The following is a 72089-nucleotide window of genomic DNA, read 5'->3' as shown; positions in this document are numbered from 1 at the left end:
ACCCTTTCCTTTTTTTAATGATCACATATTGATTTTACATTCAACGTAATGTTGTTTAGGCAATATCTATAATATTGTATTTAAACAACCATTGGTTTTCCTTGCAGAGAAATCATAATGAAACAAATAAAATTATTTGGGCTGTTGGTCTTGTAAAAATAGACCTGGAGGGTCATCCATTTATGGTTATAAAAAGAAGTGGTGCACCAATGGACTGACGAAAACATCTTCCTTTAGTAGGTGGTAGAGGTACAGATACTGCGCGTTTCACAGTTACAAGCATTTGTCCTATGATATGTAATAAAGGAAGAAGTTTTCTGCTGGCCAGTGCTTCCTTCATTATCTATTCATTTTTTAATCCTTTTATTACTAATATTTCATATGAGTAAAAATAAAACGCTCCAGTAGATGGGCGTTAAAGCACCTGGTGGAGAAGCCATTGTCACACACCTGGAAGGCTCTCCACCAGGTAATGTAATAGTGAATGTCGTGAACTGCTTTATAAATAGACGCCATTAAGCTGAAATGTGTTCAGTCGTTCCTGCACATGTATATAGATTTCTTTAATATATTTTAAATTCATGCTTCTTATTTTTGGTGTTCATAGAACTGCCTTTTTAAAGAGCCCTAAGGCTTACTACCTAAGTTCTGTTTTTTGTAAATTATCATCAAAGTATCTTCCTAGATCTTGGTCTCAGCCTATAAGAAAAGAAAATCTGCTCCTCATTCAGGGAGCCCTCATTGCTGTTACTGTCATTTCAATTTCTAAAGTTGTATCTGTGTTTTTGTCTTGATGCTTAAAAGTTTATTGCTTTCCAGAACGTTAAGCAAATTAAAAAAAAACACTCAGCTACACCAACAAAAAAAAGCCTACTCTGGTATAACACACTCTCTATAAGTTGTACATTTTTTTAGATTTATTTCCAGATGGACAAGTTGTTTAAACACTGTGAGAGCCGCCATTTTGTCAGCTTTGGAGATAAAATGAACCAATCTCTTTCAGGCTTCAGGCAAAATTGTAACAGTAACAGCACATTTGGTTATGAAGACCACTTCTCCTTGTTTTAATGGTACCTGTGCTTTATAGCATCAGACTTGTTCTGTTATCATCTGTCTTTAAGATGTCATAGATTCCTAGCGAATTGATAAACCTTTTCTCAGGACAATTTGGTTTCACTCACAAAATGGCTGCCCTCACGCTATGTTTGAGACTGACACACATCAGTGATATTTTGCTGTCTGGAGGCAAGCTTTTTTTTTTTTTAATTTAATTTGCATGTGACATAACTCACACTCTGAATAAATCAAATAATCTTGTATTAAAAATAGAAAAATATAAATAAAACCCACTGCCTTACAGTACACTTAGGACAGGAGGTGCTCGGAAAAAAATCTGTGTGCGACCCGTGCACAAAAGGGCATTAGCTATGGGTTACCTGTCGTACCACTCCAACTCAAACCTGTACGTCATGCTTGCTGCTGATCAAAACAAAGCCTCTCCTTTAAGTACCTATATACAGATCTATATATATAAGAAACAAGACAATAAATTTTATGAAAAACATTGTGTTTTATAACTTGTGCAGTGTATTTATTTTTTTTCCTATGTGGCTCTTATCTGGGAATTGGAATAGGTAGAGATCTGAATAAACATAATACCCAGATATAGAGAGGAGGATCCATCCAAACCATTATCAATAATAACTTGTATTTGAATAGCACTGACGTATTACACAGCATTCTACATTCAAGTCCAGACAAGTCCATTGTCATATCACTACCTGTTCAGCTACGTACACAAGTGCAATGGTTCCCATCTGATAATTGTCTCAAGGCTGATATCGGACGAGAATCGTGCGTGTATACAGTGCTCATTGTCTGAACGACTGTCCTGGCCAATCCACGGACGATGGACAGCAAATGATTACAATGGAAGTGAAAGTGGAGAGAGTGCAGCGGGGTGCCCCTCCGTCGGTCTCCTCCTCTCCATAGAGCAGAACGGTGCTGTATGTACAGCGCTCGTTCATGCATCGTGTAGTCATTAGCTGGAAACCCCTGAAATTAGCCTTTGTCTTTCATGATCCTTTCCAACGACAAATATTGCACGTGTGTACATAACCTTCCTCACAATGTAAAGGCATTAGCACAGACAAAGGCTAAATTCGGGGAATTCCAATTAACACAACTGCATGTTTTTGAAATGTAGGAGGAAACTGGAGTACCCAGTGGAAACTCATGCAAATACAGGGAGACCATAGAGACCTGATTCAGATGACCTGGCACCCGAGTGCTGCAAAGGCAAGAGTACTAGCCACTGAGACAATGTGCCACCCAATGGGGGAAATGTTGACCCTCTATGTAGATCAGTGTTTCTCAACCAGGGTTCCTCCAAAGGTTGCTAGGGGTTCTTTGAGCAATTTGTGACTCTCAGGTCAGTTTAACACTGAAGGTGGTATTCTTCCTACAGATCACCAAACGTACTGTGAGCTGTGGAAATAGTAATTATAAAAGGAGTTTCCTGAAGACCTGAAAGTTATTTCAAGATTTTCTCGTTTTGAGAAAAAAATTTGAGAAACACTGATCTATATCCTCAGAGCTTTCTAAAAATATGTGGGTAGTTTACAGGTATAATGCATACAGGGGAAAAGGAAGTGGAATGCCTAAATATAATGATGGATTTATTGCCACATTCAAAGAAGTTAACACTGAAGGTAAATTAATAATTAGGACCAAAGGTTTGGTTCTCTTCTTGATTAGGCTAGGTAAAAAGTGAAAGGCATTTCAGTATAGTTATTGTTGTTATCATTATTATTATTATTAATAATAATATTTGGGATTTATATAGCGCCAACATATTACGCAGCCCTGTACATTAAATAGGGGTTGCAAATGACAGACAGATACAGACAGTGACATAGGAGGAGGAGGGAGGACCCTACCCCGAAGAGCTTACAATGTAGGAGGTGGGGGGAGTAACACATAATAGGAGGGGGGATATGTAGTAGTGGGAATTATTGAGGGTTTTAAGAGACAGAAGAAGATGGGTAGGCAAGTGTGAAAAGTTGGGTTTTAAGAGCTCTTTTAAAGGAGTAGAAAGTAGGAGCAAGCCGAATAGGACGAGGAAGACCATTCCAGAGAGTCTGGGCAGTTGTAGAAAGTCTTGTATCCGTGCATGTGAGGAGATTGTGCGTGAGGAAGTCATTAGTAGGTCTTTGGAGGAGCAGAGAGAGCAGCTGGGGGAGTATTTTTTTACCTGGTAAGTAAGGTAAATGGGACAAGAAATGTGGAGGGATTTGAAGGCAAAGCACAGGAGCTTGAAATTGATTCTAAGGTGAAATAGAAGCCAATGAAGAGAACTACAAAGAGATGCAGCGGAAGAGGAGCGGAGGAAAGGATGGATGAGTCTGGCTGCAGCATTCATTTTCGATTGTAGAGGAGAGAGTCGGGTTAGTGGAATACCAGAGAGGAGGAGGTTACAGTAGTCCAGACGAGAGATGATAAGAGCATGTACAAGCAGTTTGGTGGTCTATGGGGACCACCCATAGGTGAAAGTGTTGTGTAGGTGAAAGTGACAGGACCTGGAAATTTTCCGAATATGAGGGGTAAATGGGAGGGCAGAATCGAAGGTGACACCAAGACAACATGCCTGAGGGGAAGGACGAATAACAGATTAAAAATGTAAGGGGGGTATGATGAGTTCTGTTTTATCCAGGTTGAGTTTCAGGAATCGGTCAGACATCCATGATGAGATGGCTGACAGGCAGCATGAGACCTTATCCAAGACTGAGGGAGACAGGTCAGGGGTGGACAGTTAGATTGTTAAAGTCAAAGAAGATGTACATTAAAACATTATCAGTGAGAAGGATGCAGTATTTTGATCAAATGGCTATTTCAAGAGCTTCTCTTGACATTAGAAATTAGATTTATAGAGGACATTCTTGTCTAGTGTTTCTCTGATGGTCCACCTGAGATGTATGTTTTTCAGGAAGTTTTCTTACAAATCCAAATGACAGCCTGTTTTATCGTATGTGACATTTTCTCCTCCTAAAGGAGACTTCATCTAAAATTGTGTTTAGTTCTTAGAGTGACTGAATCAACCACTCGATTGTTGGTTGTTAATTTCTGGCACTTCACACGCTAAGATTGTTTCACAAACAAACAATCCTGTTGAGAAAAATACATCTTTAGGGAAACAAGTGCCAGGTACTAACATTTCAATGCAGTTTATGATTTGTTGCCAACATCTACCAAGAACTGAAATTACTTCTAACTAACGCATTTGCTAAGAGGGAAATTGACCAAAAGGTTTTTTTGAAATATCTATCCAAAAATAATAATACCATCACATTCTTGTGATGTCCCCATGTAGTGTCTTACTTCATTGGGTATCCCTCAGTAGGTCTGTAAATCTGTGCATTTGCCTGAGTAATTCTTGATGTCCATGGCTTCAGCTGACCTGATCCTACACAGACCAGGAAAAGTTAGAGCTAGTTTTATATTGGATCTGTATCACTTTTAGGAAATGTGTTGAGAAGAGCAGAAGGCTTATTACAAGTAAGTAAGTAATTATTACAAGTAAGTATTACAAGTTTATAGTAAATCGTAATTAAACCCTCTTGTGTCTCACAGAAAAGATGACACCATCTTGGCCTCTCAATAGATCTGCAGTTGACATGGTGCTCACCAATCACCACGTGATTAACTATGACACATACGTTTGCTTATAAAATGTGATTATCACCAGAGGTATGATTTAAATGTAACTGCTTTGGGAACCCAATAAATCAGGGGTTTAAATCTGATTTAAAAGTACTTACACCAGGTAAAGACCTTTTTTTATGTAGAAGATATGGCTCCCATACAGTATGAAGAAAGCCTGCAAGCAATGTTTGTAGGCTTCATTTGTAAATCAAATAAACAATATTGTTCCAATCTCATTTTTATTTGTGATTTTATGTGCAGAATGTTGTCCTTGTTGAACATACGGTACATTGTCATTTCCAACAACCTATAGGGATAGGTATTATCAGCACAGTCCTGCTCATGTTCTGTCCTATAGGATTTATTTCAGCCTGATTGGTTGAAAAAGTAGCTAGTTAGTAAAATAGAAAATATAAACTTTGTGCAAATGTTTATGAAATTTGTGCTAATGAACACACAATATGATTTTTAAAATTTCCATTAAACGATGAGACTATTGAAATATCAAACGTGTGTAACAAAACTGATATCTGTAAAAGTAACAAGTTTTTATTGCTTATCACTTTAGATTATGGCCTTCCTAGTGACACACCATCAGCAATAAAATCCAGATGCAAGTTCTATCCATTCTTTATGTAAAACAAAAGACCAAAAATAGATCAATGCACACAAAACACTGCCATGTATAATAAGGATGCCAAAAGAAAGCCTGGTTTGTTCCTATAACAATGATGTATGTAAAACAAGTAATGGCAAAGTAATTGATGAATAAATAGTGTGTTGCAGCTCATGTGATTAAGATAGGTGTAAGGCCCATAATATGGAATTAGTGTAGCTTGGAGATTCATGGTAATGCTGTATCTACACAAGCTCCATTAGAGGATAGTCAGTTAGCAAATTGAATGACTGCCAAGTGCCACTCCAAACCCCAAGACTAAGTTTCAAAAGTGTAATGGTAGATCAAACATTCTGCACAATTCCTGGTTGCATTGTGACCCCATTAGCTTCCTTGATGCACCCCAAACAATTTACAATCCATTCTGATAAAGGATTCTGAGCAGAGGTGCAAGCAAAGAAGTATCAATGACACTGGGCACCTACCCTGATCAATAGGACAAGTTTATGATTGTTAAGCCATCCATTGCATGCAAGCCCAGTGTAGTTCCATGTACCATCTGTACCTACCATATTGATTCAGTGTTTGGATACCCAACCACCTTCATCTACCCTTATCTGGAGCAATAAAGACCCCCTTACAATGGAGGAACTAAACACTTTATGCCTAATACCTATTCAAACAGCCATTGCATGCTGGACATATCCTAATATAGAATTAAAAAAATATTTAGTTGGATTGCAGTGCAATGAGTTTTGCAGATTTGGCTCATGGTAGTGCCGCTCATGGAGTATAAACCTCTGGGGTATATAGGGTCATTGCAGCTCACTGCAGACCTGCACTAAGGGGCAATTAACTTTGAATGAGTCCTAATTACCTGTTGTTTGATGCGCACATAATGATCAGTTCCAGAAATAATATAGAATGCAATTCTTTAAACGTAACTTTTTGTGCCCAGTGGGTATTGGTGTCCACATGCCCAGACCTTATTTATATCTATGAATAAATTACATAAAAAAAGTAGAAAAGGGGGACTTTCTTTAAATTGTTTTCTATAAATAAAAACATTTTAGAATGAGAGAAGACAGTGGGGTTTTTTGGCAGAAAGGGAAATTTAAATCTTTACTTCAGGTTGACTATAATAGTACATGTTTAATTTCATGTAAAGTTAGTGTACAACATGAAATAGTATCTTCACAAACAGAAAAAGGAAAAACACGGCCACTATTTGGTGCTGTATATAACACTTCTTTACAGAACTTAGGGTATAGGCCTAAAATTTGCCTATTAGTTTTCAGGATAACCTATAAGGCATTTATCCTTAAACAATGGAATTGGTACACTGATAACAAGTTGTAATCTCTCAGTGTGAGGTTTCAGCCGCCTTTAAAGATAAGACCCGACGCGTTTCGCCTAGTGAACAGGCTTTCTCAGGAGCATTTATTGGCCTGCTTAACAGTGGTAATTTTCTGTATGGAGACATAGTTGAAAGTTAGCGTGGTACAGTGGATTTGTTGTTATTCAATAGTTTGTATAAATTGAATGAGAATTATGAAATCATAGGCATGAAAACAAAGTTAGAACTAAAAAACGGTGAAAGTAAAATAAAATAAAATAAACATGGGTATTTAACTTACATTTTGAAGACAGGTGCTGCAAGATTCGTTAAACCCTGGCATATGCAGGAGAGTCTGTACGAATCATTTTTTCAGTTCCTTGAATGGAAAAATATTTTGGTTAGGAAAGGATTTTTAAGAATGGAAATAATTTGATGAAAAAAATTTAGGAAATAATAATGATAATGGAAGGTGGTATTTATATTGCGAGTTATATACAGTAGGTTAGTACGTATTGAATGTTGGTAGTAGTGGATGTATAAATGGAAACAGGTGCGCTGTATCAGACCTCAGGTCCTAAAGTCCATGAAGGCATATTAAAGTAATTACTCTATCCAAAGAACAATAATATTAGTGGTTGTTGGGCTGGAGAAGGAGAAAAAATATTATCTATGCAGTAATAATAGTAATAACAATAATAGTATGGCTCATTTATACAATAAGGAGAAGAGCAAGTAGTGAACCTAACTCGATAGGTTAAGAACTTGAGTGATATTAGGGAAATATTTAAATCAAAAAATAAAGAATTTCAAGCAAGAGAAAAGAAGGGAAAGTGTTTGTAAAGTATTAGGTGACCTTATGCTGGAGGGTTGCAAAGAGGCTACAGGCACCAATTACCTGCATTTAAACATAAGAGAATTGGCGTATTTTTTTCTTTTTTTTTTCTTTAAAGACATATATATAATCATAATTGCAAAAGTAGTTTATTAAAAAGCATATTTAAAAATTCCAAACTACATAGATGAGTCTCAATTGTTAATTGTTCAACGCATTTCGTAGACTTATGTCCACTTCCTCAATTGATATAAATAACCATGGAGAATACTCTCTAAGGATTATTATTATTAATAATAATATTAATATTAAGGAGCAGTCTCCTTAAGAAAGCATGGAATGACCCAGAAGGAGCAGAAGCATCTGCTGCAAATCATTCCCATATGTTACAATTTATTTCACCATGAGTCTTCATAGCAGTCTTGTCATATAGCAATCTATTAATTCACAGCAACATACAGTACAGGATACAAAGTCTCCCAAGTTTCTAGCACTATGGTTGAATTCTATATCCTAAATCATTTTTTTTATTCTTTTGAGGACATATACAACATTTATTTAGTATTTAACTGTTCTGATTTTATTTGCTAATGGCACTGATAAAGTAAATTCCCACTTTTGATTCCTGAAAAACCACCTTTATGTTCCTGGCTTTATTATGGTAGACGTATCTATACCATTACAGTCAGAACTGCAATATCATTTCTCCAGTTTTTTAATAAGACAATGGAGGCACAGCATCAGATTGATGAGATTATTACTTTGTCTCTGTTACTTGTCATCATGCTCATCCGACTGGCTTCTGGTCCTCTGCTACCCACAGCCGTATTGCCATCAGAAGTCACATTTAAATACTTATATGGCTTGCAGTACCAAAATAATTATTTATTACCATGAAACAACATTATTTGTGTCTTCTTGGAGTTTAGCAGATAACATGTATGGTGTTACATATATACACAGGCTTGTTTGGTCAATGCAATTCTGTACAAACTGTTAATATGCTCCATGGGAAAGGTTGGAGAATCCTAATATAGAATGCACCCTCCATGATCGATGCATCCTCTATAGTAGATGATATTGAGTCACTCGTTTTAGGGGGCTCGCCCTTTATGTCAGATAAAAGAAGAACAAGATAAATGACTGTGCATGAAGACTTCTAAAGCCATTTCATGTGACTTTGACTGCAAGTAAAGAACATTGCCCGAAGGTGGAAAAGTCCCAAGAGCTTGTGTGTGCCCCTAAGGTCTGCGCCAAGATGCTATTTGCAGAGCCATAATTTCACACTGTACTTATCTGAAATGGAAAAGATACGTCAAAGGATTTCAGAAACATTCAAACATCTAAAATTAAAGAACATGTTTTCATGACATTGATTATTTCTATGTGAGGTGTATAATGTATGTGTATGAGGATGGTTTATGTACAAGAAGTGGAATATATTAGGTATTAAGTATGCATGATATGAGAGTGATTTGATTAATTGTGTAAGCATAGGTAGTGAGAATTTACTGGTTGATTTATCATGTACATCTAAATATGCACATTTATCATGTGAGTATTGACAATTCCAAGCAGATATGTTTTATAGCTACCATTTAAAATTCTGTACCTATGTTTTATTGGTACATCATCCTTATTTCAGGTCCTCAGATTTGTCAAGGCATCTCCGTAATGTGTGGTCCTTGTCTCAAAAACATTGGGCTGCTCCCAGGCCAAAAAGTCTCCATGTGTTATGATGTGGGGTTGCTCCAGTTGGTCAGGTCATAGGTTCAGCAAAGTTATGTGCACAAAAAAAGAGGTCACCTGACTCCCGGAATATACTGAATGACCAAGTTTTTTTTCCTTTACTGATTTTTTTCCTTTCTTGATGGTACAAGCATACTCCAAGATAATGACATTTATCGGGCTCATATTGGGAAAGAATGGTTCAGGGAGCATAAGACCTTATTTTGGCCACCACATAATCCGGACCTGAGCCCCACTGAGAATTTTTTGGATGTGAAAAGACTTTACACAGAGATCCAACTCCCCCATCATCAATACAAGGTCTTGGTGAAAAATTATTTCAACTCTGTATGGAAATAAATGTTGTGGCATTGAAAGGATGTGGTTTATTGAAAGGATACCACAATGAATCCATGCCATATTCAAAGCTAATGGCACTACATTTAAATATTAGAATGTGACTTTTCTTGAACAGATAGTGTACTGTATATATCAATCATATATTGAAAGAAGGCCTATGTGGAGGCAGTCCCTTCCTCCTTAAATGAACAATGTCACCAAAACATTCATTTTAACAATTTTCATTTGCATGACTCTCTTTCTCCGCAGTGTTTCTCCACCATGGTTTTTCCAGAGGTTGTTAGAGGTGCCTTGCGAAATTTGTGCCTCTCAGGTCAGTTTAGATGACACCAACGATCTATTGGGCTATCTGTAAGGGTGACATTCAACATAATGTCCATTAATGTAAGAGACATTCTTCTCACTGACCAACAGGCTAATGGACTAAGTTATGGATATAGAACTTATATCAGGGGGCTGAAAGTTTTTTCAAGGGTTGTCCCATGTTGGGAAACATTCATTGCCATCCTTCATCTGAACGACCGGCCTGGCAGATCCACGGACAGCGAACGATCACAATGCAAGTGAAGGGGAGAGCGAAGCAGGGTCCTGACCCGTCGTTATCCCCCCTCCCCATAAAGCAGAATGGCGCTGTATGTACAGTGCTCATTCATACATCGTTCAGTCGTTTGTTGTTGGAAAGGATCTTGAAAGATCCTTTCCAATGACAAATATTGCACGTGTGTATGCAGCCTTAAAATACATTGAAACTTAAACACTTAAATCTTATATAAAGTTAAAAAGTTATTTGTAATTTAAAATATGTTTTATTCTGTTTAAATCTGTAATATGTCTATTATTCCTATCATGAAGGTCCTTGTTTGGACAATTTCTAATAATTGTCTGGCAAAGAAGGATAAAATGGAAGGGAGCTCTTTATAATTTTGCACAAAGGATAAAGTTTATCTTCGCTTTTCACAATTAAAACTTTACCAATCGAAGCTCAATGACTTTCAATTCATTTTACAAAAGAAGTAATTGCTTTTAACAAAGCGTTTATACTGGAGCAAACTGATTTAAATATGGAATAATCAAAAATCCTTGTTCTGTTAGACCTGTAGATTGAAAAATACCCAGCCAACCATGCATTACTGAGATATTTATCATAACCACTTTTGTCTGAATATCTATGTAGTGAAAAGAAATATGGTGTCATATTTATGTACATATCTGTATAACAACCTTGTCCTATTCTAGATGGAAACAAATTAATATCAGCCTCAAAACAACTGTTATGAAAGAACAACCCAGGAAGGCACGAAGACACAAACCAAAAACATTTTTGAAGGTAACTTTTTATATGAATAATTAAAGTAGACCTATAATTCAAACCCAAAGCTTGGTTGTCATTAGGAATGTTTTATGTTACAAAGCTAATGATAAATAAATATGCTTTTGACATATACAGTCTTTGCCAAAAATATTGGCAGCCTTGCATTTATGTCAGAAAATGCCTCACTTCTCTCAGAAAATTGTTGCAATTACAAATGCTTTTGTATTGTCATGATTATTTCTTTTGTTGGCACTGGGAGAACACAAAAAAGCAGAAAAAAATTAGACATTTCACACAAAACTTCTAAAATGACCTAGACAAAAATTATTGGCACCCTCAACTTAATACTTGGTAGCAAACCCTTTGGCAGAAATAGTAGACCAAAAAAGCCACTGTATGGTATAAGTGCTTGGCTATATCAATCATAATTGACTTATCTTACACTGTTTGAAGGATAAGCTTGCCTTAGTCTAAGTCTGTTTTAAAGTCCAACTTTGGGCCCACTATATCTCTTCTGGGGCACCATCACAACATGATATAAAACTGATCTTCATGCAAATCTTTTTTACAGCAATGTTGGATCTGAACTAGCGATGTCACAGGCCTTATTTATTCTCACCTTTCTTTAGCTGTGAAATGATGTCAAATGCTGAAGAAAGTGATGGGCAGAGTGGAGCGTCTTGACACCCAGGAGGGACATATTGCACTGGGCATCAGACAAGTCAGAGCTGCCTATTTATCTTTATGCTACTTTGTGTCCACGTTAAATAGGACATCTTTTTTTAACATAGTTTAATTCCTTAAAAGCCTTTCACTATCCTACAATGGGGGCCCTAACTATAATCTGCAGGAACAGGAGATCCTTGCGGCCACCACTGAGCAAAATCTAATTCCCTTTTGTAATTTGCTGTTAGTCGAGCCTTCTACTACTGACCTGGAACTCAAAAGAGTCATTTGTGTTCCTGCTTCAAAAACTGGCCAACAAAAGGTGCCCAGGGATGCCTTATGTTGTGTGTACATGGTCCAATAGGACATCCTATGGAAAGTTTGGAAGGAACAGATTGAATTTAATGGAGCTTCCCATTTACATCTTGCAAGTTATCTCTTGCCATATTGTGTGGATAAGAAGTCTTTTGCAACCCTTGTTTTATATAATGAAAACTTATGGAGAGACACAGAAATGTATCCAGTCCCATCTCTAGGAGGGAGAATATACCAGTTTTTTTTCTCTCCAAGTAGAATCCATCCGGGGACCAAATTGGCTCCATTTCCTGATGACAGATGTCTGATTCTGGGCCTCAAAATGTCTGGGAGAAAGCAGATCACCAGGTCAACCCATCAAATCCATTCATCTCTATCAGGAGACTTCAATGGGGGATACCTAGGGTATGCTACTTTTTGTTGCCACTCTTACCATCTGTCATTCATTGCATATGACTAATTGATCAATACCTGCACCTCTTTCCTTCCTATTTAATTAATAAGCCAGGTATCATTACTTCTATGCTTACAATTGTCCCATGTATACTTGCTAACTCGCAATATACACCCAAGTAGCTGGGCCAAATGCCCTGGGGCTGATCCTATATCTCTACAAATATGGAATTCCCATCAACATATGACTTTCATTAGGTTGTGTAAAGAATGTAATTGCTTCTAACAAAAGTGTTACCAGTACTGCGTGTAATACCCGGAAATCATTGTTCCATTGAAGCTGTAGAGTTAATAGTTTTAGCAAACTGAAATATTATTCATAGCGGCTTTTGTCTGTGTATGTAATTTGCTGATACGCATGTGGTATCAAATTTTCATATTTATCATAACCCAGACCTGTTTTAAATGAAAGCAAATTTTGACCTTCTACTTCCTAAGAACAACTGATGAGTGCTTGACACCAACTAAGAGACAAAAAACAAAATATTTCTGCAGTTAAATGTGAATTAATGAACAAAAGACCACTTATATTTTAAACTAAAAATGTGGCTAACAGGAATTCAATAGCAAAGTTTAAAATGACAAAACAATTGATAAAAAAATAAACTCTTGAAATGTAATTCCTGACTAGAAGCAGTAAAGGCACACATGTGACAATGCTTAGGCATTTTGTATTATTCTAGGCCCTGCTGTTTCTGGTCACTGGATCATATTGATAGTCATTAGGGGGTGAGGTCTAATAAAGGAGTTGGCTGGTAACTGGTTTAACATACACTATACAACAATTTATATCTTAGGATATAACAGTTTTTTTTCTCCTTCCATTTCCTAAAGTGAAACCTATCATGAGACCAAATTTGCTTCACTTCCCTAATGACAGATGTCTGGCTCTTGACCTCCAAACTAAATCTCCAAGAGAAAGCAGATCACCAGGTCAACCTATCAAATCTATTCCTCTCCATCGAGAGACTTCAATGGGGGCTGCTTAGGGTATGTAACATTCTGTTGCCAATCTTGACAACCATCAGTTATTTACCTCAGTGTTTTGTATATGACTATTTGATCAATACCTGGTACGTTCTATATCAGCAGTCGCCAACTGGTGGTCCACGAGAAAATTTTGGTGGTCCGCATCTCTGGCCGGTGCACCCCCGAGGAGGGTCAGGAGAAGAACCCGCTGGGGGGGCACACTAGCCAGACCTGTGGACCATGTCCCCTGTGCGAATTGCAGGCTCAGGGAAGCAGGCCGGTTGTGTCTCTGGACGGGTTCTGGCATCATAACGTCATTATGGGGGATGTTTCTCTGAATGCACAGTCCGTAGCCGGTAAATTTAGTGGTCTGTGGGTCTGAAAAGGTTGGCGACCACTGTTCTTTATGAGTATTTGATCAATATATAGTACACTCTCCAAATTCTCAAACCAATGGACCTCCCTATACAAGCATCCAAGTTTATAACACTGCTGGGAGGTCCTGGTTTTTATCTGCTGTATACTCCATAGATGAAAACATAGCTTGTACTTTTTTAAAGAACAATGTGCATTTTTCTCCTGAAGTACACTTTGCATGCTCCTGAAAGAAAAACCTGGCGTACAAAAGTTCTAACACAAAATCGCCAAACACAAAAAAGTGCACTAGGGGGCTTATTGGTCCTTCTCTGAAGAGGAATGCCCTTACGTCCCCGACCCCCCTGGGGCATAAGGCTCCAGACAAGGGGACTGGGTCAACTCAACCCACCTAGCCAAAGTTGGGAAGATCCCATACCTTATGGGCCAGCCATAACCAGCCCACTGGGTATTAGGTTTGGAGCTTTCCCAAAGGGAGACTTCCACTAAGGGATGGCTGTGTGACTTTTTATTTTGTTAATCCTCGGCTTTCCATCAAGGGTAAGATAAGATGGGATCTAACTGGACTTATTTTCAAGGAAGACTGTACTGTTTCTATATGTAAGTTCTATGAGGTGTTGGTAAATATCCCACTGCAGAATGGCTTAGATCTCCAGTTATCCTTCACCATGGGCAGCATAGGCATCAAACAACTTCATAAACAGGTTTTGAAAACCTTGGGTGATATCAACTTGAATACACGGGAATTACTTTGTAGTTATATCTGTTTGGGAGAAAATGTGATGCCTGTCAAGGACTATCAGTGTAGTCTGGGGTGTAGTGGAGAGACCATTCTATCCATTCTACTCACTCCTCCGTGAGTTTTTAAGGTAGTAAGGTTAGTGGTGGGATCTAACTAAACCAGCCATTCTTGACCTTTTAACGTGAGTGAACCTATAAAATATATTTAAGGTAAGGGAACCCCCTCTGTAATTACTATATCCCCAGCTCACAGTACATTAGTGTGACAGTCAACGGGAATGTCTCTTCTATTCCCGGCCAATGAATGAAAGAAAGAATGAAAGAATGTCACCCTTATAGATGGCCAAAAACATCATTGGTGTCACCTAAACTGACCTGAAAAGCACTCCTAAAAGCCTCTGGAGGAACCCTGGTTGAGAAACACTGGTGTGCAATACCAGGTATTTTATTCTATGGGCAGAGTAAGGTGGCAAAGGTTTCATTAGAAGGAATGGAAAGGGCTCTGGTGGTGTTGGCTTAAAAAAGTAACTATAGCTGGGAGTTGCGATATGATAGATAAGGGTGGGCTGATCTTTTTGTAAAATATTTGTTGAGTGTTGGAGATGCAGAGAACCTGGTCAGATTAACTGATATGGTCTTCCTAGGTGACTCCTTTTCTGGAAGCTGGGCCTGATCTTGTCCTGGCAGAGTTGGTTGGATTGCCTCTGAATGTATTATTACATATTCAGGTATCATTTACACCTCCTTTTTTCAACGTAGTCAAAGTTTTTGTAGACAGTCATACAAAATTATTCAGTTGTACTTTAATGTGAAATTGTACACGCTCTTCTAAACATACTTACAAAGCACACAAAACTTATGACTGAAGGACAACTTTCACCCCCACACTCATTTGGAGGAGAAGAAGATAGTTCAATGTATATATAATTGAATAAAGTTCAATGTGATTCAGGCAGTTATGTAAAGAAACTGAAGTACAGATTGAAGCAAAGTGCATTGAGTGTAACTATCAGAAATCCTTGCCTCATTGAATCGAAGAAGTAAACAATACCCAGCCAACCTTACATGATTTTTTTTTAACATTGCTCCTTTTTTCTATTGATATATTTAGTTGCCATCTGTGGTGACAAATTTGTATATCTATCATAACCTTTTTCTATTGTATGTAACCAGTTGTATAACTCATACCAGGAATGGACAGCTAGTAAATACCAGACACAAACTGGAAGGTAAAATACAAAATATTATTACAGTTTGAGTTTATTTCATGAAATTAAAACAAACTTTATTTATAGTAACATTGAGCCTAGATCAACCTTTCTTTTTACCATGGAGGAACCCTTGTATTAACTTTCATGTCTTCAAGGAACTCCTTCTATAAATACTATATCCATCAGTACACAGTATATTAGTGTGGTGGTCAGTGGGAAGAATATCAGATACCCAAAATCATTGAGGTCGCCTAAAACCTGAGGAGCACAAATTAGGTTTTTTTTTTAAAAAAAAGCCCTTTCGAACCTTTGGTGGAATCCTAGGGTTCCAATGAACCCAATTAGAAAAATAGTGGTCTAAACCAAATCCATCATGTTTCCTCCACCCCATCATTCCACCTTTGGGGCAGTGTGGGGATTCTAAATGCCAAGAGCAGTGACATGTCATGATGTGCAACTCCTTTCTGTGAATTAGGGACAAGTTGGCGAGCCTTGTTACCCTGGGTTTCTGGAAAATAGTAAGTTGGTTGACAAAATGGCCTACTGTAAGTGCCTATCTAATATTGTTTCGAGAATATGGTTTAAAGCAGTCCAGGTCTATGTAACTATGTAGGTTGTCTTTAAAGCTCATTTTTTGGCTTGCTATACTTGGTATACCCTTTTAGGGTATTATTTTTGTCAGTATTGTTTGTTATGGACCAGTGATATCATTGTTCTGGTTTCCTTTCTCTGGCAATGTACTGATCCTAAATTCTGCAGAGAGTGTCCAAATCATGAGGAGGTATCACATTTCTCCGTGAAGCAACCCATGCACTATAAATTATTTGAATGTTCTGAACAAAGTACCAAACGCCTTTATTTGCCTTAACAGTTTTAGGCATTTTGGAAAAGTTCATGTTCATAAATCACAACAAATGCACAAAAACTCAACTTTTTGGAGAGTAAACCTTGACAGCCTACCAGCCCTCTAATATAAGCACAAAGCTGGAGTTTCCAAACTGTTCGAAACTGACTAAAACTGGACTTCAAGCCTTGCTGGGATCTTTGAAATTGAATTATTTCATAGTACAGCTAGTGAGGAGGATGAGATCTGGATTTAATACTATTCTATTTAGTGTTAAGAATATGGACATGCTTTAATGTCCATAATGTGTACACAAATGGAGTTTAAAAAGCCTCACCTAGATCCAAAAAGTCAAAATTTAATTTAAAAGTCAAAAAGTTAATGCATTCTAAAACTGGTCTGACGGGCCGTTATGAAGTTTTGGTTTCTCCAGGGAAAGTCAGCAAAGGACATTCACACTGAGATGTCACAAACACTGGGGGAGAAGTGTCCTTCCTACAGCACTGTCAAAACCTGGACATCTCCATTCAAGACTGGGCATTCCACTGTTGAAGATGAGCCCCGCAGTGGGCGCCCCCCAACCTCAACTGAGCCGGCAACCTGCGACACTGTCCATGAGCTGATTATTGAGGAGCACCGAATATCCGCATAAAACATAGCCCAAATACTTGACATCTCCTGGGAGCGTGTTGGGTTTGTTATCACCACTCTCCTAGACATGCGCAAGCTTTCAGCGAAGTGGGTGCCGAAATGTTTGAACAGTGATCAGAAAAAGGAATGAGTTGAAGCATCCAAAGCCATTTTGACCCATTATGAAGCAGCACAGGACTTTTTGGCTAGGTTAGTGACTGAGGATGAAACCTGGCTCCACATCTATGATCCTGAAACCAAGTAACAGTCAAAGGAATGGTGCCACAGCGGGTCCCTGCGGCCAAAGAAGTTCCGAACCCAGAAATCAGACAAAAAAGTCCTGGCGTCAGTTTTCTGAGACAAAGACGGTATTCTGTTGGGGGACTACCTACCACAGTAGTGGGACATCCCCCACAGTGGGATAGATGGTGACCCTAACAAAATGGTAGGAAAAAGCAGTGCTAAAGGTTTTGCACCAGCAACTGGAACCCTCTGTTCATGGGCTTTTATATCTGGGATATGTTTATTTCGCTAATGGTTGAACTAGATGGACTTATGTCATTTTTCAATCTGACCTACTATGTAACTGGATAAAAAATAATAAAATCCAGACCCCTTTAGAGTAATAATTAGCTGGGCCACATCCCAGATTTAGAACTACAAGCAATTTTTGGTTAAATAACTAGATTCTAGGACCAGCAATTTCTCCAAACACTATTTAAAAATCTAGAACTCACTTTATTCTGAATCAAATTTTAAAATACATCACAACAAAACATATAAAAACGTTATTTGTACCAATATAGATCTCCTTCTGGAAACTCTTCAAAGCGAGGTATTCCAAATCACGCATTTCACAGAGTCTAAGTCTGCTTCCTCAGGAGAGGGAGATATGTTTCTATTGGGTGCGAGTTGTCAATTGTTGTCAGGTCTTTCTGTTAATTAGGATGCGGCAGGAACAGGACGAGAAGCAAGGCAGTAACTACATGATGCAGCAGGTGGAAATCAATCAATGAATTGATCTATTTTGCAAAGAGTAGTTTGAATCATTTTCTCATGATGTATATCCAGATGTCTGCCTGAGAGACAAGATACTAAGGATAAAGGGAAACCTGAAATGGAAAAGTTGTAAATAGTGATGGTGGGGTGGGTGTGAGAGATACTTTGAGGTTCAAAAAGAAGATTGTAATAGTTTAAAATCAGAGTTTCTGATTCGGATGGCTTAGAAGCCCGATAGAAAAACTGGACAGGAAGCCATGGAAGCCTAAGGCCTTTGTGGTCAGTAAATGTAACTGGTCACACTCCACAAAGCCAAGAAAGACTCCAATGATAGACAAATGTAAGAGCAGACCACAGACATCAGTGTACATACCACTATGTGGTACGGCAACGTAAGGCTCAGGATACAAGGCAAGGTCTCACATACTTAATCCAGAAAGCTACAAGATGAAGGAGAAGACAAGATCACTGTAAATGGCATTAGGAACTGACCAGAAATTGAGTTTTAGATAGCTCTTGCAAGCAACGGGGCAATGGGGAGATACCTATTTAACACTGTATGATGAGAAAGTGCACCCATATATGTCACTCCACCCTGTGGATAACTTTTCACAACCATGGGGTCTAGAAAGCAACGAATATGGAACCCTGTGCTTGTAGGTCACTTCAGGCCTTCCCCATAATATTCAGTCTAGCTGGGTCCAGTTGCAGAACCTCAAAAGCCAAGCTGACGGAGGCCACTCTGGATAGCTGCATTTAAGGCATTAATGCAGAGAAAAATCTTGATTTAAAAAAGGAATTCAAGCAAAGATTAAACTGATCCTTTCAACATAAAAAATTCTTCTTCATTAGGCACTAACAAACAACAGAGAGATGCTGGTATTGTAAGCAGCTATACTCGGTTGTCCTACAATGTTTATTTTTACTTCACCCCTCCTGTAGGCGGCACTATAAGCCAAAGGTGAAAGAAGTTCTGTGACCTGTAAAAGTTTAGAAAAATAAGTTTGTTTCCATAGTAGCTTGGCTATTATAGCATTCACAGTCCACAGATAACAGTGCATACAAAAGACATTGTGTACCCAAACACCAGCCTAACCTTCAGATCTTGAGATGTAGATTTCTGGAATTTCTTTATTTTTGCATAACCCGACTTGATTGGAAGGTATCTTTTACATGAATGGAAAGGAATGTTGTACGTAAATGTGAATGCCAGACAAGCTGTGAAATATGTTCTAAAGAGATGTGTATGAAAAATGCTTTACAAAGGTTTTGTTATTCGTTAGGACAGATAAGACATTGAAAGGTTATACATAAAATAATTTATTTGGGTTGACAATTTGTTTTAATGTCTGTAGCTCTGCTTTGATGATTGCTTACAATAGGTTAGCGCAATGGTGCAATGGGCCGGTAACTTTGACTCCAGCAACCTCAGAGAGTAAGCTAGCTAGCGCTATTTTATTGACGTGTTTACTGCCCCTGGATGCCTACTATCAAACACCGGGTAGTGGTAACTGCTGGGTATTTTTTAAGTATTTACAAAAACCTGTGCACAAGTATTTTTAAGGCTTTACAAGTGGCAGCAATTCAAGTCTATGAAAGTGGCAGCAGCAGCAATTTGCCCCTGGATGCTACATGTAAATGCCACCTCCTACCACCTGTAAAATAAGGATAAATATTTGATTTATTCAGTCAAAGGGTAACCATATTTTTGCAAGAAGTTTTGAATGTGGAAATCACTTGTAAAACCCACCAGGCTAAACCTGGTCTAATTGTTCCAGCCACATGCTGGATACCAGAGGAAACAATTCTATTAATCAGTATGGAACTGGTATTGACAATGTATATCAATGCATTATTTGTCTGTCATCTTTATATTTCTTTTTACTTTGTCTGATTCCTGTTTTTGTATTTCTCTTGTAATTTCAATAAACAATGTATTATACAAAATAATATGGAACTGGATATAAATTCAGCTTCAAAGTGTAAGAAAATTAACAATAAACTTTCTCCTATTCTGGTCTGTTATACCAATAAAAATGGCTTGTTATGTCTGTTTAATAAATGTATATAAATGTGGATTTTGCAGGAGGGGTTATGGAGAAGATAGAGAAGGAGATGAGAAAAGGTATGTGTTCCTATTAATCTATCAGTTTAATAAATGCATATATCTGTGGATTCTGAGTGAGGGGTTATGAGAAAGATGATGGGGATGAGGTCTGTATTCATTGTAATCTGTCAGTAACACAGTAGGTGGGGCTGACACCACGAGTTTAGGAATTCAGAGTTGTGTAGTCAAGTCAAAATGGAGATAGTAGCACACTATTATGGCTCATCAGTAGGTAGGTTTATGCACTTGCAGTATATTTAAATATATAAGAAATGTGCACATATTTCAATGTACTACATCTGTACTCCTGTTTAGTTATGTCTTCCTTAATACCAAGCCACTACTTAAGGACAAGGAAGCAGGAGAAACTTGTTCAGGGTTAGTGACTATGTACTGAAAGCTTTGGATCAAACAACTTTTATGTGCCCATTAAAACTTCCCTTCTCCTCTTACATAGTAAATATATAGTAGCTACTAAACAATTGCCTACTTTAGTTGTGATTGCTTCTAACTAAAGTTCCAACAGTGTTCTCCCTGGCCCTTTTTAGATGGGCGCACCACCCGGGACATTTTGGTAATCACCTTGCTGTTTTGGGGTGCTTACTTAAGGTTTAGGTCACAATACAGGGGTAGGCACCAGCCTGTCTCTTCCCACTTGGTTTAAAAAAACATTTCAGTTGAGTTGAACACTGTTCCAATGTTACAAAAAAAAAATCTTCTACAATAGTTACCTGCAATCAAAACCCAGTAAACCAAATGGAACACTTGCAGTGTATTGATCCAACACTCAATGCTTGCTGACAAGAGATACATGAACAGACAGAAAATGTAAGTAAAAAAAAAACAAAAAATAAAAACCTGCAGGTGGTGGATTCATGGGGTAGTAGAGTACAAGGTTAGGCTTTAGTCACCTTTCCTCCCCCTACCTGCCTATTGTCTTGCTGTTCCATGCATAAAAAACAAAATAAAAAATTACAGTATATTTAGTTAAAAATAAAATGTCTTTGTCAGTGCTATCCTGTGTGAAATCCCCTTGAGAATCATTAATTGGAGTCCTCGCTCGGCCAAAGGATTCCATCTGGCCAGGTAAACCATGCTTTACAATTACAAAAATTCCCTTAAAAATTCAGCTAATATTCCAGTGACAAGTGAGGTAGGGTAAGTGTGCATGGTGTTGTTTTCCTGCATTTCACATGCATCTCAATATCTAATTTACTTATATTGGGCAGTGCTCAAAGGCTGGATTTAGCCTGCTGTACATTGCAGTAGTAGCTGCAAACAAATCAGGGTAAATAGACTTTTCTGGTCAATTGATGTTTACTGTACAAATGCAGATATTATAAATCACTCCTGTGTACATTTACACGTTTTCATTTTTCAGGTGCTGAATGCACCAATAGCATGCTGCAGCAACAGAACAGCACCACCAAGTGGCCAATAGGGCAATATGTAGGTCTGTATAAACTTTCCAAGCCTCATTAAAAAACATTTTTTGACATGAAACACAAATTGGGAAAAATAAAGTTAAATATTAACCATTTAGACATAAATGGTTTAATAAAAACATAAAAATGTGCCTAGAAATATATATACAGGTTGACATTCAAAAATCCAGCCATCAATAATCCGGTTCCTTCAGATTTCCGGCATAGATTTTAGAGTGCATTTTCAAATTTTCTGGAGGCCGTACTCCAGAATCAGCTGTTGGGTGTTGCTTGCACGTGCTTTGCTTCTCATTTTTTTGCTGCTGTATAGCCCCATTATGGATTCAGTATCCATTTAAAGGACTGTGCAGGTAGTCATATTCTGGTAAGTATATACAGCATATTCAAACTGTAAAAACTCCAGACTTTTCAAAAATCTGGCACTCCTCAGGTCCGGAGGCTGCTGGATTCTTGAATGTCAACACATTATAAAGATATATATATATATATATATATATACATATATATATATATATATATATATATATATATATATAGAGCTGACAAACTCTTCATAGTCACTTGATTAATAAATATTGGTAGGTTGAGTGAATGTTACTGACGTGACCTGTAATGTGTATATCAGTGCTTCTCATCCAGGATTCCTTCAAAGGTTTCTAGAAGTTTCTTGAGCAATGAGCACGTTGCACCTCTAAGGTCATTTACCAGACTTCAATGATCCATTTGGCCATCTATAGGAGTTGCAAACTTTCCACTGGCCAACAATGTAAGCATTCATCCTACTGACCCCAGTACTATGAACTGGTTATATCAAAAATATTGGCAGAGGTTTCAGAAGCAATATGCCCTTGAATGCATGTGTATGTGTCCAGAGACGTTGATCTGCATTCACAAGAACTGAAATATATCCAGCTTTGGATACTATAAAGATTTCCAGGCAGAAATAAAGCCACACATTTCATGCAGCTCTGTGTTCTTTACTAGATCCCTAAATGCAATCAGCAGTTCCTGTGCTGGAGAGCCTGAGGATCAGCAAACTAACTGCAATAGAAAAGAAAATAATCATGTCTCCTGTTCTGTCACACAGGGCTCTGCTATATTTCAAACCTGTGTTGTGTGATGGACAGAAATACAAATCATTTGGCATCGGAACTATTTCCCATAAATTTATTTTATTTTTTAGTTTGCCTGGAGTTCAGCTTTAGTCTTTAACTCTATGAAATTTTATTCTGGTTGAAGTCAATAAACCGGCGTCTTTATCAAAATCATTTGTAACTAAAGCCAACTATGCAAAATTTTTTTTAGATATCCTTAATTCAGCCAGACCAGCCATCCATACAATTCATCAGATTCAGATAAAAACAAATACTTAGGACTAGCCAGTGTTTTTAGCCATTTAATTGGTTAAAAAAATGCATATGACAAAGGTTTATTTTACCCTGGAAACGTTTGAATAAGATGACATGACTGTGTAGATTGTGTACCAAACAATGTATGTGGGAAACTGTAGACCATCTGTAGAATACAGACAGGACAATGCCTTCTATCAGTTTGCCAGCCTGGTCCAATGATATATAGAGGACAAGAAGGTTAAAACCTAATTGTATTTTGGAGAAAAAAAAAAAAAATGACGATGCAGTTCTGAATGCTGCAACTACAGACCTCTGCGTGTGACGGCAGAATTAGACGATGGTTCTATATGTGGTTCAGCTTCATAATGAGTGCAGAAGAACAACAGTCAGATCTCACTAAGTGATACGCATGTCCAGCATCAAAGATGAAAACTAGCTATATAGAATCCTGACCTTCAAGTGAAGACAAAGTCTGGTGATCGATTATAGCTGTTACAGTGAAATACAACTTCACTATTTAGTCCATGAATACTTCCACAATTACCAAAGTCCTTGTACTAAGGAACAAAAATTATTTAAAAATAAAAAAAAAGAAAGAAAAGAAATCAGTGGAATAGGTGGGTTTATTTTGGGGGATCGGTGTTGATTCCGTATTTTTCTTTGAGAATTTTGAGCTGTTCTTCTTTCTTCTTTGTGTCCATCTTCTGGAAAGCCTGAAATAAAACACAAGGTTGTGTTTAACATATCTGATAGGACACAATCTACAGACAACACAGAGGTGTAACATAAAGGGGGGGGTGCAGAGAAACAGAAGAAGGGGGCAAGTAATAAGATTTAGACCAGTCATGTTCTAGTTTAGGAAAAAAAAAAACACTAATTATGATTGCTTAGTAAGGATAACACAACAGACTTAACTTTCTTTATACATGCAGAAAACAAAAAGGCAGGTATATGGGTGGTTCATTTATGACCGAATTTATATGTCCAAAAGCGGTACATTGTCTTTCATAAACATTTGTTTTACAGTATAATATAATATTATGAATATAATTACGTTTGAAACACAAAATCATGTCAAAATAATGAATTAAATAAAAAAAAAAAATATTATACTAATACTATTATATTATACTGTAAAATCAATTTTCATGAAAGACAATGTACTGCTTTTAGATACATAAATTCACTGTATTGCATTCAAGTTATTTTGTACTGAATGCAATACAAAAAGATTTCAAACTCCTGCTGTGCCCCCGACGTCACCGGGGACTTCCGGAGACTCACCAGATGAGGACACCGGCCCGAGTATGCGAGAGGACAGTGATCCTGAAGAAGGACGCCGGGGCGGACCAAGTTAGGCTCTATTTACTATTGTTTTTCTTTGTTTTAGCTACCCAGAGTGACTCGGGGTTATCGCTTTCACCATTTTTTTTTTTTTGTTACCGAGTCACACTCGCGGTTTCCGCTGGGGAGGTTAAATGAGAACACAGCATTGGTACTGCACCAATTTGGCACATGCATCCAACCAGGACTAAGGCTATGTACACACTTCAGATGATTATCGTACGATAATTGCCTCAGGGCTGAAATCGGACGAGAATCTGGGGTTTACAGCATTCGTCGTCCTTTGTTCCGACCATAATAAAAGTGAAGGGGAGAGAGCACAGCGATCCTTTGCTCTCCCCCTCCTTTCTCCTTAGAGCAGAACGGTGCTGTATGTACAGAACTCGTGTATGTACGTGTGTACCCAGCCTAAGATGTGCTCCTGTCTGATCTATAAAGAAGTTACATCAGGATCATGAGTAAAATGCTTATTTCTCCTTTACTACAGGGCAAATGTCTGACTTATAACAAGCAAAAATAAATGGCTACAAACTCTACAGTCTAAATGTGTATTCAAGTATAGCCACAAGTCAGTCATGTGCTCAGGTAAGTGCAGGGCGTTCAATGAACCTGGTCACATAGTAAAAGCTATTTGCAGTATGGTAGGTAAAAACCTTTCCTGAACAGAAGAGGAACATAGAAAGAATCGTCCTAAATAGGATGCAGCATTACTTACTCTGTTTGCATTATAGTACAAGACAACCAGGTATCTGTTACAGACGTTAAACCCAGACAGGTGATCACAGGCGTTTTTGGCATCAAAGATGTCTTCATAGACCACATATGCGGTGCCTCTGGTCTCTGGTGTGTTTCCACTGCAAAACAGACAAGAACAAGTCATGAATCTATTAGCTGCAAGCTACATAGTACAGTGTCCTACAACACTCCTCAAGTCAAACATATACATCAATTTTACCACCTTCTTCTGTAACTTGAAAGCAGCCCTGGTCTCCATGAAGAGAACAGCATTCTCCCTGGCCCCTTTTAGCTGGGTGCACTACCAGGCTGTTTTTGGGTGGTTACTGAAGACTTGGGTCACAATACAGGGGCTTCCACCCACCTGGGTTGAGCACTGAAGCATAAGTCCTGCCAGCATGCTGTAGAGAAGGACCTTGATGTGTGCAGCAGCATTGGACTGTCTGCAAGGGTTCTACACTTTCCCTACTGAATCAGTGCTCTGCAAATAGCAAAGTTATTGCTGAACCACATACATATATACCAAAGGAACAGCATATGCACAATGCACAATGTATGATGCTAAGAGTGGAGCTGAGCTGATAGTATAACTTCATCGGGCATTCATTTGTACCAAACTTTCATCATCATTGGCAGACTAAAATACCAGACAACGGATGGAAGTAGCAGTAGGAAGCATGGACCTGTTCTTGCTAGAAGGAAGGAAAAGGATAAGTCTGCCATGCGCATTGTATGTTGTTCCTATTATAAAGGGGAACAGGTATGTCCTGAACTCAGATTACCCAGGCGGTTGCCACACACAACCTTAGAGGGTTAAATCATCAGCAGCATCCAGAGAAAATACCTATTATTGGAAAAGCATGTGACGGTCAGAGGTAATTGGCCATCTTACGCGGTTTATGCTCCAGATGATGACCATTATCAGTAGTTTACTGGCAGTGACATAGAGACTTTGCTTGGCGGTGGTGCGGCCCCTCCTGTTAGTGTGAAGGACATTACAGTAATCTCGGCATGTCTGCAGGGAATCATCCATTACAAGCCTCTGCTTCTAGATGAGTTGGAAGCAGTCTGACAGATGTGGTGACTGATTGCATCTTTGCTGCTTCCATTGAGTAATGATTCCAAGAAACGTTATAGGCCGGAGTGCATTAAAATGTTTCTGCCATGGGGAAAATTATATTTGAACGCTGAGAAAATAAACAGTGCAGGCAAACCTGAAACGAATCATGTCCTGACAATGGGAGAAGTATTATTTACAGCTTTGTGTTGATTCATTTTCCCACAAAAATTAAAAGAGACAGACAAAGAGTCCTGCATATCTAATCTGCATAACAGGGAAGAGAAACCAGTGCAACATGAACCTGCATCATGCTTGGCATGGTCTGTAAAGACCACCCCCCAAAATGCCTTATACTTGTCTGTACTTTACTCTCCCCTGCAGTATATGACAGTGGTGAGGAGGAGGAATTGGCTGCTCAGTGATTGTATCATTGTAGTAGGTGACAAGCATCCCCTATTCAAAACCACTGGGTATTATGTATGAAGGGGTGCTGAGAAGTTCCTGGCTTTGCCCCCTTCCAGATGAAATAGAAAAATGAGTGTGTGGGCATATGACAGCCTAATATCTTAGTATGTAACTAGGCAAACATCAGGTCTTTGTGATTCTTAAAACTGTTTTTTCTTTTAGTGAGAAGCTGTGATGGCAGAGGCACAAGCAAGTTTCACGTCGTTGGAGTTACGGGCGTTATGAAGTTTTTGTTTCTCCAGGGAAAGTCAGCAAAGGACATTCACACTGAGATGTCACAAACACTGGGGGAGAAGTGTCCTTTCTACAGCACTGTCAGAACCCGGATATCTCGTTTTAAGAATGGTCATTTCAGCAATGAAGATGAGCCCCGCAGTGGGCGCCCCCAACTTCAACTGAGCCCGCAACCTGCGATGTTGTCCAGGAGCTGATTATTGAGGACCGGCGAATATCTGCAAAAAAGATAACCCAGATACTTGACATCCCACAGGTTTGTTATCACCACTATCCTAGACATGCGCAAGCTTTCAGCGAAGTGGGTGCTGAAATGTTTGAACAGTGATCAGAAGAAGGAATGGGTTGAAGCATCCAAAGCCCTTTTGGCCCATTATGAACCTGCACAGGACTTTTTGGCTACGTTAGTGACTGAGGATGAAACCTGGCTCTACATCTATGATCCTGAAACCAAGGAACAGTCAAAGGAATGGCGCCACAGCGGGTCCCCGCAGCCTAAGAAGTTCCAAACCCAGAAATCGGACAAAAAAGTCACCGCATCCATTTTCTGGGACAAAGACGGTTTTGTGTTGGTGGACTACCTACCTCAGGGCTCTAGTATTACTGGACAGTATTTTGCTAACCTCCTGGACGAGCTGAAGGAGGCAATTAAAACGAAATCCTGTGGAAAGTTGGCCAAAAGGATCCTTTTTTTGCAGGACGATGCACCTGAGCACACGTCCAAGGTTGGGGCTGCCAAATTGAACACCCTGGGTTTCCAATTGGTCCACCATCCCCCCTACTCGCCTGACCTGGCCCCTTCAGACTATTATCTGTTCCCGAATGGGAAGAAACACCTGAAGGGGCCACGTTTGAGAACATTTCTGATGTCAAAGATGCTGCTGACAGCTGGTTTGCGGCCCAACCAAAGGAACATGGTCTTATGTATTGGCCATGTGTGATGCTGAGACTCCATGACAGAAACAGCTACAAAATCTAATGAATGAAATTGGTGCGATAGGGTCAATTAGAGAGCTGGGTGATACTGGATGTCCAAAAATGGGGCATGCTATGTTTGAGATGCTGCAACATCTAATGCACAAGGTGAGAGGGGTCCAGTGAACAGTAAAACCATACTAATTTTTTAAAATGTCAGAGCTTTACTAGATAACTGACATGGCACCCATTCATATGATGCACACATGTAATGAGTAATCACATGCAAAAGCACATATGTCGAGAAGTATTGATGCCCTTGCTTCCAATATAATTTATTGTACTTTTATATGTGCTATGGTGAATGGTTGCAATAAGGTTACAATAGAGGTGGGGACAGCTTTTATTCCTGTGCAGAGCACACAGAGCCTACACCCTTTAATTCTGCTTTAGCAACAGAAAGTGTCTGTAGTTTGTTGGGCGACACCACAGACGCTAGGGATATAAATTAATGTAGACATAAGGAATCATGAGAGTCAAAGTGCAGGAGGGAGTCTGATTTCTATGATGATAAAAGTGCAGACCATCAGTTCTGAAGATCAATAATAGTTGATATTTCCAAATGTAACTCTATAGGGGAGCTGACACATACAATACAATGCCCTCAACACATGACCGATATACCATCCTAAGAGTTGTTTGGTGAGATTACACAACATCGAGAACATTGTACTTCCCCTTTACCCACTGGTGCCATGACGCTATAATTATCAATAAGCAAATTACAAGCTGTGGCCAATTGACTTCAATTTTCTATTGATCACCACTTGTAAAGCACTTCATGTACCCACAAAAGAGATGAACTTACACTCTGATCTGCCGGATGGGTCCATACTTCCCGAAGATATCATACATTTCTTCTCCAGTGATTTTATAGGGCAAATTCCTGATGTACAATATACGGTTCACTTCAGGTGGTAATCGGATCTGATGAGCAGAAATAAGAATTAAATTAGAAGGTGCAAATATTTACTAAATCTATTCATATACATTTAATCACAGAACTGCATTATACAAGTATTTTCATTCATTTAAATAGGACAACTATACTAAGGATTACAAAGAGGGGACTGGGAAAAGTTGAGTGTGTACAACTGACACCTAGAGTCAATCTTTGTATCCCCCGCCACCCACCAGTAATTGTTGGCATAGGAAAACAAAAAACCCTCAAGACCTACAATCTTTGGTAATATGGTGCTTTGTACCCGAGTCTTCCCTATTTGAGTATCCACATCACTACATGAACAATATGGGTCGTCCTACTAGTTATCCTGTAGCTGGCTCCTCTCAGGTGCTAAACAATAGCCAGCTCCATCTAACTAAACCAAAGCAATCAATAAGAGTTAACTATTAAGGCACGACTTAAACAATAAGGAGAAGCTGCAGTCACTGGGATCTCAGTAAGTAGAGATGTGTGGTGGTGGGGGATTGCTTAAGATCAAGGATTCAAGACAACCGGAATAGATTGCAGCTTACAGCCTTAAGATGTGGTGACTGCATTGGTTTTATTCTTTGGATTCCCCCTTTGATTTCACCTGGTGATCCTGCCAGTAAGATTGCCTGCTATTAAATATATAGGGTGACAACACTCCCTAACTGCACTGTATTTTAGTACCATTGTCACTCCAGAGCAGGACTACAGAAAACTTTGACCGCAGTAACTAAGAACTAGACATTTTGTAGTCCACAAAGAACGCTGGGGACAATGAATCTGATAAAAGGTTGCACAAGCAGGGCCAAATATACCAATAAACATTTTTTTTCATCCAGACCAAAGAAAAGCAAATGAGAGAAGTATTAATGTTCAACTTTATACTTCTAAGGAAAAGCCACCACCTGAAAAAACTAAAAAGTGACAGAATCTTTTGCTTCTGGCAGTTCTAGGAGTGTTGGTTTTGCCTCGTCCCCCTCAGTGTGTTGTGGTCCCGTCCATTGGCCCCCATTGTATTACCATGACTTGTAGTAATGAAGGGGCTGATGATGGATGAACCCACAGAGTGTGCGGTGGGGGGCAATTATCACTTCAACACTTCCAGAAAGCAGAGTTGCTTTAAAAACCCATCAAGAAAGATAAATTTAGGTTATCAAGGCTCGCTTTTTAAAATCCTAACTGCATGGCCACAATGGTGACATCCCTCCCTCCTGGTCTCAGTGCTCCTCACAGTTCCACTTTTACAAATGTTGGAACAGACCGGTCATTACAACAGAAAGGGTCAAGCGATGTCCATTCTGCAATGATCTGTCTCGCCTGCCTGATCGCACAGAGTTTCTGCTGACAAATTGGTTGCCAGAAAAGCCCAGCAATCCCGGCTTCCATTGCGTATGCTGGGGATGAGTGAATGCATGCGAATCACAGCAACCTGGCACTGCCAAGCAAGATGACCAAAGATTGTCTCTGGGGGAAAGAAGAGAAGGAGGAGATGGAGGTGCCCTGTGACGGAACGCAGATAGGTGAATTTAGTTCTGCATTAGACGTTACGGAGCCACACGAGGACATTCATGTTCGCTATACTTTGTTACTGATGGGAAATTCTGCAGACAGAAACAACATAACAGCCAGATAAAGAGAGAGGTTGGCAATGGAGGTCTCTCAACGCTTCTCTCACAACAGATCGTTCACAAATGGAATAAAACCAAAAGCACAAAATCCTGGGATGGAAAAACCCAACACAGTGTATTTCCAGTGCAAAATGCTTTTTGTTTTTAGTTCCTGATATAATTGTGGGAAGTGTAATAACGTCTGTCCATATCCACAATATACATACATAAATTCTATATGTGCTGGTGACCGCTATTACTAAGAAAAGAATGTCAAAATAAATAAATAAACAATGTAAAAATGTCAAGTTGCCTCCAGAAGGCGAGAAAAAATTTATCCAAACAGGATATAGAATTTAAGGACAACTAAGATTAGGAATCGTTCCCACTTTGGGAGATTTCCTAGAACTTCCTAATGCGTCTTAGGTACAGAATATGAATGGTGTGAGGCAATGGTTACATCTCTTCCAAACATAAATATATTTGGCTACATGTGTCAGCATGCCACAGCTGAGCCCTACTGCTTGGAACTCTTAGGCTGCGTACACACGTTGTCATTAGAAAAACGACAAAAGACTGAAAGATGAATGAATTAGCTCTGTACATACAGTGCCAATCGGCTCTATGGAGAGGGGAAGGGGAAAATGACAGAGCGGCACCCTGCTGCGCTCGCTCCCCTTTCACTTCCATTACAGTGCTCAACCCAGAATTTTTTTTAAGCCGGGTGTGAAGAAATTTTAGGTGGGTTGCAGCCCCTGTGTTGTGACCAAACTTTTTGGTAACCACCAAAAAACAGCCGGGTGGTGAGCCAAGCTAAAAGTGCCTGGGGAGAACCCTGCATTAGAATCATTTGTGGATCCACCAGGACAGATACATGAACAATGTCGGGTGAGCGCTGTACACACATTAGGTTCTCATCTGATATCAGCCGTGACGGGAGAATCTTCTGATGTGTGTACATAGCCTTACTCAGCATTGATAATTGTACCAGACAAATTTCTATGGCTGTTATTGTATTAAAGCAAACCCTGCTATGTATGTACTCACCTGTCCATCACCATCTTCATCCTTCTCTTTCTAGTTGTGATTGTTGGCCAGGTCAGGATGATAAGACCCGCACAGGAGTCCATTCAGTGCTGTGATTGGTGGGTGTTCCTGCCAATCAATGCAGAGCTCAGCGATTCTGACATCTCCATGGAGCAATCACAGACATAGCATGTCCCCTTCTGCAATAAAGCCCTGACTGACCCCATATGTGTAAAGCTAAACCTTACCTCTGCTTTAAGATTAGCTTAAATCATGCCTAAACACAACACAACAACACAACATTTTTACTTTACATAGAAGGGCAAACAACCTTTTTAAATAAAGTAAAAATGTTTGGGGTTTTCTTTAAAGTTCAACATCCTTTTTGAAAAAAAAAAAAAAGGTGCAGCACTGCCCCCTAATTCTCGATTGCCTAGGCAATAAAGAATTAATGGGAGCGCCAAGCCTCCCGGGATACCTACATCACACATCCTGGGAGGCTCTTGGAAGCTCCTTCCGAGCATGCCCCAGCAACTTGGAGCCTTTTTCATCAAAAGTGAAAACAAATTTTTCCCAATCTATGTCACCTGATCTCACGCCTGCATCAAGTGACATAGGAAGCAGAGGCGAAGATGTCAGCGCCCGGCGCTCCCTCTGTGCCGGGCCGAAGTCGGATACCGAGACGACACGGGACCTGATGGAAGAAACCTCCCAATGGATCAACTGATCTGCCGGATTGAAGGTAAGTGTGATTTTATTGTTTTGGGTTTACTTCCACTTTAATTGGAGCGCAGAGCCTACCGGAAGGCTCTCCTGCTCCTCCTGTGCACACTCGATCTCAGCCATGCGCAGAAGGGGCATTTTTCCAGCAACGGGAAAGAGATTCCAATCTCAGGCATGTGCATTAGGATCGGCTCTCTTGTTTGTTTTTGAAGTGCAATAATAAAAAAAGGGTGCAGGATCGACTAGGCAATCAAGAATGAATAAGAGCGCAAAGCCTCCCGGGATGCCGACGTCACACATCCTAGGAGGTTCTTGGGTGATCCTTCTGCGCATGCCCGAGCGTCTCAAGCATGCGCAGAAGAAGGAAAAAAGAAGAAAAAAAAGAAAAAGAAGGAAAAAAAATTGCCAATCTCATTGCGTTGAGTTATATCTTGAGTTTTTCTTCAACCTACATCAACCAATCTCGCATCTGGGTCAGGTGACGTAGGATGAAGAACCAGGAAGAAGAGGAAAAGATGGCGGCACCTGGTGCGCTGGGGAAACAGATGCAGGGATGAGGCGGGCCCCGATGGAAGAAACCTTCAGACCGATCGTCTGCTCTGCGGGATTGAAGGTAAGTGTATTTTCTTTTTGTTTTCAGCGTTTTTTTCTGTTTACTTCCTCTTTAGGATGGGCTGTGTAAGGGGAGTGCACACGGGCAGATTGTTTACCTTCCATCTGATAAAACAATTGGATCTGAAGCGGTTTAGCAGTGATTGTTAATTTTTTTGTAGTGGGTACATATTGAGCCCTTACAATTCGCAGACAATCTTCTACAACTGATACAAATTCTAAGAATTATTATTATAATACAGTATGGATATAGCGCCAACACATGATGTAGCGCTGTACATTACATAGGGAGGATCTGAAGGACTCATACAAACATATGTAATGTTTTTGTATTTCTAATCAATGAATTGCCAATCAGATCTGTGGGCAGTGAATCTGCTCAGGTTTACAAGGCCTTAAATCAGAGTATTCCAATGCAGAGATTACATAGAGATCATATCTGATGGTTTCCTAGGCAACCAATGAGGAAAGGGTATTAGGAGAGCCTTAGCTTTGCCCTGAATATAAAGTGATCAGATAGATCTAAAGGAGAAATAATTAAAATAAACTACGCCATGATGCTGACTGGAAACACCCCGGAGCCATGACAGGAATCCTCCGGTGTGGGTGAAAATGGCTTCTCTACTCACATTAGCACGTTTCGCCGCTTGCATCGCCATGTTGCCGACTGCAGAAAAAACAAAATCACCGGAGAAGAGAAAACGTACACCGCGATCCGCACTTCACAACAGGAAACTGTGATGTGGTCACAGCGCGTCAATTTCCGCTTCCGGCGTCTGAAAGCGTGTTTCATCATGTGATCGATCACTGGCGGCCATCTTTATTATGGTATATTCTCCTGGCAAAACAATTTGGATCTAAAAATCAGAGTCACCCAGTAAATGTTAGGTTTTCAAAGGGAAAATTCCTGTCCAAAATGCAGTAATAACAGTTTGAGTTTATTATCTTGTTTTTTGTAGAAAATTGTGACTTTTTTATTAATTATAACTATAATATAGGGTCTTATATACTGTCTATAGAAGTAGTTGTCAACCGGTGGTCCGTGATAAAATTTTAGCCGTCTACAGAAAAATGTTTACATTATTTGCAATTTTTATGTTTTATTATTAAAAAAACAAAAATATTATTCTAATAAAGTTTTATATTCTGAATGACAATTTTGGCCTTTATATTGCACTAAATTCACAAACTCTACTAGAGACGGAAAAACAAGGGAGGCGCAGCGTGACGTCAGTGTAGTGTAAAGTTGTATGAGGCAACCGCTGCCGAGCCGTACGCTTCAGTATTGTTTCCACCATTACAACAGTCACCCCGCTCCGCCAATACTGATTCTCATCCGATTGTTTTATTTTATGTTTATTTCCCAGATGATCTTTTAGGTAAGTATGACCTTAACTGTGAATTTTCTTTACCTGTTATATTTAATGACATCAAATAGTTTGACTTTGATAATTATCATTTCTTGTTTGGTCTTAGATTGGAATGAAATAAACCCATAATGAGTGAGAAAAAGCAAACAAATATTTTGCATTTCCTTAGTAATACCAAAGATAATGCAACTAATGATAATAGTAACAATAGTAATACTTCACTTAACCGTGAGCTGATCAATGAATCAGAGCCTCCACAGTCCTTGTCAGCACCATAAGGAAGATCATTATTTTACAAATGTATTTATCTTTTTTTAAAATTCATACTAATGGTCCGCAGGATTTAAAATTATTAATTTAGAGGTCCGAAAGGTTGGCGACCGCTGGTTTATAAGGTTTAGCTGAGATATGTTTATTTCTCTAGTGAATCAACTAGACTGACTTATGTCTTTTTTCAACCTATGTACCCAATACATAGACCTGGAAAATTTCTAAAAGAGAATGTCTGATTCCCAGTTTTATAAATAGTACAGATTATGTTGTCATCTCCAGTGTTTATTTTACTGCTCTATACAAAACTGATTTTGTTATTTTCATTAAACCAATAAAGATAACTGTTTTATCAGATCAATTCTCCAGATACCACACAAATTATTTTTATTGAAAACACCTGGATTAAACAAAGGTAAAAGTAATACCACACACACAGTACCAGATAAAAAATCAAAAAGAATTTTATAAAAGTATAAAATCATAAAATGACCCAACACCAACTCTCATATTCTAATAATATACAATGTATGTGACAGTAATATTCTGATTATCCAATCTATCTGAGTATCTTAGATTAAGTTTAGAATAACAACATTTTATTGTAGGTTTACCACGGGTGTAACTCCTAGACCTTGTCAGATGTCCACAAGGGATGACAAAAGCCTAGCACAGAAGTTGCTTTTTTACTTTGAAGCTTCTTGTAAAAGCATTTGCAAATGCTTGCATAACTGTTTTTAAGGGCTCTATTTATAAATTAGGGAATGTCAACCAATTACTGCCATTGAAACACATGGACCTGGAAGATTCCCACTAGGGAATGTCTAATTCCCCGTTTTATAAATAGAGCCCCTACTATTTGCAAGAGGCACCAATACAAGCCTATTAAGGGTACAAGTAATGTCTGGAGAAATGTGCAGCTCTGCTGGCCCCTCCTACTGCCTATCAGAGAATATTAAACATACTAAAGCTGCGTACACACGTCCAATTTTTATCGTTGGAAATGAACGACGAACGACCGACCGATTGGCCAAAAATCGAAATGAACGACCGGACGGGCGGATCGGATTGGACGACGATCCTTCACCATCTATTGTGTGTACGGTCGTTCAGTGATCGTGCATGTTCTGAGCATGCGCGATGAACGAACGTTCGATACAGGCTGTATTGTGTATATGAGTGTGTGTGTAAATATATACATATATATATATTCATATATGTAAATATATATATATATATATATATATATATATATGTATATATATATACACACATCTTTGAACGATCGTGTCGTTATCTGTATGTACAGGGTTGGTGCTATACGATCCTTCGCAGATATCGTGCAGGATCGTTCGTCGTTCGTTTACAAACGATAATAATTGGAAGTGTGTATGCAGCTTAAGTGTCTTTTAAAGCAGAATGAACAAACTAATTTCGTCCAATGGTAATATTTTCTGAGCGGTTTTACCATTCAATACCACTAGCAAAAGCTCAGATTCATACTGATAAAACCCATTTTTATAGTAGAAGACAGAAATGAAAAATAGCCGTACAGTACTCTTCTACTTGTGTAAAAAATGTACCCCCCCCCTTTGTGTAATAATTACATAACTGATGTAGGTGGCCTTCAGATGAGCTCAGCCTCTGCAGCTTCTAAGCTTCAAAAAAATCCAAAAACAGCTCTTTGTGCTATACACCAATGTGCCCACCAGTTACTGAAGTATAATATTTGCTTGCTTCTTCAATCCTTTTGTGACAAAAAATCATTGATTCCTAAAAGCCAAGGGAGAAATTTAGAAGCATCAGCAGGGCTGGGTAACTTACCAAAAATTCTAAGTCCCACACCTTTATATTTATTTTTATTTCTAAAGGACAAAAGCTTTTGTTTGGAACAATGTTTTTTTTTATTTTTTATTTTTTTTTTGTAGGTTGACAAATTTGCAAAGATTGAAATAACAGAAGATTTGTTTAAGTTCTAATTGTATCAGACAATTACAGTATTACCAAAATGAAAACGGCCACATTTAGCTTGCTTATTTTCCTAATGAATGTGCATGTCATCACATAATGATCACATAATCAGAACTTAGTTTGGTTAGATCCTGATTATTAGTAGGAGCTGTATATGACACTTGAAACTGAACATTATACTGATTGTGGGTGGAAAGGGGTTAAAGCTAAACTCCAGGAAGATATAAAGAATACCTTTGGGAAGGCAACCATTGTGCACTTGGAGCTAATGAGAGAGTACATCAGTTTGCTTCATCCTAACGACTTTTCACTCCGATGATGGCCATATTGAGGCCCTGGGTCCTGGTCACTAAAAGAAATGTTACCGCTTTGGTAAGAACTTAAGGACAAGCAATTGATTTAAAACAACATTCTCCCTATACATGTACAGAATAAAAACACTGTATATAATTTGATATATATTGGAGCATCTTTAAACATAGTGATCCTATCAAATGTTTTTTCTTGCTTCCTATCCTTGGGAATGAATCATAAAGACTTAAAATTATTTGGCTTATAACCCCAAATGAATACCCATGTAAGGACCTTTTTGTATTTTATACATTAAGAGCTGCTCTGTGCAAGTAACACAATGTAAATTCATGCTGATCATCTCATACAAAGAACTTCATATATATCATCTCATACAGAGAACTTCAGATCTCCAGCGCTCCAACACTTCACCTGTACTAAAAATTAGCACAGCTCAGGGATCTGTCTAAAATTGGGAATGTTTTTATCAGAATATTGTCAATTTTCCAAAAATCACATTACAGATTGAACACATACAGAGTAGTGTCATATTTGTCTTCTGGTAAGGATTGTATACAGATTGTGTTATTACACACAATGGTGTCACACAGGGATCTGAAGAACGATTTTCCCCATGTTCTTGTTGGCGTCCACAATGGTGTCACACAGGGATCTGAAGAACGATTTTTCCCATGTTCTTGTTGGCTTCCATGCGGCGATGTGCATCAGCGATCTGGTCAAAGGGGAACACGCTGTCCACTATTGGCCGCAGCTGGATAGAACCTCCAGGGGAAAAGTAAGGCAGAACCTGTTCTGTGAAAGCCTTCACCAGCTCCTCCTTGTACTGCAACATAAGCAGAACAGTGTTAAACACATATAAAGCTTGTATAGTGTCCACATGTCAGTGTACAAAATAGCTTTTCCTATCAAGATTAATTTTTTGATGACTGCAATACAAGATTTCGATGAACTATTTTTATTACTGTCTATTAGATATTATTGTCTATTCTGCATAAAAGAGGCAAATGTATTCTTAATTGAATTTCGGAGTTCTTTGGGTATTTCTTATTTATATGTGCAGTATGAAGATTTTCCTCTATGTAGGAGTTTACTATATTAAAGACCGGCCACTGCTGCTCTCGCTCTTTGTGCAGGGTGACTGGTCTTTTATCCGCCCCCTGTAGTTTTCTGCAGGCAGCCTGTAGTCGGTGGAATTACTATGTCCCTCCTACAGCTCTGCTCTATGCACAGAATATTCACAGCACAGGTATGAAATCAATGCTACCTATATATGGTAATATCTGGGTTTGCCAAGACATTTGGTGAACACAATGTATATTATTATCCCTTATGTTTATTGTAGAATATTTTTAAAGAAAGGTTTTCCATTTGAAAAATATGCAGATCTTGTTTTTAGTTTTGGATAGACTAAGGAAGGAAGAATAAAAACCTCTGTAAGTTTATTTTTTGCTGTCTGTTTCCAGATGGGAATATTTTCCTTTCACTTAGTCTCCTGACAAACAAGATGTGAGAAGAAATCCTAACTCCCCTCTTAGACAGTTGTCACCAGAAAAGGTACCCCCATTAGAAAGCTTTCTATCGCCTCTAGTGACAATCCTAAGCAGGTGTTTTCTGCAGGACACAGCAAATATAACTTGGTTTTAATCCTTCCCCAATTTATTGCTACATATGAACACCATACCTACAGAACTATATAACAAGAAAATCTGAAAGTTACAAGGGGTCCTCTCCCTGTGCAATAGATTGGACAGTACCACACAATTGGGATTCCAAGTTTAGGGTCCTTACTTGCGTCTCCTAGTTTAGGATTGTGACCTGTGTCTATGCGGCTTGGGTTTTTTTGTCCACGAAAAGTAGACTAATGCACATTGCTTCAATGCACAACCATTCACACTCTCTATGTGCAGTGCATTGCCTTTCATTATGAATGGAATCCCAAAATACAATAAAGTAGAGTGAAACCTACAATGACATGTATAGGAAAAGAAGCCTGTCAACACAAGTTAATAAAAACAACATAAAATCCAAAGAGACTATACGAGGGGGTGCTGAGAAGTTCCTGGCTTTGCCCCCTTCCAGATGAAATAGAAAAATGAGTGTGAGGGCATATGACAGCCTAATATCTTAGTATGTAACTGTGCAAATATCAGGTCTTTGTGATTCTTAAAACTGTTTTTTCTTAGTGAGAAGCTGCAATGGCAGAGGCACAAGCAAGTTTCACGTCGTTGCAATTACGGGCTGTCATTAGGTTTTTGTTTCTCCAGGGAAAATCAGCAAAGGACATTCACACTGAGATATCACAAACACTGGGGAGAAGTGTCCTTCCTACAGCACTGTCAAAATCTGGATATCTCATTTCAAGACCCAGCATTTCACCGTTGAAGATGAGCCCCGCAGTGGGCGCCCCCCAACCTCAACTGACCCGGCAACCTGCGATGCTGTCCATGAGCTGATTATTGAGGACCGGCGAATATCTGCAAAAAAGATAGCCCAGATGCTTGACATCTCACGGGAGCGTGTTGGGTTTGTTATCACCACACTCCTAGACATGCGCAAGCTTTCAGCGAAGTGGGTGCCCAAATGTTTGAACAGTGATAAGAAGACGGAACGTGTTGAAGCATCCAAAGCAGCTTTGGCCCATTTTGAAGCTGCACAGGACTTTTTGGCTAGGTTAGTGACTGAGGATGAAACCTGGCTCCACATCTATGATCCTGAAACCAAGGAACAGTCAAAGGAATGGTGCCACAGTGGGTACCCGCAGCCGAAGAAATTCCGAACCCAGAAACAAGCCAAAAAAGTCCTGACGTCCGTTTTCTGGGACAAAGATGGTATTCTGTTGGTGGACTACTTACCTCAGGGCTCTAGTATCACCGGACAGTATTATGCTAACCTGGGCCAGCTGAAGGAGGCAATTAAGAAGAAACGCAGTGGAAAGTTGACCAAAAGGATCCTTTTTTTGCAGGACAATGCACCTGTGCACACGTCCAACGTTGTGGCTGCCAAATTGAACACCATGGGTTTCCAATTGGTCCACCATCCCCCCTACTCACCTGATCTGGCCCCTTCAGACTATTATCTGTTCCCGAATTTGAAGAAACACCTGAAGGGGCAACGTTTTGAGGACATTTCTGACGTCAAAGATGCTGCTAACAGCTGATTTGCGGCCCAACCAAAGGACTTTTATTTTAACGGTCTTGAAAAGCTGTAACTACAATGTACCAAGTGCATCAGTCTCAGGGGGGAATATGTTTAAAAAATTTGTTATTTCATAACACTGGTTCTCTTCTTTCTGGGCAAAGCCAAAACTTCTCAGCACCCCTTTGTACATAACACCATACACAATGTGTGTTTTTTCTTGCCTCATGGGAGCGAGATCTCAGCGTACTGGCCAGAAGGCTTCCCCTTTTCCTCAATAATAGTGTCAGAAAATCTCCATGGATCTCACCGGAGCCCATCAACCCATAGACAACCCAGCGGCCATCAGTGTTCAGGCACTGTAGATTCTTCTGCCAGTGTGTCGCTCCCACGCAGTCTAATATGACATCAGCCCCAACATCTGTAGAAGAGAATGTGCAGGTTATAACATGAGCAGAATTTATCCCAGAAATAAATTAGAAGGCAAAAGCTTTAAATGATTTACAACCTCTGCAGAAAGCCAAGTTATACACAAATTCTGAAGGTACTATGTATGTTAAAAAAAAGTGGAAGACGGCACAGTCTGGGGCAGTGGTATGTGGTAATGAAAGGGGAATACATATAGGAAAGCAATAAACTATGAATAAATGCAATATTGCGTCTGTATCCCGGTATTAAGAATTTTACACCTACACTAGATTGTGACATCATCAACTTTCTTCAAAGAATGAATTGCTATAGATTTTTTGGTTGTTTTCAGGGAGAATGGGTAAGTAATGGTTAGGGAAATGGTTAGTTGGCCACTGGGGCTGGTTCATTAAGTCTATGTTCACACTGGACATGAAGTTGCGGTGCATTTACCTCTTCCTCATGCAAGGGAATCACTGCTTCTGAGTAGACGCAACATGTAGCTTCTCTCAGGCGGCAGCTCCATAGAGAATGGATAGTGGTGACAGTGAATGGTACCAGTATGATCACTGATGCCAGCGGTTACATGTGCAGATGCTGGTTCTTTAAGAACCAATGCTGAAGTAAGAGAGACCGATTTGCTGCCAAGGTGCTAGTCATGGGATGGATAAATCCTGAAGAAGGTCTGAACCTGCCCAAAAAAAATGAACCTAAGCTGTTCACTTACCAGGGTGAAATATCACTTTGCCAGGGATAAATTACTTAGCCAATCACCAAATCACATAAAGAGAAATCTTAGTAAGAAAAGTTTTTTTCATCATCACATTAGCAAGAGAGTTTTTTTCATCATCACATCAGCAGAGCTTTATTTCATTTACTAAGGTGAAAGAACTATCCCTTGCAAGTTGATAATTCACCTTGGAAGTGAGCAGCAACTATTCCTTTAGTACATTTAGTAATTGTTTGCTCTTTGTATAAAGAATAAAAAATGTCTGAATGGTCAGAACAAGCTTTGATTTGGCTCAGGTATGTGTGAGCCCACTGAAATATACCTCCCCATATTATGTTTCCTTTAGAAATAGAGGAATGCAACAGGTGAAGAAAATTGTCCAGGTTCAGTTGCAATGAATAAGAAACAATGTAGAAGATTTGCTAATTTCCCTTCTGTATTAGATCACAGCTACAGGTTCAAACAAGAAGCCCTGCCATCTCCATTTAGTATGTTTACCAATGTATTAATGATAACTGGCACGCCCTGTGATAGCCTAACGTAATATGGCAGATATCTGACTCACAAGGTTTATTCAGTCTGCAGGAGGCCAAAACCAACAGCGTAGAAGAATAGATAGCAACACTATAAAGACTTTAAATTGTAAAACACTTGATGGGAAATTCTGAGAAGGAACACAACTCATATCCTTGAATTACCAGAACATTAAGGAGTGGACAAAGCACAGGGCACGTAAGCTGGTTGTATTGTGTAAACTGGCATTGTAATGTCAGGAGTGCGGAACGGACAAGCTGCGTTCAGTGACTATTGCCCCACGTTAGATGTGCCGCACTTAACACACACTAAAGATTACATTTTGTGTACTAGGCTCAGGCTTGCAAAATGTTGACTAATCTGCAGATAATAACACTGCTAACCCCAGGGCTTTCAGAAATATCGGTATTGGCTGTTTAAAAAAGCGTAACAAGAATATTTGCCCTTCTAGCAGAAATACACTGGTATTCATCAACTACTAATTATCTGTTCAGTTTTATATTAATACATTTCAAGCAAAACATAGATAGGATTGGTTTTTCCTGGCAAAGGATTTGTTTTTCTATCCATCCAACACAGTTCTGCACAGGACTGGACCTGAAGTTCAATTCTTTGCTGCAGTTTTAATTTCTTTTCCTTTCCCAACCTGTCACTGAAGAGTAAAATGAGAGAAGCAGCACACTGGTGAGCTTATCTCTCTCTCTTTGTCAGCCTGTTTTATACTTCTATGGAAATGTCGTATCACTTTAGCTATATATATATTGAGCAGTATTACTATTACTAGGCTACATTTACTGCATATAATAAATACATGTATAATATATATATATATACAGTGTTCTCCCCAGCCTTTTTTAGCTGGGTGTACCACTGGCACTTTTCAGTAACCACCTGGCTGTTTTTGAGTGGTTACTAAAGAATTGGGTCAAAAAAAAGGGACTGACACCCGCCTACAATTTCTTGCCACCCGGCTTAACAAAAATTCTGGGTTGAACACGGATATATATATAAATTTATATATACACATGTGATCATATATTTGGCTTCTTGTGCAACTTCTCGACGGAGCACTGCTGTACAGACAGTATCTGTTTCTTACAGTCCTTGTAAAAAGTAAAATTTAGACAAACACACTGCTCACATTGAAAAATGAATTTAAAGTGCCTGTATAGCCAAAAACTTTTTTGGGTGGGATTTAGGGTTAACATGGTTTTCATTTGTATTTTTTGCTGAAGGTGTCTCACTGTGAAGATTTTTGCTAAAAGTGCAAAGGCTTAGTTTTACCAGTTAGGTTATATGGGGGGGGGGGGGGGGGGGGGGGGGGGGTTGATTAATATGCTAGGAGGTGCTATAGTGTAAGACATTTTTATTTAACTTTATAGGCGCTCTCTTAGCTTACCTTGTCCCATCCCGTTATTGGTTGCTGGGATTTTGGAAAAAATAATTAAAGAAAGCCCCTTTTTTTCTATTACCATGGATCTTTAGTCTAATGCCACAGGGTTGTAGCAACCTCCTAGAATCCAGATTACAGCAAGAAGGATCCCAAGGACCAGCTAGGACGGCCTAATCTGCAGGACTAGATTAATGTTCTTCTCCACCCCAAGAAGTGGCACTGGCACAGGACTGGGACAGTAGATTTAGTTAAAATTAAATTAAACCCATGCTATTCACCTGTTCCATCGCAGGACACTGCCTTCTTCCTTCTTATCTTCTTCCTTCTTATGACCTTCAGCATGGTGGGCTGACGTAACTCCCTAAAATTCATTAACTCTCAACACATGCGTTGCAGCTGGGATTTTCAAGCTTTCTTTGCAACCACCGCTGAGCTGCGCATGCACAATTTGACAGCTGGGCAGCAATCACGAACATTGCCTGTCCCTTTCTGAAAGAACCACTTGCCTGATCATGTATATTTCAAAGTTGGACTTTAGTTCCACTTGAGTATACCTTGCCTCACATGGCAGGAACATAAATATGCAGGATGGGTTAGAAAGTGAATATTTTCCCAGAAATCAGCTGTAAGCTGCAAAGGTTTTATTTCTTCTTGGTGGTGAGAGGAACCTTATGTCAAAAAAATGACCACTCAGAAAGACCCAACACCAAGTATTACAGATTGCATGCTAAACAGAACATTGATTTTATCATGTTGCTGTATTACAGTGAATTTAATCTAAAATAAAAAAAGAAGATCAAAAGCGAGCTGTAGCAATACATTTGACGGCCAATCAGATTTCAGCTGTCGTGTAAGCACAGTTGTCAAATCAAAAAGCAATGATGTGATCTGATGCTTTGGATGACCCCATGCCTTTTCCCCTAGTTTCATATATCAGCTCTCTGGTCTGTGCTCTCTTTCTGTTAGTGATTAACCTGTGTGTATCAAGCAGCTGCACTAAACTTACTTTTTGTGGCCTCCAGACATTTAGTGCCAAAGTCCTCATCTTTGTAGTTGAAACCAGAAGCTGCTCCCAGTTTTTTGGTGAACTCAAGTTTTTCAGCTGATCCAGCCGTCACCATAGGAAGAACTCCAGCCAAACGGCACAGCTGGATGGCCGCAGTGCCGACACCACTAGCTCCCGCGTGTATCAACACCGTCTCCCCTTTCCGGACCTTACCTTATATATATATAAAAAAAATAGAAAAACATCACTAAATAAACACAAAGATAAAAATAATTACAATGCTCCACTGAGAGTCAAAAAAAACATAATGTTCATAATCAAGGTATACAAGAATTTCTAAATGGAATGTAACTTTTTTAGTGTGTTTCTTGGGTGTTGTTTCAAAATATCTTTTCTTTTTATGCACAGTAATTATTTGGAACCCACTTATTTTCCATTCTTCTTTCTGCTGGTGCTAAACAAAAACTAAAAAATGGGAGATGAGTTTTTTAGAAAACTAACCACTGTTCACCAATTTATTGAAAAAAGGTTTCAATTTATTACCAAGAGCTTGGCTTTGAATCCTAGCCCTGTCATCTATGCTACATCAAAAGCCAATAAGTAGACTTTCATTGGACAGGTGGATGATACTCGTGGGGCCTTAGAGCCTAAAAATCAATATAGATTTTTTATTTTGGAAAGAAAAAATGAAAAGGCTGCAATATTCACCTACTCTCTGACACTGTACACAACACAATCCTGTTGTATTAAGTCTTCCATGTTGAATGAAGCCCAACGTCGCATAGACTATAAGCATACTGTGAAAATAGGAAGTTATAGACCCGCCCCTGAGGAGGCGATAGAAAACCATTGCAACGATGCAGAGAAAAAGCTGACATCATCATTTTCCCACCGTTCTCTGCATCACTGAGGTCCAACCACCTGGTGAAGATCAGAAGAAGAACCACACTTATCATGTAGACATCTGGAAGGGGTAAGAATAAATAAAAAGCAAAAAAATATGTGCTATTGGTTGAAGATGGGGGGGGGGGGGATTTAGGGTTAGGTGTATAGAACAAATTCTATAGAAGTAATATGCAATGAAGAACTGGGGAAGGTGATCACCCTGTTGGGGTATCTAAGCTATTTGATAAGCTTTGAGACTACCAGGCTCCATCTATCACCTAAAAATCACCCATAAAAACAGGAATGAAGTTTTATTTATTTTAAAACAAATACATTTTAAATACTATAAAAAATCCACTCACCCACAAAGTGCAAGAGTTGGTATGAGGTGAGCCAGACCTCAGGAATGGCGGCAGCATCGGTATCTGTCATGCCAGGAGGGATTGGCATAAGCTGAGTGGCAGGAACAGCGACGAACTGGGCATTTCCTCCTCCAGTAAGAAGAGCCATCACTCGATCTCCGATCTTCCAGCGTCCGTCAGCACCCGGACCCAGGGCCACCACTTTCCCCGCTGCTTCTAGACCTATAATCTGACTGGCTCCAGGGGGTGGGGGGTAATATCCCCTTGTCTGCAAAATGAATAAACTTTATATGTGCCATTTTTTAAATAGCAGTTCAAATCTTTTAAATATTTAATTAATTCAAGTAAAACAATTACAAAAATAATATTTAATATTATACAATGTAATCAAATTATATTGATAGCTCATTCTCTTTACAGAAAATACACCGGCTAATCACAGATCAACGTTCCTATGAATATTCATAAATAGGCAGGGAGGGGTTTATTTAAAGTGTAGTTCCGGACATACCTGTAGCAAATCTGCCCTGTTCAGTGCACTGGCATGGACTTGTACCAGGACCTCGCCTTCCTTTGGGACGGGTCTGTCAACTTCTTTAATGTAGAGATTATCCGGCCCTCCTGGAGCATCGAAATGTGCAGCCAACATTTTATCTGCAAAATAGAAACAAACACATGTACAGATCGCCAGATGTCATTACCCTTCTCTGCCACGTCTCAGTACTGGGGTGACACACAAACAATTTCACCAGCACTAACCCTCCCTATTAACTCTAAAACTTAATTGTAACCCCAAAATGAACCCTTATAGTAACCCTTTGGGCTCTAGTGAGAATTGAAATACAATAAAAGTCTGTAGAAATGCAAATCTTACTTGAAGCAGGTCAAATGCAGGTTAACTGCAGGTCATATTCACCTGTCAATTACCTCAGAGGGGTTTGAAACTGTTGTTCATCTGATGCCATTGGCATTGGCCCTAACACTAGCCACTCCTGTAACCCTAGAACTAACCTTCACTATATTCCTAACACTAACAATACCATTACCTCCCTGTAACCCTCACATTAATCTTCCTGAAATCCTAACTGTCCCTGTAACACTAACCTGGTCTGTGTGCCTAAAACTAATGCTCTCTATAATTCTAACACTAATCTTCCCTGTCACCAAGATACTCATTGTATATCTAACACTAAACTTCCCTGTAACCCTCCCTGTACCCCCAAACTAATCCAACCTGTCCCCATAACAATAATTATGTACCCTGCAACACCTACCCACCCTGTATGTCTAACACCAATCCTCTCTATAACACTTACACTGACCTGACCTGTAACCCTAATATTACCCTTCCTGTACCCCTACACTAATCTTTCCTGTACCCCTACACTAATCTTTCCTGTACCCCTACACTAATCTTTCCTGTACCCCAACACTAACCCTACCTGTAACCTAATACTAACCCTTCCTGTACCTCTACACTAACCCTCCCTGTACCCCCAAAATATTCCAACCTGTAACCCCATAACAATAATTATGTAACCTGCAACACCAATCCACCCTGTATGTCTAACACTAATCCTCACTATAACATTTACACTGACCTGACCTGTAACCCTAATTTTACCCTTCCTGTACCCCTACACTAATCCTTCCTGTACCCTTACACTAATCTCTCCTGTATCCCTACACTAACCCTACCTGTACCCCTACACTAATCCTTCTTGTACCCCTACACTAATCCTTCTTGTACCCCTACACTAATCTTTCCTGTACCTCTACACTAACCCTACCTGTACCCCTACACCAATCATTCCTGTACCCCTACACTAACCCTTCCTGTACTCCTAACATTAACCCTTCCTGTACCCCTAACACTAATCGTTCATATACACCTACACTAACCCTATCTGTAGCCCTACACTAATCCTTCTTGTACCCCTAACATTAACCTATCCTGTACCCTAACACTACCCCTTCCTGTACCCCTAATGTCACCCTTCCTTTATCCCTAACAATAACCCTACCAACTCTGTAGGTACAAACTACCATTCTTTGGAAGTTTACCATGCATGATGCAGTACAATAGTAGTACCACATGCACAAATTGTGTTGCAGTGACATTTATTTTATAAGCATTTGTTTTTTCTCACAGAGATCACAGTACTCCCCTTAGAAATGCTACGGGGCCATATTTGTTCTGGCATCATCCAGGGTCATCATATACTTCCTGGCCTGAGATGTCACAGCTATGTAAATTCTGGTGCCTGAGCAGTATTTTGCTGCAGTCACAAATGTTGGACACAACTCAGTCTCTGCTGCAGCCTCATCCTCTGACATGTTATATTGCAGTCTGATCACTGGGGGGAGAGGAGACTGAGGACATGCTTCAGAGGATCTGCAGCAAAATGATAACACCATTTCAGTCTTCTTTCCTTACATTGGTAGCTATTGCAATGAATACTGAAAACTAGATTTCATTGCAAAGCAATGCAAAACCTTGAAACTGTCCCAAGAAGAGGCTTGTGAAGCATTAATACTGCCAATTATGCAGATATTGCAGTGCCACACGCCCTGACATTAGCTACAGACACTTCCTGTGCAGCACAGACCCCCTGACCCCATTCACTCACCTCCCATACTGCTTCCTGCAGGTTGTCACTGCATCCAGGGGACTCTGGGCTATCCAACAACTTCAGGACTCCTCCATTCTACACCAGGGGGGTATTTTGTTTTATATTACTTCCATTCTATACCTACTAACTGAACGAACGTTTAATGAAAAAGTATTTACTTTGGATTGTTGGTAGCTAAAGCCGAAGACAGTTGGTTTTCAGCAAGCTGGAAGTTTTATTTGCTCCCCTGTAGGGAGGAATGGTTTATTCCATCCGCTGGCGCTGTCTCATGCTTATTCATGTCTTTGTAGACACGCCCCCTGGTGGAAGGTTCATCAGAGGACAGAGCTGAGTGCATGCCAGCGAATGGAAGGGGCGTTATAAGGAGGAGAGGGCACCTAGGGGTGCAAAAGGCTTAGAAAACACACCAGGTGTAGTGTGCAACTGGTTTACTGCAGCCATTAAAGCTGCATTGTTCTATAGGCAAAGAAAAAACATATCCTGGAAAGAGGTTGTCTCCAGTCCTGTAAGGGGTAAATGTTGGGGGGGGGGGGGGGTTGTATGTGTATGTAGGAGATATTTAAAAAGCCCTTTACCTTACCCAGTCTGGTGGTCTGGTAACTGTCCTGTGTTGATCTTTAATTTACAGATAGGAGCCAGAGAAGAATGACAACAACTGGTCTGATAGTAAAAGTATGATTGTATATAGGGGGGTATTTCATTATTTCTATCAAAAGATCTTGCCAGATCGCCTTCTCTTAGATTAAAAGTATTTTATTTTGCCACATTAGAACATTTGTATGCGTATTAGTAACATCTCATTGATAAGGGGTAGAAATTAAAGCATAACTCCGGAATTACTATGTGCACGATTGTAGGTGGACCTCTCCTGTGCTGGAAGTAATTATTTCCATTTCCCTGAACAGTGTGATTCCAATTCAGCAATCATCAGAAGCTGCAGCAAGTCGTTTCCTGTCTAATGGGCTACTCTGCTCTGCTCTGTGTGTTCCCTATTCCTCACCACCTCCTTCATACTCTGCTCTGTGTGTTCCCTATTCCTCACCACTTCTTTTCCCCAATTTTACCTACTCTGCACTAATTATTCTCATCTAGGTGCCCATAAATGATCCAGGTCTTTTAAGAAATAGGAACTCCAACTTTAAATGGAAACACAATAACTGCTTGTGTGTTTTAATTTTTTTTTCAGCCATTGTTACTTTTCTTGGTGAACATTTATTCTGCTTTACAATAAAATAATAGCAGAATATGATCCATGAATGGTGTTACTGTTAATCCTCTATCATTGATTTGTCTCCTTAACCTGGTTGTTAATCATTATAACTCAGAGATAAACATTAGGTTATGTATCACTTATTATTTGGTTAATATTTTATGAACAAAAGCCGTCAGACTAAGAAATCATTTATTTTTATGGAAAGGAGATTTGCTGCAACACATTAAAGCTGAACTCTAGGCTGCTTTAATTGTATTTTTCTATATTCTGTCCTGGGATTGTCTCCGATCTGTTGCACAGCACAGCCATATCTGGCTTAATATTAGACCTGGATTTTTGCTGCTGTAGTTAAATTACATTTAAAGATCTGGTCCTTCCCACAACCTGTGAAAAGGGAAACAACAGACTTATAAGATCAACTCTCTTTGTTTCTTTGCTTTGTCCTCCTATCAGAAAATAATTGGCTCCTTGTGCTATTGTTCCCTTTCCCAGTCTGAGCTCTTCTGCACAGGACTTGCAAACACCAAGTTAAAATTAGAAACTCAGATTGTTTGCAATTGAAAAAAAGTACAGGTATTATTATTTTAAGGATTACAGAGCTGCATTAACTTACGTAACATACATTTTTATATACTGTATGTCGGGTTCAGCTTTAGAATGCAATACCTGTGGTGTGTGAATGTATGTGCAATAATGCTGCTTATTAAAATGAATAGGTTGCTAAACCAACATGCCCAAATCCTACACACAGTAACGCAATGTATTATGTTGCTGCATAATACAATGCAGGTTTGGTGCCTTACTGGTTGGGGATCTATTCAAAACTAATTGCACCGCAAAGGAGTAACAGTTTGAGTCCGTCTTCAGTATATTAAAACTGCCACCATATTTTGCAATCTGCAAATTAATTCACACTGATTTTAAAAAGACAGCCACTGGCCAAAGAAGGATTAGTGTCAATTAGTTATCATTGCAACTGTTTCTATTTTCTGTGCAATCAGGTCCTTTATTATCTAAGAACTAGCAAGCTCCAATCTAATATGTATATTCTATTCTATGTCTATCTATTATCTAGCTATGTTCAAACTGGCAGTGTGGTTATCACTTCCTCATACCAGTGAACCTCTGACTCGGAGGAGATGCTACATGTACGGCCTCATTTATGAAAGCTTTCCAAAGCTGGAGAGGATACACTTTCATCAGTGAACCTGAGTGATCAAGCAAACCTGGAATGGATCAAAATCAGGATACAAAACTTTGCTAGCAAATAGCAAATGAGTTTGAAGAAATCCATCCCAAGTTTGCTGGATCACCGAGCTTCTCTGATGAAAGCGTATCCTCTCCAGCCTCAGAGAGCTTTAATACGGGCCTTAGTTATTGTCTATTCACAGCAGACTAATGGGGGTAAATTAGGGCGGCAGGGAGCGGTTTGGTGCTTCTATTATCCACCCACTAATAAAATTGCAAGGTGCCAGCTGCTGGGAGCTACATGGGATCACTTGCTCCTGCCACAAGTCCTAAATCTGCCCTAAACCTTTTGCATCACTAAAATCCAGAATATTGTTGCTTTCCTAAGAAAATAATTGAGAACAGAATTAATATTTTTTTCCAATATAAGTATTTTGATGTGCCAACAGTGCCACAGTGCTTTGATTTTTTTTGTTAAATTATTAAGTGCACTTGTTTAAAAATAACCGAGGCCTGGGGCTGTATTCATGTTAGAATTGAGTGGCCTTAGACAAACAATGTAGAGCAATACACAAGATATAAAAGAATTCCATGGCATCTGGAGCCTCTGTGATCTTCCCATTGATTGGGCTACGTTCAGCCTGGCAGTGAGGATGTGATGCCGTTACCACTTCCTTGGACTCCTGAACCACTTTCCCAGATGGGAAGATTCATGAGAAGCTAGCGTATCACCTGAAGCAGTCTAGAGACAATAAATGGAGGAGGCAGTGAGATACTCATTATGTTCCACTGTTGATTGCTATAAATTTGTGCAAATCTTGGTTCTTAACCCCCCTAGCGTTCTTCCTCTCTCCATATTTCCATGCTGAAAGCGGTACAATTTTTTGCATGGAAATTTATTTTACATTGTAGGCCTAGCTTACTGAAATATGTCCAATAGTTAATAAATGTAATAATAAACTTTAAAAAAAACATAAAAATCTGTTAAAATGAAAAATATAGTTAAACATGTACCATAACTGTACAGCAGCATATATAATATACATATATATATAATATAATTATATATATATTATATGAAGATTTCTTTGTATTGGACTCAATACAGCTATTTTGTATTGAATCCATGATTTGATTCATGATTGAATGATTTGAATTTCCCGCTGATCCTCCTGCATGCAATGACACATTTACCGACGTCACCAGGAAACCGGGGGATGCCGACGGAGCAAGGTAAGTGGGTTTTTATTATGTTTTTAAGTACCCCGAGTCACACACTGGAATACCGCTAGGGGGGCTAAAGAACCGTTGTGGACAGCTGGCTGGTAATGGCACAGCAATGCCTGTTTCCATCATCAGTTTGAACATCTTTTTAGTAGTTCACACAAACAGGTGAAATCTTTATTCCCTTTTCTTTATAAAATGGGAAATATTAGATACAATCTCTAAATCTTGCTGTCTCTGTTTGGGATTCATGCACTCCACTTGCGTTGTTTTCTTTCTGAATAACAAAAGCATTTGTCAGACCGCATCTGGAATATGCAGTCCAGTTTTGGGCACCAGTTCACCATATAAAGGGTTTTATATCTGGGATATGTTGACTTCTCTAGTGGATGAACTTGATGGACTTATTTTTTTTTTCAACCTGACTTACTATATTTGACCTTTTACAGATTTGATATGAAACTTTAGAAGGAAGATCTTATTCCACAAGCGCACATAAACAGATCCCCCACAGCTTCAAGGAAATATCTCAGGCATATGTCAGTGATGGGAGGAATCAGGGAGCATTTGTGAAGCATTAGCATGGAGATTGAATGACATTGACTACAATATAAAGTATTATAGAACTTGTTTATTCTCTTTTGGATTGTAGTTCAGTTATTGTAACATAGAACATAAGCTACTGGCCTTCAAACTATCGATCATGTATTTATTTACCCCATGGGGTTACTAATGATGAGATCAAGAGACTCATGCTTCTGATTTTCAAAGCTCTATCAAATACAAAATATCAAATTGTTTATAAAACAGAAAAAGTCATCTATGGCAGCCTCTATTATTCTATCATGACAGATCCCCTGTAAATACATAACTGATCCATGTCAAGGGGTACTTGAGATAAACAAACTCAAAGAGAGTGCTCTCCATAAATATAAGTAGAAACACAAATTTACATTTTGACCAAAAAGGCATTTATAGCCAAGATTTCCTACAAAAGTGGCCTAACTGGGATGTTTCGATGAATAATTCTTTTGGGACTCTAACAGTTTGTGTCATTCATTCAAAGCAATACCAATACAAAAGCAGTTTTTTGTCAGTAGATGTAGCTTAGAAGGAGGTCAATTGCAGGTCAAAAATACCTGTCAATGAATTAGGAATAATCTCAGAAGGTTCTTAAACTGATGTAAAATATGAGCAGAATTTACATGATTGCCTTCTGCATTTGTTCATCCACACATGCCCAAAGCCTGTAGACCAAAAGAACAGAGTCTCGGGTATATCTGGTCCTAGAGCCTCTAAAAGTGAGGTTAAAATTTTAACTGTGTGGCAAACTCCTAGTTTTGTGACCCTTAAGTAAACTTAAGCCCCTGATCACAATTTCAAATAAAGTGAAATCAGGATTGAAGAGGTATAGTGGTATAGTAAAGCAAGACCAATGGACAGGAAGAAGCCAGGTTATGAGCCAAAGCTCCATCAAACAGCAAGCTGAACCAATACCAAACAGGTGCACTTACTTGTGTTTTGCCCTTTGCCTGTACTTGTCTGGTGGACGGATTACCTGTGAATGACCTCTTGATCTGTATTCTGGAGTTGTCGCTGTTGGAATCTTGGTACTGCTTTGACCATGGGCTCCTGGTCCTCTGCCAGCCCTTGCACATCCCTTGCACATTAAGTCCTGGGGGCTTGCTATTGGTGAAGAGTGTAGCTTTAGATTGGGGGACTGTATCTGCGAGTACTGTTGGTGGACCAGGCCTTACAGTATCTTTAGATTTATGTGTACACATTCATCCAGACCTTGACCCAATATCTTTTGCTTTATCTGGGGGTACATGTACAGATTCAACCAGACATTGACCCAAATTTCTTTTACTTTACCTGGGGTTTTGTGTACAAATGTATCAGGACATTGATCAAATACATTTTACTTTTTTCCATACCACCAGTCTACTACGACATGTACTGCCTTTCTGGACCTTTGGAGGAACCTTTGGAAAAACATTTATGTCTTCAGGGAATCCCCGCTATAATTACTATATCCACAGGGATATAACATTGAGGTCAAATAGAAGAATGCCTCCAATATTGATGGTCAGGGGAAAAAATGTCACCCAAAAAAATCATTGGTATGACTTACACTGACCCGAGAGGTGCAAACTACTCATTGCTCAAGGAACCCCTAGCAACCTCTGGAGGAATCTTAGGATTTCATGGAACCCTGGATGAGAAACACTGATGTACATCATAGAAGGGGTTTTCCTTATTTTGTGGATAGTAGATTTATTTTATATGTTAAAAATATCTCCATGACCCAGGATCCCTTCTTCCGTTCCTCCAATCCTACATACAGTATTTCTTCTTTCTAACTTGCCTTCCTTTGCTTGGCAATGACATTCAAGAGAAGAATAGGTAATCAAGAATAAAACATGAGCAAAAGTATGACGGAACATGATATTTAAATCCATAAAAATACAACGATTTACAATAGTGTACCTCACAAACCAAAATGTTGTCACTGTATAAATATTATTAGGTTATTGTTTATTTATGCGGTCAACAAAGCTTTTGATTTCATAATGGAAGTGTATTTCCTTATCCCTGTCAAGTATGAGATAAATGGAATTGTTTCATTTGACAATATGTTGATGATGACAAAGAATTATTATCCAGTTTATAATAAATACCTACCTCACCGTACAATTTCATTATGCAGCCTTATGTGCTGTCACACAACCCTAGTTGTCTGCCAGCACGGATGCTGTTGTGGCATGCAGCGCTATTATATGGATGAATAATGCAGGGATTATATGTGACATGAGTTACACATCTCCTTATGATTACTTATGTTATGATTTTCTGTAGCCAGGGAGAAATTCCTTATAATAAACCACAGATATTCATCTGGGGGTATGTGTACTGGATAGTGTTTTCCGAACAAAACGAATCACGTATAGAACAACCATTCTCAAGCAGGGTTCTGTGGAACCCAAAGTTTCTTTCAGGGGTTCCTTGAGCCGTGTTTGATTGAGTTTCCATTGCTGGTGCTTGTGTAGTCCATGAGCCAACACTCCTTTGGCAGAACCAGCAACATGATACCAGAGATCATTTTATTTATTGTTAGGATGGCATTCAGCCCACCACTGTAAGGCGAACATTCTTCTAACTTACTACTAACGTAAGCGTTATTCTTTTCTACTGACACTCAATGCATTGGTTTAGCTATTGTTCATCAACACTTGGAAATAAGTGAAAGGTTTCTTCTAGGTAACAAGGTTGAGGAAATTTGGTATGGTTTCTCAAAAAATAATAAATATCCAGAGGTGCCCAAAAATATCTACACACTTAAGTAGTGGTAATCAATGCCCTTCAATGAAATCAAGTGTTTGCATGCTAATGGTGACCACTTTGAGACACCTAATGTAATTGTAGAAGTCAAACAAGACTTACAGCTACTTTTTGATGTCCATATACAGTAGGTCAAGTAACAAAGCATTTATGCAAAGCTTGAAAAACATCTATTTTATAATCTTTAACAAGAAATTCTGATTTTTAAATATTTCCAATTTTTTAAATCAGCATCTTTAATTTAAATACAACCTTACTGTCCTGCCATAAATGTGCATGTTCCCATCGCCCAGATGTGTTTCAGTGTTATCACCCTGTCACCTGGGCTTCCTATATTACCTATTTCTAAACATTATGCTGGTATAGTCCACTGTTACCACTATCAGGGAATTAAAATGATTGAAAGAATTGAAATCCAATTAAACAAATGGGATGGCCATGGAAAGTCAGGTTGGGGAAGAATAGATTAGATGATCTTTGCGGTCTTTCAGCCAGGAAATTATGAGTTCTATCTGATTTACAACCTATGCAAGACTAAAGAGAAGGCTAGGGTTCAGATTTAGGTCACTGAGGTTATATGTGTGTTTTTAATACCTGACTCCCTATATAACTATATAAAATGGTGATAAAGCATCTGTAAGCCATCTGAGACTGTCATCATGTTGGCTTTTTTATGGGATTGCTACAATTGATTTTGCTCTAGGGCGATTTTATGGCATATTTTCCTGAATCCAGTTTAAGATGCTGAATTTGGTTTAGCCTGGAAGTGCACCCTATGGCACCCTGAACATGTTTTACAAGTATTTTTCCCCATGTACAGGTAGTACCCAAGTTAGGGACATCCAACATATGAGGGCCTTCCCTGCTTCCTTGTGTGCAGGACAAAGGCTTGATGGGGGGGGGGGGGGGGCTGTAACTCTTTAATGACCAAGACAATCTCTGCAGTTGTTTCTTTTTGCATATCAAAGCACAGCTTGCTCCAGAAGTTAATAAATGTCTAGGCTCCATAAAGTTGTATTTTTTTGTTTGTTTTGTGATTAACTCACTGATTAACTGTGGTTTGTTTGTGATTAACTCACAGTGAGGTTTTTTTTACAATAACTGACACCACACTGCCTAATAATATGTTGAGACAAACATCTGTCCTAATTGCATTTATTAAAATAATGTACCAGTTCCCACATACATACAAATTCAGTTTAAGAACAAACCTACAGTCCCTAACTCGTATGTAACCCGGGGACTACCTGTAATATATCACAGTATAAATCTGTAACTCTCTGGAATCAAATCTCTCACTTCAGAGCTGACCCAGCAGTTCACTGAAACAGACCTGTGAAGAAAAAGAGAAAAAATAAAATGTAAAAAATTGTGCTTCACTGTGTACCGCAAAGCATTTTTTGTGCCTCTTAGATCCTGCCAGTAACAACACCTCCTGTTGAACAATGACAATGTGAAGCACTGTCAATTACCAGCACTGCAGATGATCTGTCATGTTACTCCTTTGTTGGCTGCTGGACTGCTAATCCGGTCTAATTAATAAGTCTATTCCATAAGCCCAGCTCTATGTTTACTGATATTGTCCGGGTAGGTCCCTCCAAAAAAACGGTCAGTCCAAGGAGCTAAAGAAAAATGGTGCATACATCATTGGCAGTCACTGGCATTCTTCCCAAATTTGTGTGCCCATGTTACAGCCCCTTCACTCTCATCACTCAGGCTCTCTCACATGTTCTTATCCCTACTCCAATTTTTTACTTCCAACTATGGATGTTCAGCGTGGCTCATCAAAAGTTGGATGTGTGGCACTGAACTTTAGCCCACAATGGTAAAGACAGAAGAGGAAACCCTCAGCTTCTTGAGATACTTGGGTCAAATATGCCAGGAGGCTTTGGACTGCTCCTTCAGTGCATGCATCATCATGGGGCTTTCCTCTAATGTATAAATTGCATGACACCCATTGTTTTTTACACTTGAAGGAAGACATGTCACCCATCTCATACTCAAAACGTGTGAGAACAGATGACATGAGCAAGAACCCAGAAGAAGGAAGATGGCGGCATTGGACAGAACAGGGAGCCTCAGAAAGGTCATCTGTAAGACTGGAGAAGATAAATCATAGTGGGGGAACCTAGGTCATCCAACAAACCTGGAATGAATTTATTAAAATGTTTTCACATGTTCTACTATTAAGTGGGAAAACTTTAACCTTTGTTATAGCAGACCACATAACCAATAGTAACCAGGCCACTAAAGTAACCACTAACCTTTCAGTTATTCTAGCTAATACCTTTTTTGACCATATTTAGAATTATATGTATGTTCTAGATAAAAGCCAAGGATAGAAAAAAGGTGTTCCATGATGGTTTATCTTCTCCTGCCGTAGAGAACTAGTAAATCCGGCCCTTTATCTCTGATCCTATTCACTTTACCTCCCTGGATGTCCCTGGTTTACTGACTGTTCTTCATCCCATCAACATCCTGAAACCTAAAAGGAGAAATATTCAGTTTTACTAATCCCATCAACTGTAGGAGCTCACACTACTGGCAATGCAAAGAAGTGATATAGCGTTGTCAGCCTGCAACAGAAATTCACAAAAAAAAATTTGCAAAAGAAAAAAGTTTTGTAAAACCAAACATAGATGTATATAAACATGAACTTTTAATGTTATATTCCAGTAGGATTTGCATGTTCACCACAAACATTTTTTACGTTTCTGAGCACATTGGCCAGCTCTAGAGTTCTATGTTTGCTAAGCACTCTATTATAAGCCTTTAAATTTTAAGTGGAAAGCACCCAACCATCTAATTTTCCATAATTCAATAGCAGTATCCACTTTCAGAAGGTAAACATTTCAGTACCCAAACATTGTGCAGGTGACAAAGCTCAGACCTCCCACATGTTAACGGGAAAAGGTGACTTCTGCAAACACAGCCTGATCAATTCATTGTATTATACAGGAGGTAGGAGCACCAACGAAACACAACAGCAAAGAACTCCTTATTGGACATCTGCATTATATGCCGCTTGGTATCCCCAAATATTAAGCTGCAGGCTGATCATTAGAGGTAAGTTACAGTTATACAGTATTCATGCATTACAGTTTTTAGATTAGTCCTATGAATGTCATTATTATTAACTCTTCATCTAACCATTGTAAATACCGTTTTCCAATTTAATATTTATTCCCACTAGATGCTCTGTAATTTCAATGCATCAACCAAAAAGTGTTTTGAATGCGATGCAACACATTGGTGGCAATAAAGCAAAAAAGCAATTGATTTTCAAACAATACAATGATCAAACATTTGATTAATCAGTACAAAAAATGTATGATTTTTCATCTGATGGGAACAAACTCCTAAAGCAGTCTGCAGGATCAAATTCCTACATGTTATAATATACAGAAACAATAATCCTCTTCTATACAGAAGTAATTGTTATCATTAGTTGCCCTTCAGCTCCACTCCAGTGATTTTGCCTAGAATAAGATGATATCATTGGTCTTCTGCTCTCTTCCAGCAATCAAACTGCAACATTGTATTTTTGTTGCAATTCACCTAAGGAGAAGAAACTGGTCTATGTCAGATATTTGTGAATACAGCTAAGAACCAAGCGGCACTAAGATTCACATAACCGTGTCATCTCCAGTATCTTAGTCCAGGGGTAGATGGTGACCTGGATCTACTACCCACTAAAGCTTTGGCAGATTGGTAGATCTGGGAACGTAGGGATCTGAAAAAAAGACATTTAGGAGAGAAAAGTATCCAGTAAACCGCTCATCCTATGAGTATAAAAATATTGTTTCAATAGATTAGTTAAAAAATAGGACAAGACAAAAGTTTCTTATTATTTCTTCAAGTCTCAGGTAGCTAGGTAGAGCAAACTCTGATAACCCCATTCCCTAGAACACCATACTAACACCCAATGTCCAAAATTGGATATTCTTTCAGTGTACCAGATCATTTTATGATATGTTTGAGTAGATTCAGAAATCTCAAAAGATTTCTGGTACAAAGCAAAGAATACAAACATATAATTCAGTGTGCAACCTACCCAAACCCAGCAAAGGAAATTAATGTACATTATTATTCCGGAGAAAGGATTGTGACCTACTTACATTTTAGATGTGGTCAGTCATACAGTTTATTCTGTTAAAATTCTCAATTTCCCTTTTTTTCAAACACTTTAATTTTATTAAGCGCTTTGATATACCTTCACCCTAATCCCTTTATATTTGTTTTTACCTATATCAAACCATCTAAGCACAGTGCTTTTTTTTCTCTTTAAGGTTTCATAGCTTTCAGAAATTTATGCTTCTCTAGGAGCAAAATCACTTACCAACACGTTTCACTAAAAAAGGTACACTTCATCAGAGAACTTGTTTTTTTCATAGCTCTGTAGACACGCTCATATATCATTGTGTGTTCTTTCTTTAAAATAGAATTCAAGTAATGAGTTCTAATCTCTTTTAATTTATACTTCTCAGTAGCAGTTACCAAAAGGATCAATTGAGAAAAAGTGGCCCCATACATTAGGTAGCTGTGTTATAAAACATATATTTATAATATTAATATTATTATTACATTTATATATGTTTTTTCTTCTTGTTAAAAACAGCCTAAGGCATTCTAAATGTTGTAAATAGTATATAAATAAATGCATTTATTATGCCCAGAAGCAATGATAAACTCTTTTTACATTTTATTTATTTTTTAACCATTTCTTATTGGTAAATGTCTCTTTCTTTTTATTCGAACTCTGGTATTTGTAAATGTTAAAGATTTTACTAGGATTGTAAGATATTATAGGATATTACACTGACAGGTTGATGTTATAGAAAACAAATTTAGACAAGTTTCTTTTTACTTATATTTAGGGGATTTTTCTTCTTACTCATGAAAAATCCCCAATGACAGAGCTTTTGCAGGTTTTGCACCTTGAAGGAATTAGTAGCTAGTATCAGAAATTCTCATGGCTATTACTATCATCTATTTTAAAGTTTCCATGAATGATGATACATCCATATGACTTAACAGGAAAATGTTTTTTTTTAATTTAAACAGGAATTTTCAGTTATTTCTTATTATACAAGAACACTAAAATGAAATATGTCTTGCACATACCATTCCCTTTCTACAAACAGTATACAACAAAACACATTGGGGCTGAAGTGAACTTACTGAAGTAATTTTGGTTACCAAGGTGAATTATCCCCCTGCAAGGAATACTTAAAGCATACCAAAACTCGCAATTTTCACTTTACATAAAAGGGTAGACAACCCCTTTATGTAAGGTAAAAATTCTGTTTGATTGTTTTTCTTTGGGTGCAACACCCTTTTGAAAAAGAAAAAGGGTGCATTACCGCCCCCTAATTTTCGATCGCCTAGGCTATCAAGAATGAATGGGAGTGCAGAGCCTCCTGGGATACCTACATCACGCATTCCGGGAGGCTCTTGGGTGCTTCTTCTGTGCATGTCCGAGATGCTTAGGCATGCGCAGAAGAAGCCTTTTCGTAAAAGGGGAAAAAAATTGCAGATCCCACTGTGCATACGTGAGTTTTTTTCCCATCTATGTCACCTGATCTCGTGCCTGGGTTGGGTGACGTAAGAAGAAGAACCAGGAAGAAGAGGCGAAGATGGCAGCACACCAAAGCGCTGGCCTAAAGACAGATGCCGGGACAACGCAGGACCCAATGGAAGACACCTCCTGACCGATCGACTGCCCTGCGAGATTGAAGGTAAGTATATTTTTTTGTTTTGGGGAACTTTTGAGTTTAGTTCCTCTTTAATTTAACTTTGAGAAAAAAGCCAACCACATGCAAGAGAATGTAAAAAAAAAAAAATGTATTTTTTCATGCACATGATTGGATGGTTGAAGCATCCCTTCATATCATTTACTACGCTAGGTGAAGTGAACACCTTATATCCCTTTAGTAAATCAACTCCCATTGATTAGTTTTTGTATTGCATTAAGCTTGGTATCAGTAATTGGTTTTACTGCTATTATACAATAAAATATCCCTATGTCTATTAACCACTGACCGACCATTCCATTTATAAACAAATGTCTACGTGCTGTTTAGAATTGGAAGGTTTTCTTTCAGCGGTCTGGGGCCACTTTTAATGCATTTTCCAGATGTACAGTCTGCTTCTTCAGGAACAATTACCAGAGGTTACTATTTTAGATGCAAATATCAAGGTCAATTAGTAATTAAGGACAATGCAATCCGGCCAAGCAGGTGGACATCAGATTCATATATATCTCTTTCTACATCCATAGGAAGGAGACATTTCCCACATATTTGTCCCATTGGGGGTCTTCTCCTTTGGTTGCTTTGTTGGGGTTTAGGCTAGATACTGATTGACAAATGCTGTGGAACTAGGCTATTGTGTCCAGGTCCAGGTTATCTTTTTGATGAATTTTGAGATGCAAACAGATAACTGTAGTTTTGTGTATGATTGCCTGGTTCGTGGCAATAAAGTCCCTGTACATTAAAACATAGATCATCTAAAGGTTCTAAAGAAAGTTTTAGAATAAAGGTATTTACAGGAAAACTATAATTACCTATTATTTTACTGAATACAGCATAGGGATGTTTTTTAATATACAGAGGCTTAGGGAAACATTTATAAAGAAGTGATATGGCTGCAACACTTCTTGTCAGGGGTGTCTGATAGATTTCTAAAACTCAACCTGGATAAAACAGAACTCATCTTCTCCCCCCCACCCCCACCACACCACCTCAAAATTCAAATTACCCTCCCCTCAGACACGTTGTCTTGGTGTCATCTTTGAATCAGCCCTCCAAGTTCAGAACATTTCCAGGTCCTGTCACTTTCACCTGCGCAACTTCACCATAATCTGCCCCTACCTGTCCCCAAAGACCACCAAACTTCTTGTGCTCTTATCATCCCCTGTCTGGACTACTGTAACCTCCTCCTCTCTGGTATTCCACTAACCCGACTCTCTCCTCTACAAACTATTATGAATGCTGCAGCCAGACTCATCTATCCTTCCCAGTGTTCTTCTTCCGCTGCATCTCTTTGTAGTTCTCTTTATTGGCTTACATTTCACCTTAGAATCAAGTTCAAGCTCCTGTGCTTTGCCTTCAAATCCCTCCACAGTAGTTGTCCCACTTACCTTTCTGACCTAATAGAAAAATACTCCCCTAGCCGTAGGTATTCGGTCCTCCAATGACCTACTAATGACTTCCTCACTCATAACCTCATCACATGCATGGCTCCAAGACTTTTCTATAGCTGCCCCAACTTTCTGGAAAGGTCTTCCTCGTCCTATTTGGCTTGCTCATACTTTCTGCTCATTTAAAAGAGCACTCAAAACCCATCTTTTTAAACTTGCCTACCCATCTTCTTCTGTCTCTTAAAACCCTCACTACTTCCCACCATTCCATATCCCCCTCCTATTATGTGATACTTCCTCCACCTGATAGATTGTAAGCTTTTTGGGGCAGGGTCCTCTCCTCCTCCTGTGTCACTTGTCTGTCTTTTGCAACCCCCATTTCATTTCGTGCTGTGCAATATGTTGGTGCTATATAAATCCTGTTTGATAATAATAGTAATAGATCCTAAAGATGGCATAGACTGATAGAACTCAATAGTAGGTCAATGTGTAAAAAAAAGACAAAGTTCGTCCAGTATAGCCATAAGAAGCTGTTCATGTGACCTGTCAAAGTTTCTGACTATTTTTACTATTGTATTTTGTATCTAGGAAGAGGACCATCGCCAGATGTCTTCAATGGATCAACCACCCAAACATCGACCCAAGTCTGCTCCAGTTATAACCAATGCCTATGTCCAGAACAAGAAGGAGGATGAATGTCTATGTGAGAAGTTAGACAGCATACATTACCAGCACTATGCCGACCTCATCAAGCTGAAGCAAGCTGTAGGCCACATTGTAAGACAAAGAAGGGTCCTGCTTACCCAAAGAGCCATTACGCCTCAGTCAACACTGGATCATGTCCTGGATGAAATCCATACTTATAAAAAATATAAGCAAGGTTCTGGTCTCAGCAGAAGCTATTTGCCTGCCAGCACAGAACTTTATGTTGACAACGGCACAAGTTCAAAATGGTCACCACCTCCGACGGCTCCGAGTTTACCCATTGTCTACAAACCTGGGGACGTGAAAATGTTTCCTTTTGCAGGCAGAATGCTTCCAGTTGTGGAAAACACAGAGATGAAATCAACGGAGATGACAGTAAGACATCAACAGAGTTTGGAAAAGCAATCAAGGAGACCTCGAGCCACCACACCCCTGGAAAGGAGACCTCACAGTAGTATGGATTTAATGACGTACAAGCAGCTGAGCGAGATCTCTCGTTTAGAGAAGATTTCTGTAAGAGAAGCTGAGCGCCAGAGACAACAGCTTCAACTAGAAAAGCAGAACATGAACAAATTGCATGACAATGCCTTGCAAGAGAAGGTGCACACCTTCCTGAAGAAGCTGGAATAAACACTGGTATACGTTATTAGGGCCACAGAGCATGCACCATCCCAAAGAGACTTTTATTCTGTAGAAAAAAAAAATATTATTGAAAAGATGGACAAACATGTCACTTTGAGTGTGTAAACTTTTGTAGATTCACCAATTCTATGTATGGTGGGAGCCAACCTACACAACCAAAGCAGGTCCTTGCTTTTGGCAAGAAAATTGTAGGATTGGATTGCACTAGGTATGGTCAGCTTTAGGATGGCCAAACATTTTTCAGTTGGTTTTATAAAATCAAAAATCATGGCAGTGCACAAAATAGGCCAGATTTATGAATCTCTCCAAGGCTGGAGAGGATACACTTTCATCTGTGAAGCTGGGTGATCCAGCAAACCTGGAATGGATTTCTTTAAAGTCATTTGCTGTTTGTATGCAAATGTTTTGAATCCTGGACCCGATCTATTTTAGGTTTGCTGGATCACCCAGCTTCACTGATAAAATTGTATCATCCCTAGCCTTGGAGAGATTTAATAAATCAAAGCCAATGTGCAGAGCAAAAATGGAACATGTCCAATTTTTGCAACTTTTATTTTTTTTTTAACATACTGGTGGGTTGGTCACAGTTAGGAAATGCTGCTTATATAAATAGAACTTTAAGGATTTGTGTTTCTGGAAAGGAAGATAAATCTCTCAAAATATGAGCCAGGCACCAAGTGGTCAGATGAACATTACCTGTATAACTCAGGTAAGAAACCATTAGGAAGAATCTTCCTTTTCAAAGAAGCTCAGTCAGATGATTGTTGGAATAAAACATTTCAATATGCCAATATCATTCTTTAAATATAACTGTGATACTGATTTTGCCAATAGTAATGCATACCATAGCTTTATCACTATTACTGTAAATATATAGATAATAAAATAAATTGGATAAAAAACAATAATAATGGCAGTACTGATATATTAAAACACTAACTTTATTATTATATTATTATTATATGAGTGACTTTATATTGGAATAAAAAAAAAATGTGTTTTCCACCAACGTTTTTTTTTTGTACTTACGAATCAAAGTGAGAACGATTACCAAATGTAGTTTTTACATCATAATACAATGAAGAACAAGTTCTCTTCAGAGAAGATGAAGGTGATGCATCTGTGTTTGCTTTAAAGGAAAGAAATGTATTTTTTAGGAAGCATGGATTGATTATGAGGTATTAGAGGTGTTTTACCTTAAAACCCTCAACTCCATGCTGTGGATTGTACCCTCCAGTCATCCTTTTCACTGTCCTATGTATATGTATAAAAGGCACAATGGGGCTGATTTATTAAAGCTCTCCAAGGCTGGAGAGGATATGCTTTCATCAGTGAAGCTGTGTGATCCGGCAAACCTGGAATGGATTTCTTAAAATTCATTTGCTATTTTTGTTAGCAAATGATTTCAATCCTGTACGAGATCCTTTACAGGTTTTCTGAATCACCCAGGTTCACTGATAAAAGTGTATCCTCTCCAGCCTTGGAGAACTTTAATGAATCAGGCCCTATGTTGTCTTTCTTTCTGGATCTTCCTAGTTGGCCGTCAGTTCACTATTATGCAGAGAGCAGCGCTGATGTCATAACGTCATTGCCATTGCATAATGGTATATGAGGGTAGAATTCAGGGTGCTTTACAGTCAGATGATATCCTGGGTGACAAATAACATGGAAGACAGAGTAGTAGTAACTTTTTTTTTTTTTTTAGTAATAGTAGTAACTTTTAGTAGCGGAACAGAATTACTGCATGGTACAGTGACAGGAAGGAGGTGTGTATTGCAGTTGGAGCATCTACTTGGGAATAACTTGTTAAGGTATATACAGATGCTATCTGCCCCTGATGTTGTTTCCAGTGACAGTAGAATGATTAAGCACTGTACAGAGAGCGTCATTCTGTTCCATGGAGTGCAGAAGACCATTATTGAGTGTCCATATGTCATTTTTCAATTGACTTTCTTTTTTTTTTTTTTTTTTTTTTTTTTGCTTAACCGCAGAGAGGATTTTTGAACCCCACAGGGAGGGAAATGTTTTCAGTCATATAGCATTATAATATATGAATAGAAAGAAAAAAAACACATAATATATCATATAATATCATTTATCAAACCAAATACTTTATAGAGTGAAGAATAATTTATTTGGCCTTAAAAGTCCTGTCATCTGGTTATTCACAAAAGATGTTTTTGTATTTCAATAAATTAAATAAAAAGAACATTTTAATGTGGTGTTTCATATTATATGCCTGTAAAATCCCAATCTCTGTGTATTAATGTTTGGATTTGTATAAATTAAGGGATGAGGCATATTTGTGGGCAGTAAATTGGATTAAAGTTTTATTGTTACATTTATAGTACACTTGATCACAAAAGAAGCAAATGTCAGTTATGACATAGACATAGAGTTCTCTCACCACAACACAGGGTCACAACTGCACAGTGACAGTTCATCCACATATGTCTATGTTTCCTTAACCAGGAAAGTTGGTAGGTATGAGGATGTGCAAATGGACAAACCCCTGCCACGCCCCAATAAACTCTAAAAAATTGGTAAACCCACAATTTATTCTCTTTTCACTGTTTCCTTTATTCTTGCTTTTAATAAAGTTGTACAAAAGGTTTAATGTAGTAAAACACCTTTGGAAGTTAATAATATTAATATATACATTTTTTACAGTCCATCCATCAGACCACATAAAGGAACAACTGAAAGGAAAAGAGGAGCAGTGAGCTTCTGAAAATCAACAGCCCCATTAGGGATATTAGTGATCTATGAATCCTGCGCACACACATTTCCATCTCCTCGTTATCCACTTGAATGTGTGAAGATCATAATTCTTTCTCTCGCAAATAAGAACCTAATGACAAAAAGTGAGAGAAATGAATAAAGTAGACGATCGGGAAGAGGGGGAAATTATATGCATTAGTGTCCATCCATCACAACGTCACTTGACATGTATATATACGTATGTGTTTATGTTTGAATTTATGAACATTTTACCATCATATGGTCTAATAATATTATTACCTGTCTGCAGCATTTAAACCCCATGACCATCTCATGACCAACACAGTCTGGTTACCTCCAAACCCCCAACATGTGACTGGACAGTGAAAAAGCAGCAGCTGTTTACCCTTCTGCCCTCTCCTGACCTTGCAACTTTCAGCCGCTGTATTAGGAATCACAATCTGCTTATACCAAGTCCAATACAGATATTACATTAGTTAGACCTAACTCTATTGACCATTTTGCTGTCCTTCTTGATCATTCTATGAGAGAACTTCACCAGATTACCAATTGTGAGTTATAGGAAATGTTCATGTAAGTAGTAGTTGTTTTAATTTTGCATTCAAACCCCAGCTTTTCTTGTCTTCATTTCTTCAGTATACTCTATTTAGGGGTAGCATGTCAAAGCATCTTTGAATTAATTCAAGGGCTGGTAGTTTCCAACCTATCCTTCTCTCCCGTAGTTGTTTGATTACAATTTTTATATATAAATGGTTCTATTTTATTTTAATAATAATGTTAATGTATTGCACTGTAGGTATCAGTTGTAAAGATGTGTTCCTGATAAAGCGTTTTTTTTTTTTATTTCGCGAAAGGCGTCGAACATGAATACTATATCGATTGAGACCATTGTAAACAACTAACAAATATTGTTATGCAATTTTTGTAAATAACTTTATTATGTACACACAATAAATGTTGGTTTAACAGTGATATACGTATGTATAGTCAATTGTAGGATGCCTTAAAAGTCTAGTTTTCTGCCATCTTTGTTCTAAAATATTGTACTATTGGTATGTGGCATTGCAGAAAATATCAGGAGGGGAAACAGTCCATTTTCAGGTAATACATTAGCTGCATTTAAATTGGACTTCATTTTTAAAACCAGATAACTACAATAATTGATGTTTCGATAGCTTCCTAAAGTTAATTTTCAAAGCGTATCTAAACTTACAAAAAATTGTGAGATAACAGAATAATTAGTGCAGAAGGGACAGGTGATGCCCCTGCATCATTAAAACAAACCTACCTGCCTGTTTCTGTAATGTATAAGCTGTGCATATGACCCAGGCATACGTACAAGGGGGTGCTGAGAAGTTCCTGGCTTTGCCCCCTTACACCACAGCGGGTCCCCGTGGCCAAAGAAGTTCTGAACCCAGAAATCGGCCAAAAAAGTAATGGTGTCCATTTTCTGGGACAAAGACGGTATTCTGATGGTGGACTACCTACCTCAGGGTTCTAGTATTACCAGACAGTATTATGCTAACCCCCTGGACCAGCTGAAGGAGGCAATTAAAACGAAACACGGTGGAAAGTTGACCAAAGGGATCCTTTTTTTGCACGACAATGCACCTGCGCACACGTCCAACGTTGTGGCTGCAAATTGAACACCCTGGGTTTCCAATTGGTCCACCATCCCCCCTACTCACCTGACCTAGCCTCTTCGGACTATTATCTGTTACTAAATTTGAAGAAACACCATTTCTGACGTCAAAGATGCTGGTTTGCGCACTTTTATTTGAACGGTCTACACAAGCTGCAACTACGCTGTACCAAGTGCTTCAGTCTCAGGGGAGAATATGTTGAATAAATGTGTTATTTCATAACTCTGGCTCTCTTCTTTCTGGGCAAAGCCAGGAACTTCTCAGCAGCCCCTTGTACATATACATGAGAGTTATGTTATTCCAGCCTGGCTAAATATGATAGCTGAGGATCCAGAAACCCAGAAAAGAATCGGGTGAAGCTGCTGGGATCACAGTGGACCAAGTAGAGGTGAGTTTAGTTAAAAATATTGCAAGCTTGTTTCTGCTATACATCTTGGTATTTATACAGAGAGCTAGAAGGTGATCCCCCCATAGAACTCATATAACTGATTCTATTGTTTTATTTTTACAAACCTTCCATTTGTTTAGCATACTATGTGTAAAACAAGCAAAGAGCACAGTTTAACATATGTAAAGTGTTATTGTATTTCAATGATTTTATCCTAAATTCCCTGTACTCCCCTAGTTGCTTGTATTTGATTTTTGTTTTTTTTTCTTTTCACTAATCTGTAATATGTATTTGTACACTGTTTTCACCGTTGACTGCATTAAAATATTTAAAAAAAATATTGCAAACAGGCAGATGTTTTGTTCTATTGTTGTTATTTTGTATTCTGCAAAAACAGAACCAGCCTGCTCACAATTATCTACTTTGTAAATTTAGATCCGCTTTAAAGTGACTTTTCTTACCTATTGATGTCTGATGTCCATTGAAAAAGCAATGGAGATGATAGACCCATAAACAAAATACATACAATCAAACATATCAGTCATTTACCTAGTTTCTCTGTGGCTTCCACACACACGCTGGGATACATTCCTTCCCGGTACACAGCAATCAGGATGTTGGATTTTGTTTTTACCATAATAACACCTTCATTGTCCTGATGAAAGATCAGATTAATGAGAAACATATGGATAGGACTCAGGAGCCAATAACCTGATTATAGTACATTATCATATTAGAGTATACATAACTTACACATTTAGCATAGACAGAATTCTTATCAGCACGGACACATTTGTAATTCTTCTCTCTGAAGTTAAACCCTTCTCTTCTTAGGGCTGCTGTGTTTTTGAAGGCATCGATAATCACCTGGATGTGTTGAGGCTGCAACTACAAATGGATAAGAACTTGTCATACAACACAGTCCTAAATCATTTTTATTATTATTATTATTAAACTGTATTTATAAAGCCCCAACATATAACGCAGTGCTGTACAATAAACAAGTTTTGCAAATTACAGACAAACACAAACAGGAGGAGAGGAGAGGAGAGAAGAGCTTACAATCTAAGATGATTATTTATTGAACATTTAAATAACTACATTGCAAGCACATACAAGGTAATGTAAAAACAAAGGTCTCAATCAAAATATTTTTATATCCTATACTGATTTTTTCATGAAATCCCGTAATATATGAATTCAAAAAAAGAACTGTAAATGGCCCATAAGCTATTCCACAATATAGAAGGATAAGATACAATGGTAATGAAGTGTAAATTATTCTTCATATATAATCGTTATTATTAATGTATTAAAACTAAATCAATGATTATTATATTTTGTGGTATCTAGAGGATGTATAGGACTTCATCTGCCGGGTAGTTGCTGGATTTTCCTAGATTGCAAGCTCCTTGGGACAGGGACCCCTCCTCTTCCTGTGTCACTGTTTGTATCTGTCTGTCATTTGCTACCCCTATTTAATGTACAGCTCTGTATAATATGTTGGCGCTATATAAATCCTGTTTATTATTATTATTAATAATAATAATAATAATATTAATAATAATATTAAGTTTGGGTGAACAGCACAGGATCCACCTATGATATCCAACCATTTACATTGGTTTCTTCCAGAACTGGTTTTGGATTGCAATGCAGAAGTAAGATATAATCCATAATAATTCACTGGTCACAGACTACAGCACATGTTTCTAACTTTAATTTTCATAGTTACATACTGAGAATTAAGAAGAAGTAGGTGAAAACTCTTAGGACAGTTTCTATTACATGGTTTGCTGCTCCGCATGTAACCACATAAGCAACTTGTCATTTTTGAGAAAAAAAAAAGCTCCCAAACGCTCCTATTCACTTGGGGCCCCGGTTAAACTTGGGGCAGAATGCTGAAATGAAATGGCCCTTGTAACGCATGATCTAATCTGCTTCCACAGGGAAAATAATTCCCAATATCCTGAACCAGACATTTCCTGTCTCAACAATTTTATAATATTGAAAATCTTTCTGCAAGGAGTCTTTTCCACATTTGTACAACCCTTACTGTGATTAATTTTTAAAGAACAGATTGATCCAATATAAGATGGATCTGATCTGAGGACAGTGATACAGAACACAGTGTTAATGTGCCACAGATAAAGGATCAAGTCTATGGATTGTGTTCATCATAGAAGAGGGTTACATAAAGGGACTGCCTGAATATACTGCTCTCTCTTGGTTTGCTTCCTATCCGTCTGACCGCTCCTTTCAAGTTTCTTTCAATGGTAACTCCTCCTCACCCACTCTCCTCCATGTTGGTGTTCCCCAAGGGTCAGTCCTTGGACCGGTCCTCTTTTCTCTGTACACCTCCTCTCTCGGTAGTCTCATATCCTCCTTTGGCTTACAGTACCATCTGTATGCTGATGACACTCAAATCTATCTGTCCACCCCTGACCTGTCTCCCTCAGTCCTGGATAAGGTCTCATGCTGCCTGTCAGCCATCTCATCATGGATGTCTGACTGATTCCTGAAACACAACCTGGATAAAACAGAACTCATCATCATCCCCCCCTTAAATTCCAAATCCCACCCTGACATATATCTAACTGTTAACAACACTGTTATTCGGCCCTCCCCTCAGGCACGTTGTCTTGGTGTCACCTTTGACTCGGCCCTCTCATTTACCCCCCATATTCAGAACATTTCCAGGTCCTGTCACTTTCACCTATGCAACATCTCCAAAATCCGCCCCTACCTGTCCCCTGAAATCACCAAACTCCTTGTACATGCTCTTATCATCTCTCGTCTGGACTACTGTAACCTCCTCCTCTCTGGTATTCCACTAACCCGACTCTCTCCTCTACAATCTATTATGAATGCTGCAGCCAGACTCATCCATCCTTCCCTCCGCTCCTCTTCTGCTGCATCTCTTTGTAGTTCTCTCCATTGGCTTCCTTTTCACCTTAGAATCAAATTTAAGCTCCTGTGCTTTGCCTTCAAATCCCTCCACAGTTATTGTCCCACTTACATCTCTGACATGGTTAAAAAATACTCCCCCTGCCGCTCTCTCCGCTCCTCCAATGACCTACTAATGACTTCCTCACTCATAACCTCATCACACGCACAGATACAAGACTTTTCTAGAGCTGCTCCAACTCTCTGGAATGGTCTTCCTCGTCCTATTCGGCTTGCTCCTACTTTCTGCTCATTTAAAAGAGCACTCAAAACCCATTTTTTCAAACTTGCCTACCCGGCTTCTTCTGTCAATTGAAACCACCACTACTTCCCACACTACATATCTCACATCCTTTGTGTGTGAAATTCCCCCACCTACTAGATTGTAAGCTCTTCGGGGCAGGGTCCTCTCCTCCTGTATCACTGTCTGTATTAGTCTGTCATTTGCAATCCCTATTTATTGTACAGCGCTGCGTAATATGTTGGCGCTATATAAATCCTGTTTATTAATAATAATAATAATAATAATATGAGGGCTATCCCAGCAAAGGAATCCGGTGTGTGGACCGTACCACCAATTACAAGTTCTGTGAAACAAGGGTCTGATCTGAGAACTATCCATGTCACAGAGGAGTGTCTACATATGGATGTCTGTAGGGTATCTGCAAGCAGGGGGCACTTGGTTCTCCTAAAAGGCCAAGCTGTATCACTTCCAAGGCTCTGCATTTTTCAAATTCATATGCTGTAAACTGTAATCGCACCAGTGGCAAATTCTTCTATTTTAGGCCCTCTCTGATCACCTATGAATAATGAGAATTTGTGACTATTGGGGCAGCAAAACTGATAAGGAAACTCGGCAAACCTGCTCATTCCTGCCCATGGTTACATCAATGATGTCACCAAACAAAAGGCTATCTGTTAGAAGGACATATGTCAGCTGAAGTCAAGTAAGCTGAGTAAAGTTTTATTTGGTCTGTTTTAACTAAAAATCCATATATTGATTTTGTCAATGAATGTATAACTTGATTTGATGAGGGACAAAACTCTTTTATTGGTGAATGCACTTACCACGCAGTTCCCTATGTATCCTGTTGGTGTCACTGTGGTTTAGAAAATCTTCCATGTACTTCCACTGGTAACCAGCAGGGGGCTTGCTGCACAACCTAGCAAAACCTGCACCTTGTTACATGAAGGTGTAT

At 38.8% G+C, this 72089-nt stretch overlaps 5 protein-coding genes across 5 annotated transcripts in view; 2 read left to right on the top strand and 3 right to left on the bottom strand.

Annotated features, from left to right (window-relative positions):
* Positions 1 to 1564, top strand: part of FKBP1B (FKBP prolyl isomerase 1B) — a 42772-nt gene extending 41208 nt beyond the window's left edge. The window contains exon 4 of the mRNA XM_072407463.1: positions 1 to 1564. This exon is cut by the window's left edge and continues 1671 nt beyond it. The gene's annotated coding sequence lies outside the window, so the exon portion shown is untranslated.
* A 21462-nt stretch (positions 1565 to 23026) lies between these two features.
* On the bottom strand, positions 23027 to 33492 carry SF3B6 (splicing factor 3b subunit 6). The gene is made up of 4 exons (XM_072407462.1): positions 33337 to 33492; positions 28617 to 28735; positions 25055 to 25193; positions 23027 to 23708 (listed from the first exon to the last, which is right to left on the bottom strand). The coding sequence occupies exons 1-4, from the start codon at positions 33364 to 33366 to the stop codon at positions 23619 to 23621; spliced, it is 378 nt and encodes a 125-aa protein (XP_072263563.1). The 5' UTR covers positions 33367 to 33492; the 3' UTR covers positions 23027 to 23618.
* Positions 33493 to 34717: 1225 nt separating this feature from the next.
* TP53I3 (tumor protein p53 inducible protein 3) lies at positions 34718 to 47867 on the bottom strand. Its single transcript, XM_072407461.1, has 6 exons — positions 47714 to 47867; positions 45595 to 45737; positions 45084 to 45351; positions 43837 to 44049; positions 39990 to 40186; positions 34718 to 37453 (listed from the first exon to the last, which is right to left on the bottom strand). Exons 1-6 carry the CDS (start codon positions 47718 to 47720, stop codon positions 37271 to 37273), a joined length of 1011 nt encoding a protein of 336 aa, XP_072263562.1. The 5' UTR covers positions 47721 to 47867; the 3' UTR covers positions 34718 to 37270.
* Positions 47868 to 57646: 9779 nt separating this feature from the next.
* On the top strand, positions 57647 to 64176 carry LOC140329983 (uncharacterized). Its single transcript, XM_072410361.1, has 3 exons — positions 57647 to 57749; positions 58973 to 59043; positions 62413 to 64176. Exon 3 carries the CDS (start codon positions 62431 to 62433, stop codon positions 63157 to 63159), a length of 729 nt encoding a protein of 242 aa, XP_072266462.1. The 5' UTR covers positions 57647 to 57749; positions 58973 to 59043; positions 62413 to 62430; the 3' UTR covers positions 63160 to 64176.
* A 1297-nt stretch (positions 64177 to 65473) lies between these two features.
* PFN4 (profilin family member 4) overlaps positions 65474 to 72089 on the bottom strand; it is a 7734-nt gene continuing 1118 nt past the window's right edge. Inside the window, exons 2-4 of the mRNA XM_072407460.1 lie at positions 68698 to 68832; positions 68494 to 68599; positions 65474 to 66022 (exon numbers count right to left, since the gene is read on the bottom strand). Coding sequence (XP_072263561.1) covers positions 65994 to 66022; positions 68494 to 68599; positions 68698 to 68832 — 270 coding nt within the window. The 3' untranslated portion in view covers positions 65474 to 65993. The remainder of the gene's footprint in view (positions 66023 to 68493; positions 68600 to 68697; positions 68833 to 72089) is intronic.

Source organism: Pyxicephalus adspersus, chromosome 4 (genome assembly GCF_032062135.1).
Source record: "Pyxicephalus adspersus chromosome 4, UCB_Pads_2.0, whole genome shotgun sequence".
In the NCBI taxonomy this organism is placed as follows: domain Eukaryota; kingdom Metazoa; phylum Chordata; class Amphibia; order Anura; family Pyxicephalidae; genus Pyxicephalus; species Pyxicephalus adspersus.
Note: the sequence above shows the minus strand (reverse complement) of the source record. Positions and strands in the feature narration are given on the sequence as shown.

Coding starts and splice junctions, on each gene's coding strand:
- TP53I3 (XM_072407461.1), bottom strand. Junction 45,352..45,594: donor ACAGGGCAGATTTGCTACAG/GTATGTCCGGAA, acceptor TTCATTTTGCAG/ACAAGGGGATATTACCCCCC. Junction 40,187..43,836: donor ATGTCTGGAGGCCACAAAAA/GTAAGTTTAGTG, acceptor TCTCTTCTACAG/ATGTTGGGGCTGATGTCATA.
- SF3B6 (XM_072407462.1), bottom strand. CDS start 33,366: ATGGCGATGCAAGCGGCGAAACGTGCTAAT. Junction 25,194..28,616: donor CCCATCCGGCAGATCAGAGT/GTAAGTTCATCT, acceptor TCTGTTTTGCAG/TGGAAACACACCAGAGACCA. Junction 23,709..25,054: donor TGTACTATAATGCAAACAGA/GTAAGTAATGCT, acceptor GTTTTATTTCAG/GCTTTCCAGAAGATGGACAC.
- LOC140329983 (XM_072410361.1), top strand. CDS start 62,431: ATGTCTTCAATGGATCAACCACCCAAACATCGACCCAAGTCTGCTCCA.